General features: G+C 42.3%; 2 protein-coding genes and 1 pseudogene across 2 annotated transcripts; all 3 read left to right on the top strand.

The window, feature by feature from the left end:
* Positions 1-6,853: 6,853 nt before the first annotated feature.
* Positions 6,854-10,892, top strand: LOC101477223 (adhesion G-protein coupled receptor G2). The gene is made up of 8 exons (XM_012921829.3): positions 6,854-6,984; positions 7,071-7,125; positions 7,292-7,389; positions 7,464-7,585; positions 7,661-7,926; positions 8,016-8,106; positions 8,191-8,471; positions 8,553-10,892. Exons 1-8 carry the CDS (start codon positions 6,922-6,924, stop codon positions 8,669-8,671), a joined length of 1,095 nt encoding a protein of 364 aa, XP_012777283.3. The 5' UTR covers positions 6,854-6,921; the 3' UTR covers positions 8,672-10,892.
* A 27,793-nt stretch (positions 10,893-38,685) lies between these two features.
* Positions 38,686-41,595, top strand: cyp1c1 (cytochrome P450, family 1, subfamily C, polypeptide 1). Its single transcript, XM_074560028.2, has one exon. It carries the CDS (start codon positions 38,899-38,901, stop codon positions 40,477-40,479), a length of 1,581 nt encoding a protein of 526 aa, XP_074416129.2. The 5' UTR covers positions 38,686-38,898; the 3' UTR covers positions 40,480-41,595.
* Positions 41,596-42,559: 964 nt separating this feature from the next.
* Positions 42,560-45,166, top strand: LOC101467526 (cytochrome P450 1B1 pseudogene; annotated as a pseudogene).
* Positions 45,167-72,089: the final 26,923 nt, after the last annotated feature.

A 72,089-nucleotide genomic window follows, 5' to 3' on the forward strand; every position in this document is an offset into this window, starting at 1 on the left:
GGTGGATATGCAAGGATTAACAATGGAATTTAAAACACGAAACAGAGTCTGAGGTTTATGGACACTACTGCTAACCAGGTTTGATATGTAGGAGGACTTGGCCTCTTTAACGGCTTTCTGATAGGTTAAAAGAGAGTCTCTGAGGATATTAAAAGAAATGTGCAGCTTGTCCTTTTTCCATTTTCTCTCAGCACACCTAAATAATAAACATCTTCCCATCACTTAACTCTTGTGCCCCACTCACTTATGATGCCAACTAAAGAAGGCAAATACACATAACAAATCACCAACTCAAACTGAACTCAGTTTGGCCTAGGCGAACTTAGCTTAGCTTAGCCCGCTTAGCTTAGCGATAATTTAGCTTATAGAAAATGTACAAACAGAGGACGTCCAGAGCAAGAAAACATACAGGCTATCCTTCTTACACAAGAAATATCCTGTAACTCACCAGTCTTATGGACGCACACTCTCACTGAACCCACATAAACTGCTCCCGAGCATAACTTGTAATTCACACTGCCTTCATGAACACCATTTTCCATCCCAGTCAAACATTACTCACAAAACGGCCGCGCCCTCTAGTGGCGAGGCAGAAAGCTGCATCACAGTCCTGCCTTCAGAACACTGTTAGACTGCGCAAAGTGGATAGAATAATGAAGGAGGACTACCTCTAAAGTCTTCAACTTCACCTCAACTCAGCAGCATAAAACTTAAACACAACTGGGTGTTCAAACCGGACAATGATCTCAAACACATCAAATCTGGTTTTGGAATAAATAAAGCAGGCTAACATTGAGCTTCTGGAACAGCCTTTCTAAAGCCCTGACCTCAACACTATTCGACATATAGTTGGTGGTGGGAAAAAGTTATTTTTAATGTTTGTCACACTTAAATGTTTCAGATCATCAGACAAATTCAAATATTAGACAAAGACAACACAAGTAAACACAAAATGCAGTTTCTAAATGAAGGTGTTTATTATTAAGGGGGAAAAAATCCAAACCTACATGGCCCTGCGTGAAAAAGTGATTGCCCCTAAACCTAATAAATGGTTGGGCCTCTCTTAGCAGCAACAACTGCAATCAAGCAGTTGCTGTAACTCAGTCATAATCAGTGTTGGTCAAGTTACTTGAAAAAAGTAATCAGTAACTAATTACTGATTACTTCCCCCCAAAAGTAATCCCGTTACTTTACTGATTACTTATTTTCAAAAGTAATTAATTACTTAGTTACTTTTTAAAAACACGATTTACAACCTGAATAGGTGATAAAGCGATAGATCTTTCAGCCCAATTCTACTTTTTCTGCATAATACATCATACAAAATGTAATCAGATGGAAAAGTCTCTTTTTAAAACTTGTTTTATTAGTTTTAAGCTTTTAACTTTATGCATCAAGCAAAAAATTTATTATATGCAACATTCTCTGACTGGAAGAATTAATTTACTTTTAAACCTATTTTCTGCACATTCCAGCACATAAAATAAAATAGGTTTTTGTGTTTACGCTCACTCTTTCAAATAGATGCATGTAGGGATGGGTATTGATAAGATTTTCACGATTCCGATTCCATTTTCGATTCTGTTTAACGATTCAATTCTTTATCGATTCTCTTATCGATTCTTTTTAAAAAGGAGAACACTAACTTTGTTTGTTAGAACTTTGTTTTATATCTTCTCTTTGAACAAGATAGAAATTTAGGAGTAACATGGCCTTACAAACCCAACAGTGAGATCTTAAGAGATCCAGCCTACGGCTCTTCAATGGGGTGTCACAGGGACCCCAGGAAAAAAAATTGTAAATGTATAATAATTAAATAAATATTCTTCTGTAGCAATAACAAAGTATAACATAAACTACTATAGGCAGCACGGTGGCACGGTGGTTAGCACTGTTGCCGCACAGCAAGAAGGTCCTGAGTTCAATTCCACCACCAGGCCGGGGCCTTTCTGTGTGGAGTTTGCATGTTCTCCCCGTGTTTGCGTGGGTTCCCTCCGGGTACTCCGGCTTCCTCCCACCGTCCAAAGACATGCAGCTTGTGGGGATAGGTTAATTGAATAATCCAAATTGTCACTAGGTGTGAATGAAAGTGAGTGCGAATGGTTGTCTGTCCCTGTGTGTTAGCCCTGCGACAGACTGGCGACCTGTCCAGGGTGTACCCCGCCCCTCGCCCTATGACAGCTGGGATAGGCTCCAGCGCCCCCCGCGACCCTGAAAAGGATAAGCGGAAGCGAATGGATGGATGGATGGAACATAAACTATTCTGTAGCAATTACACAAGAATATCCAGTAATGTCCCTGCCTACAATTAAACACATTCACTTACCGAAAATTGGGGGCATCTGCTGTGGTAAATGGGTGCAAGCCTTTGACCACAAACTGAGTCACTGCTCGGTGACATTTATGGGCAGAAATCTGTGCCATCTGAAACTGAATTTGAATAAGTTAAATTTGAATTTGAATTGCTAGGCTTGAATCTGAATTGTAACTTGAATAAATGCTTTTAAAAACTGAATTTGAATTAGTCTAATTTGAAATTCAATTTATTGGTTTGAAAATGATCATAACTAAATTGAAATTGAATTTTATATTTTGAAAATGAATTGATTTGCTTTGAAACTGCATTTTATCCTTTAAAAATTTAGCTCTCGAATAATTTCAGTTTCAGTTCTACAATTCAATTTCAGTTCCAAAATTCAGTTTTTTGGAACTTACATCCAGTTCCGGTTCAAGTGCAGATTAATAGAACTACGTTTTACTAGCGGACCGAAAGTGTTACTGACGGGAAGTAACTTTTATGCTTATTGTAGCTGTTAGCTAAAACGCTAATTTAGCATAGTTTGCCCTGAATTCAGCTTTGACAACAAATATGATCGACTGTTTCTAGTAGAATTCCAAAGTTGTCATCTTGGACCCTCTCAGAGTGCCCCTCTGTATGCTTGCAGAGACCCCTACAGTAGGGAAACATGCAAAACTGTCCAAACCTTTGTATTTTAGCTCTATTTATATCTTACACAGCATCCCAACTCTTTAGCTAACTTAATAACTTTAGCTAAAGTGAATAGTTAGTCTAATTCATTAGTGCAGCATTACTGGATCACCTCTGTTTGAAGTGATATAATATGATATACAACTATCACTGAAACAGCAAACTTTGTAAATAAGCAAACAACACTTCTCATTCTCTAAACGTTTGGCCACAGCTGTAGATTACACTATCAGTGCTTGTTCACTCTTGACAATAATAACATTTCTAAATTCTCTTTGTGCATTTACAGGTAAACAATATCTAATATTTTATCTAAATGACTACTTTGTCTTTGAAAAGGGTGAAGAGCCTGAGGCCGGTGACAGTCCAGTTCTACTCTAAGTACATCCTTACTGTAGCTCACAGGACAAGGCCACATTCCTGTCCTGCCAGAAGAGAAGAGAAACTTCAGAGTCTTCATGCAGTTCAACCACACCTGTCATATTCCATATGACAGGGGTCTCAAACTCCAGTCCTCAAGGGCCAGTGTCATGAAACTTTTCCATGTGTCCCTGGTGCAACACACCTGAATACAATTAGTAGGTCATTAGCAAGAGTATAGAACTTGACTGCGTGCTGAAGTGGCGACCCCTGACAAGGATGCCCCCTGGGCGCCTCCTGGGTGAGGTGTTCCAGGCATGTCCCACCGGGAGGAGGCCCCGGGGCAGACCCAGGACACGCTGGAGAGATTATATCTCTCGGCTGGCCTGGGAACGCCTTGGTATTCCCCCGGATAAGCTGGAGGAGGTGGCTGGGGAGAGGGAGGTCTGGGCCTCTTTGCTTAGGCTGCTGCCCCCGCGACCCGGCCTCGGATAAAACGGATGAAGATGGATGGATGGATGGGTTTGTATAACTTTTCTCCCTTAATCAATGAAATCATCATTTTAAAAATGCATTTTGTATTTATTTACCTTTGTCTAATATTAAAATCTGTTTCATTATCTGAAACATGTAAGTGTGACAAATATGTGAAAAACTAAGAAATCAGGAAAGTGCAAACACTTTTTCACACCATTGTACGCTTAAAAGCCAGGCCCATGCCAGGGAACCAACAGATTTAAACTAACTCTGCCAACACTGCCAAGAAGAATGTTGGTTAATGGGTACCAAAAGCATGCCACTGAGGTGCAACTTGCCACGTCACATTAAACCAAATATTACTGGGCGTACGTACATATATTAGAATGTATGTATACTTTTGACATTTTGTGGATTAGAAAAAAATCCAAAATAAAATCATAATTTGTGCACTCAAATCTTATATTTTAAAGTAAGATGTCTGTTGCATAAACATTCAAGCCCATGATGAACGTATGTAAACATCTGACTACAACTGTAAATAATCCTATACACTGCACATCTTTAGAAACCTGCGGATACCTAGAAGGTTTTAGCACAATCAGAGTGATGACTTCCTGTTTTCCATCCAACCTGAAATGAGCACAGATACATTTTAAAAACTGCACATTCTTTAGATTTCATATCAGTACAAGGGATAAAGTATTACTGGAGCATTTATGTTCAGACCTACAGTCCAGCCCATGGGGGGGGGAGTAGCATTCTGGCAGTGTTTTTTCTGAGGAAACATATAATTTAAAAAGGGGGACCAGTTTATTTGCAAGTCAAAGTAAAGAGGAAGATATCAAAGGTATATTTGTCAGCAAAAATAATGACTGTAAGTTCAAGTTGCTGTGAAACTCAACAACGCAGAACATATTCTCATTTGGGAAATAGAAGCTGGAACTTATTAAGTTTTAGGTTGTGATAAGTAAGCTTGCTCCATTTTCATTTGCAGGCTCCCTTTTCTTCTTAGGATAATGTTACCATTGGCTGTAAACCATTGCCTGATGTTTGCCGTGGAGCTAATGCTTCTGTTGTACAGCACAGGTAAGTAACAAAATCTAGCTTAAAAGAAACCAGTATTTCTCAAAATATTTTTCTCATATTTTTACGTTGAAATTTTTTAGGCACAAATGGAGACAGTAAACCCAATAATACCCTCTTTATCAGTCCCAAAACACTAGCTGATTCATATTTTCCATCAAGTAAGTTAAAAACAATACAGGAAAAAATCATCATTAGGTTAAAGGACAAACTTAGTAATCTGGGGTTTTATATTTTAATTTAGAAACTATCTACCAAGAGGACAATGGAACTAAACTCTGTTTCAACATCCAACCAAATAATACACGTGCAGGTACAGTTATCTAATTTTTAGCTTTTCTTTTTTTTTTGCTTTCAAGCTGTTGGGGAAAAACATTTGTCTTGGTTATTTGCTAAATGTGTTTGTGCTTTAAATTTTTCTTAGAGTGTTGTAACGACACGGATTTCAACTGCAATATTGAAGTAAAAATAGATAGTCAAGGTAAATACAGGCTAAATTTAACTGAAGAGATTTTATCCAAGCAAGATATTGTGGTGATGAAGGATCCAGAGCATAATTATTCATGTATGCCATCCCAGCTCTACAACAAAAGCAGCCCTGGTAAGCCTCTAAGAAGTGAGTTAGTGCACAGTGGTCAAATTTTCAGTTTATTTGATCAGTTTGAAAAGGTTTCCAACCAATGATCTGATGCACTTTCCATCTTGTTGCAGGTTTTTTTTGTAACATCAACCGCTGCTTGAGTGAAAGTAAATTCACAAACCTTTTCCTCTTAATTTCTACATGAAACAATGTGACAGCAGTGACAGTGCACAAGTTCTAATTTCATACTTTTATGTGTTCAAGGTATGAAGAATATGAGTATGAATATGAAACTGAGCAAAGGGAGCTTTCGTGAAAACCTCACAGGTATAATTATTTGTTTATCAAATCAGTTAAAAACAAATATTTAATGTTAGCAAGTGTAACAACAGCCCGCTTGTGTTTGTGTGTGTGTGTTTGCATACTTTGTGTACATTTACATAAAACAGAATATGTCGTGAGTGATAATGACACATGGACTGTGTCATGCAACCCATCCACAACAACCACCAGCATCATTTCTTCCAGCAAATCTTCCACAACAACCACCAGCATCATTTCTTCCAGCGAATCTTCCACAACAACCACCAGCAATGACAATGACACTATTGACATTTCCATCAACCATACCATTCCTAACCCAGTGTAGATATCTCAGTTTTCATAGAAATATTTTTGCAATATTGTGCACTTTTGAAATCTACTTTAAGAAACTAACTGTGTCTCCGTGTTACAGAGACGTCATGAAAAATCTATCCTTTGTCCTTGAAATGATGGGTAATTTTGGCACAGCAACAATCAAGATGGGCAACATCACAGGAGTGATTGCCAAACTCTCCCAGAAAAATCAAACCAACATGAACTTTGCCTTCACAGAAAACGCTGGCGTGAAGGTAAGGTGTTTGATAAAAGAGCGTGACACAATTTTAAGACTGTGGATTACTAACTCTCTAATGTCTGAGGCATGGAATAATTGCCAGAAAAATCATATTTCTGAGTTCAGTGAAAATTACTCTGGTTATTGAACATTCTGATGAAATACAAAAGATACTTTAATGCTCATTTGCATATATTAGTTTTAATTTGTATAATACATATGCATGACATCATTATTTTATAATTGTTTTTGCTGATAAACATTTCTCATTTTGAAAGATTGTTAAAGGAGAAAACAGCAATTCTTTGACGGGCCCATTTCGTTTAATGAAAATTCCTAAAGAGGCCAGTAAAATGGCGGTGGAGGGAAATGGATCATTTCTTGGAATTCTGTTGTTTCCACACCAGCATGTGGTAATAGTACAGCTCAACTAAAAACTTACTTTTCATATGTATAAACATATTGACCAAACCTGATCTATTAACAATCTTTTAATCTTAACAGGATGACAGCAGTAAATACTATTTAAACAGTGAGATAGTGGGAATAGAAATGGGGGCAAAAATACAAAACCTTTCACAACCCATCGAGATTCAGTACAGTAATGTGGACAAGGTAAGTGTGATGTCATAACAGAAATAATGATCAATTTAAGTTCAGAGGAAAACTTATTCTGATTTTCATTTTCTATTTTGATAAAGAAAGGAGCGAATGCTTCTTGCATGTCTTGGGATGGAAACAGCACAGATGCAAACGGTAAAAAACCCCAAATAGATCTCTCTATATATATATCTAATTTTAATATGAAAACCACAGGAATTAAAGACCTTTGAAGTGTTCACTCACATTTTGCACACACGCTGATTACTGTGATAAAGTCTGTCTTTAACAGTTACTTCTTTGTATTACTGCTGTCCAACAGGGAAATCACTCTGGATCACAGATGGCTGTCAAACAGTGGAGACCAATAACAGCATCACCTGCCAGTGCACACATCTAACCTTTTTTGCTATACTCATGGTAAGACAGCTGTATAGGAAATAAGAAATTATTTTTTTTACAGCACATACTGACACATAACTATTTGAACCTAGTCACCTACACCTGCAAACATTAGCACTTCTGATGTTAATACTCTGACCTACATCACTTCAATCGGTTGTGGACTGTCGCTGTTTTTCTTGATCGTCGGTCTCTTCATGCACGTTCTCGTCAGGTAAGAGATCCGAGGCAGTTTGGATTTTTACCTCAGTAAAGTCCTTTTTCTTACGCACACTAATTTGCTCCACAGAAAGAGGAAAGCAAGCGAAGCAACAAAGATTCTGATGAACCTCTTTGTCGCCATGTTGATCCTGAACTTGTCCTTCTTGACCAATGAGAGCATTTCAAATCTGGGTATCAAAGGTGCATGTGTGGCAATAGCAGCAGTTCTGCACTACGGGATGTTGGCCACTTTTACCTGGTTCTTCATGCAGGCTTTACACTTGTACCTCAGTCTACGTCGAATCTGCACTGAAGTGAAACATTACATGCTGAAGATTTGCATCACAGGATGGGGTAAGAGACCTGAGCCAAAAATGATACTTATGCTCTCATATTATGAATAATAATCACAGGAGAATTTATATTCCTAATCTTCTCTTTAGTCATACCGGCTGTGGTGGTGATCGCTCTTCTTGCCTCCCAGAAATATAATTCTATTAATATTAATACAAATGAGGGGAAAGCAGCAACAATGTAAGTCTGTAAATCTGATAATAGATTTCTTGGATAAAACACAAACATCTTCATCAGAGGATCACGTTGTACTCCCTTTTTCAGGTGCTGGATCTCTGATGCTGGTATCCACCAGGGGGTCAACATTGGTTATTATGCTGTAGTGTTCGTCTTCACTCTGAGTGTATTCATTCTAACTGTAAGGCAAATCGTTCTAATGCCAAAAGCAGGAAAGGCCCAAGACAATAGTTCCATTAAGAGCAACACTTCCACCATTCTGAGCCTGTTCCTCCTTCTTGGCATCACCTGGGCTTTTGCTTTCTTCAGCTACGGACCTTTGCTCATCGCTTCCTACTACATCTTTACCATCCTCAACTCCTTTCAAGGTAAATCTAAAACTGTCACAGTGAGCTGACTTCATTCTTTATTGGATTAAAAGTCCTTAACCTTCTTCTTTATTTGTATAGGTTTCTTCCTGTTCATCTACTATTATAAATCCAGCAAGATTATTGGAGACGGCAAAATCCACACACAAAGTAGCAGCACAGCTACATCAAACACAGCTGTAACGTCTCCTTATGCATAAGGCTTGCTGTTTTACCATATTTTGACACAAGAGGGCAGCATTTTATTTCATATAGTTCCAGCAGGTTGCTCTGTGTAGAAACAACTTGGTCATTCTTCCCATGTGCTCTCCGCTGAATGGCTTTTCTGACATGAAAGCACTAACCCAGATTACCTTCTTTGACGCAAATACTCATGTGGACTAGAGCTCGAGTCAGTACTCTGGAAGTCATTTCAGAGCACGACTCTATGTTTGTTCCCATGCTTTTATATTTTAACAGACAAACTTGTCTTACTCACGCCAAATAATTCATAGAAGGCTGTGATTCAGTCAGAATACGCAACCACAATTGTAAACATGTCAGGATGTTAAGGTGTAAAATGTTAAAGTGGGAAAGTGAAACATGTCAAAGACATAAGGACATTTTCAATTTGATGGCAGTAACACCTCTCAAAAAGTTGGGACAGGGACATGTTGACAACTGTGTAGCACCTGTCTTCCTTTAAACAGAAAACCATAAACATCTGCTGGGATGAGCTGCTGGACGTTTGGTAGAAGAACATTCCATCTTGTTGGATATAGGATCCTAGCTGGGTTGTCTTCCGAGTTATTATCATGATGCATCAAACGTTTTTATTTGGTGATATGGTTGGCCATTTCAGCACCTGACTCTTCCACTATTAAGCCAAGCTGCTGTAATGAATGCACTGTGCAGTTCAGCATTCTCTTGTTGAAAAATCCAAGCAACTCCTTGAACAAGACTTTATCTGCATGGGAAAATATGTTGATCCAAAACCTGCATATACCTCTGAGCAATGATGGTGCCTTTCCAGATGCCCAGGCTTCCAATTCCACAGCCCAATACCATCAGAGATGTATAGTCATTGAATTTTGGTAAGCTGGATTTTCCTTCTCTTCCATCCTCATCCATTTTTTCCAGGCAGAATCTTAAAATTTTGAATTGTCTGACCAAATAACAGTTTCCCCTTTGGCTGTGTTCATTTTAAATGGGCTTTGGTCCATAGAAGACAGCAACTTTTCTAGATAATTCTCACATATGGCTTCTTCTTTGCATGATAAAGCATTAACCTCCATTTTTGGATGGCACTGTGAACTGTGTGAACACAATGACAGATTGGTGAACCTCTGCCTATCTTTAATATCCAGTCCCGTTATTGAACTGTTGCTAGTTAACCTAACTATTTAAAAAATGTTCCCCCAGCTGTTTCTTTTCAGTACTACTTACTTCTCTAGCCTTTTCTCGCCTCCAACTTCTTTTGAGCAATGTTGCTGCCATCAAATTCAAAACGAGTGTTATTTTTCATGAAACAGTAGAAAGTCTGAATTTAAACATTTAAAAATATGTATATATTATCCATTGAAATTTGCTTCATGCTTCTCCCATAGCAAAAACAATCCTGACACTGTAACTGTCACATTAAATGGTTCTATGACAAATCTGTCATTTGTTTAGTTTGTTGCTAAAAAGCAGATTTTTCACGTTTACCAGTAAACTTAAAAATGTTTTCTGTGGTCTATTGTAAATAAAATATGGGTTTTGTAAATCATTGACTAAGGTTGTATTACAGACCTCTTGAATCAGTCATAGAGTGGAATGCAGAGTTTAAACGTTTAAGAAATTAAACATTTATTTTTTTTGACTGATGTGCTTCTCAATGTGATTAAAAATAGCAGAATCAAGGTGAAAGGAAGGCTTGTCTCACATATCCTACACAGTGTCGGGGCTGAACTCGCCAGTTAGTGTGTTGCGTGCCTTCAGATAATTACTCTGAGTCCAGAGAGACCAGTATCCACTGTGCGGGAAGCTTAACTGGCAAACAAGAAATGAGCTCATGACTACCTATAGTGATAAGCTCCCTGAGGGTATTTGAATGTTGAAACTATTCTCTAAAGTTTACTGTATTTCACTAGCATATATATAAGTGCAGTGTATCTTGGCAAACTGTTTTGTTTGTTTAGTGGTTTTTGGGAATTGTGGATTTCGTTAGTACTTATTTTTATTATACTACCTTAAAAAATATCATATTATTTTTTCATTTAGAGGGAACCTGATTTGCTTTTCTCAGTTTTATTAAAGTAGCCTTAAAGTCAAATCTTTGCATGTACTCTATATCATATGAAGTTTGTCAAGCTTTTATTTGACAAAATAAATGATTTGACTAAAATGTCGTAATAACTTTTTTTGTATTTTATCAGGACAAAATATGATTTTCATACATAGAAGCAAATTGTCTTGTGAAAGAAACTGTTGTATGTACACAACATAGTCTTGAAATAAAAGTCTGAGCTGTTTAAATGAATAATAAAGTTTTTCCTTATTCAGAACTTGAGCCTCGATGAGTGACATTGAGAAAGGAAGGACTGTTTATTTATCTACGACTGATTAATCTCCTAAATGACCACAGCGTGCCAGACAAAAACTGGGGTAATTACTGCCATGCATGTCTGATTTGTGTTGCTCCAAAAGAAGGGCTTTTACGCAAAGCACAGCAGGCTTCTGTGGTATACCTGTGTGTGTCCTTATGTTAGAACATGCAAAATTAAAAAGCAGAGGCTAAGATGCAGGATCACAACTCATAGCTCTGTGGTAAGCAGTTGTGAACATTAATCTCAATAGCAAAAGATTTGATAGGCCAGAATGTGAGGGTGAAAAAAACAACTGCTTTTGATTCATTAACTTACTAAATCAAAAGTATGTAAAAGTCCCCGCACAGATTTGGAGCAGAGTTTTACTGCTTTCCTAAAAACATAAATCAAGGCATCTCTGAGAAATGTTCTGGGAAGATTGTTGTTTTGTGCGTCAGTCTAGATGATTTCATAATGAAAATGACAGGGAATGTTACATTTTCACGCTATTCAACAAAACCCTTACCAGAGTGAAAAACCAAATAAAATTTTAACACGTGTTAATGTGTTTCACTTAGTAGATGGGAACTAAGAAAGTGCTTTTTAATTGCTCTCAGTGTCATACCACATGTACAGTAGTGGCTCAGAGAAAGACATTAGCATCAACATGCACGTTAAAGTTGGAAAACATTTTGGTTCTATATCGAAATATAGGCAGAAAAAAGTGCATAAAATACAAAATCTGCTCCAGAAAGGTCGTCCTAACCTCAGTTTCTGTGGAATAAGAATAGTTAAAGTTTCCAATCACCAGACTGACTGGATGCATTATTACCACAATCTGTGTGCAGGAGCTTTTATGCATTTTATTATAGGGAGTCTAGACTGAATCCTGGCCTGTAAAAGCAAAATTTTCAATCTCAAATGACCTATAAAACCCGAGGTCTTGTTCCCGGAGACTTGCGTGTAAAGAGGGAAAAATTATTATCTTTTATTTGCCCGGTTACTGGTTAACACTGGCTTTTATCAAATTTGAGATGACACAACATCAATTCTATTTGCTAGCAAATGTGTGACAAAGCAAAGTTGACTCTTAGAAACGTACGGTCGACTTCATTTTCTGCTCCCCTGCTATGGGGCGCCGTTTGTAAAGTGAAACGTGCTGAAATTAACGGCAACATTTTTCCACATTTAGCTCAAAACAAGTCATTTTTTACAACATTTAGTAAAATATTTGTAACTTTTGATATTTAAAACAGAATTTTAAATGTTAAATCTAAATATTATATTTAAATCTAAATGTTAAATCTAAATGTTAAATCTAAATGTTTAGGCTAACATGCAAATTTATTGCACGGATCAGCGGAAATACCAAAATAAAAGCTTTCCGAAAACCTCCGGTGCAAAAGTGTGCCGGTAGTGGTCAGACACGTTCTCACTCCCTAAGCGTAATAATTTTCACTAGGTGACAAATTGTCAACATTTTATGCTTTTGGGTACCCAACACGTTCCTAAATGACGGCACCACCACTTCCCCTGCCAGTGGCGGACTCCCTCAGACATGCGGTGCGTTGGTGGTTCTTTGTGTCCGGGGATGGGCGTCCAGGTACACACCGGCTCACTCCTTGGCGGCCGCTTATCGGGGCCTGGAGCCTGGGGCTCGCTCGGGCCACTTCGGAGGTGGGGTGCCCCCGGCCTCTCGGCCTGGGGCTCGGTCACTCAGGCACGGCTGGCTGCCGGCGGAGCTCACGGGCGCGTCACTGCAACTCCCCCTGGCTTCTGCTCCGCGGCTGCTGAGTGAGCCCTCATCTGGGACTCTCCTCAGCTCTTTCTGGGACAGTGGCGCGGCTGCCCCTCTGTTGGTCTTCCTTGGTCTCTTGTGTTCTGGGGGCCTCTGGATGTCTGGAGTTTTGATGTCCTCCATACCTGCTTCATGCCCTGGAGGACGGGGCTGCGGCCCCCCCACACCCTCTACCAGATCATTACATGAAGGAACCTTTTAAAAACAAGCACGTCCATGCTCACAGGTGTACACACGGGTGATCATACCCACAAACTACACCCTTTTTGGCTCCTACCTCAAAGCACACTGTGTTCTGTTGATCTTATGTGCTGCACAATAATGTTTAATATTTAGTATTTACTGTTATATTCCCATATATCATTGTGATGTTGTTTATTCTATTACTCTTGTTCTCTTCTGCTTGTTTTCTTTTTTCTTTCTCAACAGGTAGATGTTTTTTTTTCTCTGCCCGTTCTGTTGGTTTTTGTTTTTTGCCCTTCTCCCCCGTCCCTCTTCTCAGCTGTTTCTCTTTCCCTCTTTCTTTCTCCCCTTCTTTCCTCCAGTCAAGTCTGTCCCGTATTCAGTAAGTGAAAATAAAATAAACAATAAAAGGTGAATCAAATGGACCATTACGGCAAGGCTGGGATGGTCAATTTGGTAAAGTAAATCCGTTGGGCATCTTTCTTCGCCTTTAGACAACAATTCTGATGCAAAAGAGCCAAACGGGACAGGCACAAAATAAATAAATAAATGACGGCATCGGGAAAAGGAGAGCACATGAGAACCGTTTGGACTCAATCTACACATGTTCTTTCATTTTCTACTTTGGAAAACACTGTTTTACGTCATTTAACTGCTAGTAAAGGTTAAGAATAAGGTTATAGTTAGGGATAAGGTTAGGTTTAGGGCTGGAACGTCTATCCGATTGTTCAGTCTGACGTCACTAGCCGTGTCTGGGCCTAAACGCCGCTGCAGGTCCATATATCAAACGATCGCTATGGCATTACTGAGAGTTAAAAACTGTCTAAAGTCTTTCATCTTTAATAAAATGATCAGCGTTCTGCTCTACCAGGTGTAACAATTGAGTTTAACATCCAGGCATCCATGAAAACGGAATTTATGACATTTAACGGAGTTAGAAGTTAGCAGGGAGTTAGCTCGCTAGCTTCTATCTAAATACAATATAGCATGTCCTGACTGCGGGGTTTTGGAAACAAATTAAAACGTACAGCTCTGTTATCACTTCCAGCATAAATGAAGACAGAAAACTAAACAGCAGTGACGTTTGTAGGGTTACTGAAGTTGGGCTAGCTGGTATATAATGATGTGCTACGTGACCGCTAGCGACACAGCTATGTTAGCATAATATAAACAAGCTAACTTTTTTCCACTCGATAAAAGTTAACGTGAGTGTTCTCGGTGGTCAGGAACAAATGTAATCGCATGGCAGGATGCTGTAAAAGGACCAAACTTCAGCCAGAGAACAACTGAGATAATCCATCCACAATACGAGGTTAGTCATTCATATACTGCTGCATGGGCTGGGCTGCAGTTACATCCTAAGGTTTTAAAAACTGAGCTTAAATAAATGATTAGCGGTAATAAAAGCCGAGGCAGGTCAACAGGGATCACTGACTGTTTTAGGAGATTTAGCTGAAAACATCGGAAGATCCGTTTTGTCGGCCATCCAAAGGTTCAGCAGTAGTGCACTCTTAGCAGCTGCAGTCTCCACTTCACAATCGCTGCAGCACGCTCGTAGGCAAGAAGTGAAGCAGCACATGGCGGGGAGAAGTGAGGAGAACAGACACAATTTTGCACCGGAGGTTTTCGGGAAGCTTTTATTTTGGTTTAATATTTAACATTTAACATTTAGATTTAATATTTAACATTTGATGAAAAGTTACAAATATTTTACTAAATGTTGTAAAAAATTACTCGAAAAAACATGTTTTTGTAAGGTTTTGAGCTAAATGTGGAAAAATGTTGCCGTTAATTTCAGCATGTTTCACTTTACAAACGGCGCCCCATACCCTGCTATGTTGTTTTCAATGGGTCTGGGTAGCGCGCTAGCTAGGACCCTTTCTCCTTTCCTTGCTTTTTAAAAGAATCCTGAAAATGATTTATTTCCTGGTAACTTTGCTCATGAAATTGATGTGGACCCAGGGCCTTTGTAGTGTCTGGTTTCTCCGCAGGCTGCAGTAAAATCAGGCTGAGGTCCAGGAGCAGGGCAGCGCTTGCGTGACTGCAGAGTGGGGGAGGACTAGCCATAAGTCTTAGTGGAGGGGCACCTGTGAGCACCCCCACTTCTGTGTGACTCTAAGCACTTATGCCCATAGTTAAGTGTACAGATTTATTATGGGTGTGTCAGAGAATTTGTGTTACTTTTTGCAGGGAGCACAAAATGAGGCCTCTTCCTACAGGAAAACAGGGAGAGAGCAGGGGGAATATTAAAGGTGCTTTCAGGTTACTGACCATGACTTGGAAAACTTTCCAAATAGAACACTGCCTTCCATAATTCAGGTGGGGTGGCCAGATGGCTTCAGACGCACGCACACACAGAGGATTTGACTGAGATGAACTGCCTTTCCCGAGTCCTGGAAATCAGTTTAAGTGCTGTCTTTGCTGTTCATCAGCGTCTTTCATCAGCTGCGGGGAGAATGGAGAAAGTGGAGGGGTCATGAAAGAGGAGAAGAAAAAAGGGAGGGGGTGTCTAAGGGGCGCAACCTTTTGAAACATTCAGATTGAATGCTTGACCTCTAAATTTGAAGGTTCTCCTCCCTATATTTTCCTGTCCACTCTTCTCACGTTATGTGCAACACCAGGAAGGTTCATTGCCTTTAATGTCACGTAACGTGGTTCCCCCTATCCCCCCACGACCTTAGCAACTCCTCATCAGTCTCTTCAATCACTCACAGCTTAGTGATGCACAAGGCCTGAAAAGTTGGAGAACTGAAAAACCCTCGAATGTTCTGATCTGTCTATCAAATGTCACTCTTCATCAAAATTACTCAATCATTCAGTTGACACTTGAAGTCTGAGGTTTTTTTGTGCACATTTTGCATGAAAAAGTGCAAAAGGAATTTTGTGATATGTTTTTGTGAGCTATGAAAGCAGACAAATAATAACTGAAAACAGGTGGAAATGTATTGTTTCTTACTACCGTACATAGAATGTTTGAGTGAAACTCCAAGCAAAGGAAGTTAAAGTGGCAGCTGTAAAAGTTGTGTTTCAGTTCTTGTAGAAACTTTAAAGCAGGTTAAATAACGGGGGACAGCATAGAAAATGCGATTAATCAATAATAATTCCATAATAATTCTTGCATTAGATTTCCACTTTTTGACCTTACCATCCTTCATTAAAAGCAGCTTCCAGCATCTCACTCTGAAGAATTCCCTCATTAAACCAGGGTTTTAACAGACCTCATAAGCACCAGTTGGGTACCACATTTTACCAACATAAAAAACTATGGTTAAGACTCTAAAGTCTTCTGGGTTCGCTCATGCCTGGTTTGCTTGCTATTGACTTGGCTGCTGCTTGGGCCTTTAAAATTCACACTTGTTGAAGTTGTGGTATTTTGCTTCACACAAATCCTTTACTACAGGGACTAACTTCCTGGTTTAATGCTGCACACTTAAAAACCTTTATAAAAGGCAGACTTTAGTTGCTAAACAGGTTCTACGTTTTTAAGGACACTATTGCAGACTATTGCAGCTGCAGATAAGAAATTACTTTTTAGCTGAGTTCCCCCAGTATGCTTGTATTACAAATAGAAAAGAATTTGCATAGGATTCTCACCAAACAAGTATTTCCCTGCATCACTAAGCTTTATAGCATATTATGTACACACTCACTGTACCCACAAACAAACAAAAAAACCCTGCTGCCAGATGAACACAGAAAAATGACCCCATGATAATGCTGTGAATGCAAATGAGTAATGTTTTGCAAAGTTGGGGGTAAAAATGTTTTGGTTTCAGCTTATTTGCACAAGTTCATGCAAACTTAGTTATAAACGTCTATGCAGATGACACCACTTCTTTTTACAAAAAACAACTTCCTTCAACTTGGGAGGGACAAGATTTTATTTATTTTTTCATAAAGAAGAAGAAAGGCTTGAGCTCAATGGGGCTAGTGGAGTAAAACCTTACCACACAGTGTTAAGTACTGAGCAGCCTTTCTTCTTATTCACCAAAAAGACATACAGGGAGTGCAGAATTATTAGGCAAGTTGTATTTTTGAGGAATAATGTTATTATTGAACAACAACCATGTTCAATAATGTTATTATTGAACAACAACCATGTTCTCAATGAACCCAAAAAACTCATTAATATCAAAGCTGAATGTTTGTGGAAGTAGTTTTTAGTTTGTTTGTAGTTTTAGCTATTTTAGGGGGATATCTGTGTGTGCAGGTGACTATTACTGTGCATAATTATTAGGCAACTTAACAAAAAACAAATATATACCCATTTCAATTATTTATTTTTACCAGTGAAACCAATATAACATCTCCACATTCACAAATATTGTTATATCTTCACTCCGGGTTACTAGTATAACAATGATACTCGGACCACGACGTAACTTGCGGTATTTATTATAACGGAGCAACTTAACATGGAGCTAGCCCGAGCAACAGCCGAAAAGCATCATTTCCCATAATGCATCGGGGCATGCCCACTACGGATCCTGTTATAACCCAAAATACACAACATCTCCTCCCCTCTTACAAAGGATGTACTATGAAATAAACAGGTGATCTACTCACAAACTTCAGTCTTCACTGGCACATGACAGTAATAGCCTCACAAACATTTCACCTCTTATTAACTGTAAGGTTACAACACCAACTCTTTTAATTAATTAATTAATAATTAACTCTTTTAAATAATTTAATTAATTTATATTTTATTCCTTCCTAGTTAAATTTACCCTTTTTAATTTTTCATATTTATTTCCTATCTTATTCATAGCCTTTTCCTTTTTTGTTCTCTTTAGGTCACGAGCAGTTGTCCAAGCATTTCACTACATATCGTACTGTGTATGACTGTGTACGTGACAAATAAAATTTGAATTTGAATTTGAATTTAATTGCTATCTTGGGGAGTGAGGGTGGACTACCTCAACCTCCCCCATGACCCATGGGGATTATTCTGCCCCGTTCATTTGGGTCAGGTGCCATCTAATAACTCAGACGAACAGGAGGCCGCCGCTCTCTATTGGGGTATCGGCGGTCTGTGGTAACGTCAGTCTGTGTGCTCTCTTGTGGAGCCTTTGTTCCTGACACCGAAGATGTCTCAGTCTCTCTTACAGTCTCCTTTACAGGTGGAACCACTGTTCCTGATGTGGTGGAGTTCTCTACTTGTGTGTGTGAAGGGGCTGACGAGTCGATGAGTGCATTTTCAAGATCTCCGCAAGACCCTTCTGCAGACACTGGTGCGGACCGGAGTAGCTGATCCACGTGTCTTCTCCAGACTCCATCGGCCACCTGAACTGTATATGAAACTGGACCAGTTTGAGCAATGACAGTTGCAGGAACCCACTTGTGTACTCCTCGGTAGTTCCTGGCCTGCACTGACTCGCCGGTGCTGAAGACTCTGCCCTTGACCTTTTGACCCCTGTACATGATTTGTTTCTCTTGTTGTTTTTGTACAGTGTCCTTCACAGTTGAGGGTTTCAAAAGATCAAAGGTAGTGCGCAGATCTCTTTTGAACATTGCGTTGGCAGGAGATGTCCTTGTGGTCGCATGTGGACTATTCCGGTAGTTAAGCAGAAACTTGTGCAGTCTCTGATGCAGTGTTCCTTGGCCTTGTGATGTTTTCAGTGCATGTTTCATTGTCTGAACAAACCTTTCTGCAAGACCATTCGTTGCAGGATGGTATGGAGCTGACGTAATGTGCTGCACTCCATTAGCCTGTAGGAAAGCCTCCATTTCCTGTGAAACCAGTTGAGGTCCATTGTCAGAGACTATCTGAGTAGGAGATCCAAACCTACTGCACATTTCTCCTAGAGCTTCTATGGTCTTTTCAGTGGTGGCTGATTTCATGATGGTCACTTCAGGCCATTTACTGTGTGCATCAACAGCTACAAGAAACATTTTGTCCTCGTATGGACTTGCAAAGTCAATGTGTACCCGATGCCATGGCTCCTGTGGGAACTCCCAGGGATGAAGAGGAGCAAGTGGTGGGTTGTTCCGGACCATCTGACACGAAGAGCAGTTCTTAGCAATCTCCTCGATCTGTTTGTCCATATTTGGCCACCAAAAATAGCTTCTCGCTATTTCCTTCATTCTCACTATTCCACTATGTCCTGCATGCAGTTGCTTCAACAGTTTTGGTCGCAGTGACATGGGAATGATGACTCTCCTCCCCCACAGCAAACATCCCGCCTGAACAGAAAGCTCCACCCGCTTTCCCAGGAAAGCCTTCAGGTCTACACCCTTACTTGCAGGCAGACCCTTAATGATCCAGTCCAGCACTGCTGCCAACACAGGGTCATTTCTGGACGCCTTTTTCACCTGCACAGCCGAAACAGGTGCTGTCTCTACCTCCCTGAAGTAGAGGATCTCAACTGTGTCAGAGACGGGGTTTTTTAACAGGAAGGGGTAACCTGGACAACCCATCTGCATTGCAATGAGACTCCGATTTGCGATATTTGATGTCATAAGAATGTCCTGACAATATCAACGCCCACCTCTGGAGACGTGAAGCAGCAAGAGATGGAATCCCTGTATAGGGTCCCAGGATGGTTGTGAGAGGCCTATGGTCAGTAAACAGTGTAAACTTCCTACCGTACAGGCACTGGTGGAATTTCCGAACACCGAATACAATGCTCAGCGCCTCTCGTTCCAGCTGAGCATAGTTGGACTCTGCTGTGTTTAATGTCCTTGATGCGAATGCAATTGGCCTTTCTTCGCCATTTGGGAGAATGTGGGAAATCACTGCCCCCACCCCATAGGGAGAAGCATCACAAGCAAGCTGAATTGGGAACTTGGGATTGAAGTGGGTTAGCACCTCAGATGCAGTCAGTGAATCCTTTGCCTTTTGAAAGGCGTCTTGGCAGCTTGCTGTCCACTCCCATGCTTCTTCCTTGCATAGCAGGTTGTGCAGTGGTTTCAGGAGTGATGCCAAGTTGGGTATGAACCGTCCGTAGTAGTTCAACAGCCCTAAGAAAGACTTTAACTGACTGACATTTCGTGGTGGGGGTGCATCCACGATTGCTGTGATCTTCGAAGGTGCAGTGTGAAGTCCATTTGCATCAATCACGTGCCCTAGATATTCCACAGATGACTGGAAAAAGTCACATTTCTCCTTACGGACTCTCAATCCGTATTCCTTCAGCCTCTGAAGGGTCGTATCCAAGTTGCGCAGATGCTCTTCATCATCTGCTCCTGTACACAGGATATCATCCAGATAGCATTGCACACCAGGTAATCCGCTCAGGATTTGATCAATCGCTCGTTGAAACAATGCTGGAGCTGATGTGATGCCAAAAGGCAACCTGCAAAATCTGAAAAGTCCCTTATGTGTGTTAATAGTCAACATGTCACGTGACTGCTCTTCAACGTGCATTTGCAGGTAAGCTTGGTTGAGATCTATTTTGCTGAACTTTTGTCCTCCACTCAGACCAGCAAATAAGTCATCAATCAGTGGAAGGGGATACTGCTCTGCTGTTAATACAGGATTCACGGATACCTTGAAGTCTCCGCAGATCCGGATTCCGCCGTCCTTTTTGGGAACTGGAACGATGGGCGTGGCCCACTCGCTGGTCGTAACCGGCTCCAGAACACCATTCTTGACCAATGCGTCTAAATTAGACTCCACCTTGGGCCGAATGGCGTACGGCACAGGTCTAGCCTTCATAAAGACTGGCTTGGAGTCAGGCTTGAGATGCAGCTTCACTGTAATTTTTTTCATGCTGCCCAGTTCCTCACGAAAAACCTCCTGGTGTTTTCCCAGTATGGCCTGTAGCTGAGAGGAACCATGCGACAGCTTTCTCACCTCTTGCCAGTTGAGTCTGATTGTTTTGAGCCACACACGTCCCATTATAGCAGGGCAGTTCTTCTGCGTAACATACACAGGCAGCTTAGCAGTTTGGCCATTGTATTGAACAGTCACCTCTGCCATTCCTTTCATAGGCACTCGATGTCCAGTATATCCTTTAAATACTGTGTCGGAGGGTTTGAGTGGAAGGTGCTTCAGACATGTCCTATAGACATTATATGACACTAGTGATGCTTTTGACCCAGTGTCAATCTGCATTTTTACAACATGTCCCTCCAGTTTGGGCGTGACCCAAAAGCCGTCTGAGGTTTCGTCCACCTTCAGTATTCGCACAGTATTTATTGCAGACAACACTTCTTCATCTGAGGAGTCATTTGCTCTATCCTCATGAAGCTTAACTGTGTGAACATGTCTTTCTTTTTTGAATCTTGCAGTGCCTCTTTTATTCCCAGGCTTTGAGCCCTTATCCTTGCACCTTTTGTTCCTGCATGCCCGTGCTACATGACCTTTTTTTCCACAGTTGTTGCAATCCATTTCTTTGCACCAGCAATCACTAGCAAGGTGTCCTAACTTGCCACAGCGGAAGCATGGTCCCTGTGCATTTGCTTTACCATTGTCTAGTTTGTGTACTCTGTCTGTAGCATGTAGCGCATGGGCTTCTTTTGATGCCATTTCCATGGTCACACTGATATTAATTGCCTTCTCAAGAGTCAAATCACTTTCCGTGAGCAATTTCTTCTGTGCAGCTTCATTTCTTAAACCACACACGAGTCTGTCTCTTAATGTGTCATTTAAAACATCTTTAAACTCAGTGTTCAGCTAATTTGCGTAACGATGCAACGAACATTGTGACAGACTCACCCTCTTCTTGGTTTCGCTTGTGAAACTTGAACCGTTCAGCGATCACGAGGGGCTTGGGCGAGAAGTGTTTGGTCAGTGTGTCCACGATCTCTGTGAAACTTTTACTGCCTGGCTTTGCTGGCTGTAGCAGGCTCCTTAGCAGAGTAAAAGTCTTTGGGCCTATCACACTCAAAAAAATGGGCACCAGTTTAGCATCCTGTATGTCGTTAGCCGCAACGAAATATCCAAAACGCTCCGTATATGAGCTCCATTGCTCCGTGCTTTCGTCGAAGGGACCGATAGGGCCAGTAACTCCAGCCATTACTCGGCTCCTGGTTGAATGGCACTCTTCCCCTCACAACTGTTCCTTTTCGTAACGTCTCTTTTATCCGTTTATGTTTTGGTTAACGTCACTTACGGAGTCTGCCTTCGTCGTCCTGTCCGCTGTACATTCCTCCCCGTTTCGCTGAGAAAAAAAAAAACGGCATCCACCTTCGCACACCGGTAGCGTCGTCCTACCTCCGGCGCTGTCTAACACCAGGTTAGCGCGAGGCATCAGCAGGAAAAAAAAAATGTAAAACTCCAAAGCGGACTGCAGCGTCGGTCCAGACGTCCTCGTCGCCACTTTTGTTATATCTTCACTCCGGGTTACTAGTATAACAATGATACTCGGACCACAACGTAACTTGTAGTATTTATTATAACGGAGCAACTTAACATGGAGCTAGCCCGAGCAACAGCCGAAAAGCATCATTTCCCATAATGCATCGGGGCATGCCCACTACGGATCCTGTTATAACCCAAAATACACAACAAATATACATTTCTGACATTCAAAAACAAAACAAAAACAAATCAGCGACCAATATAGCCACCTTTCTTTGCAAGGACACTCAAAAGCCTGCCATCCATGGATTCTGTCAGTGTTTTGATCTGTTCACCATCAACATTGCGTGCAGCAGCAACCACAGCCTCCCAGACACTGTTCAGAGAGGTGTACTGTTTTCCCTCCTTGTAAATCTCACATTTGATGATGGACCACAGGTTCTCAATGGGGTTCAGATCAGGTGAACAAGGAGGCCATGTCATTAGTTTTTCTTCTTTTATACCCTTTCTTGCAGCCACGCTGTGGAGTACTTGGACGCGTGTGATGGAGCATTGTCCTGCATGGAAATCATGTTTTCTTGAAGGATGCAGACTTCTTCCTGTACCACTGCTTGAAGAAGGTGTCTTCCAGAAACTGGCAGTAGGACTGGGAGTTGAGCTTGACTCCATCCTCAACCCGAAAAGGCCCCACAAGCTCATCTTTGATGATACCAGCCCAAACCAGTACTCCACCTCCACCTTGCTGGCGTCTGAGTGGGACTGGAGCTCTCTGCCCTTTACCAATCCAGCCACGGGCCCATCCATCTGGCCCATCAAGACTCACTCTCATTTCATCAGTCCATAAAACCTTAGAAAAACCAGTCTTGAGATATTTCTTGGCCCAGTCTTGACGTTTCAGCTTGTGTGTCTTGTTCAGTGGTGGTCGTCTTTCAGCCTTTCTTACCTTGGCCATGTCTCTGAGTATTGCACACCTTGTGCTTTTGGGCACTCCAGTGATGTTGCAGCTCTGAAATATGGCCAAACTGGTGGCAAGTGGCATCTTGGCAGCTGCACGCTTGACTTTTCTCAGTTCATGGGCAGTTATTTGGCGCCTTGGTTTTTCCACACGCTTCTTGCGACCCTGTTGACTATTTTGAATGAAACGCTCGATTGTTCGACGATCACGCTTCAGAAGCTTTGCAATTTTGAGACTGCTGCATCCCTCTGCAAGATATCTCACTATTTTTGACTTTTCTGAGCCTGTCAAGTCCTTCTTTTGACCCATTTTGCCAAAGGAAAGGACGTTGCCTAATAATTATGCACACCTGATATAGGGTGTTGATGTCATTAGACCACACCCCTTCTCATTACAGAGATGCACATCACCTAATATGCTTAATTGATAGTAGGCTTTCGAGCCTATACAGCTTGGAGTAAGACAACATGCATGAAGAGGATGATGTGGACAAAATACTCATTTGCCTGATAATTCTGCACTCCCTGTACAATGCAATGCACCAAGTGTGGACACATCCTCCAAGTGGACTCAACGCAACTGTTCCAGGCTGTGTTGACCTGACATGTAGTACACATTAGGGTTGGGCGAATAGACAACAGGCTCAGCCTATGAGTAAGTTTGTTAATAATGATGCAGCGAATAGAAGCAGTCTTAGCAGTTTTAACAACACCCTCTTTCATCTGTGAACAAATGCACCTCCTCAGTGTGTGCCCAAATGCAGTGATTCATTTACTCAAACTCATGACAGAAAGAAAGAAAGAAAGCCAGTAGCTTATGTTCAGGAAAAGACATTTGGATGCTCATGCAAGTTAGTCATGTTTGAGTCTTTTGCTCGCACTTCTACATCTGCACAAGCGGCACACTGCTTTGGTTACATCCTTAGGTTTACCTTTTTCATCCGGTTTAAAGCCAAAGAAATCCCAAATTGGCGACTTTATATTTTTTTGGCAACTAGTTCATCCATGTTCGGACTTCTGTGTTGTAAACGCGCAAATCAATCCGTGCATGATTACATTGCTCCGCCCATCAAAAAGTCTGCACATGTGCAAATATATCGCCATCATCGGTTATTGTACTGATGATTGTTGGTTGGAAAATGTTTACAAATTGCCCAACCTTAGTACACATCAGGTTAAGTGGAAAGTTACGGCATAGAGTTAAAGATTACATCATAACTTAAGACAGCTTTCCCAAAGAACTCTAAATCATGCTTAAAGCTGGAAATTCTACCTTCTTTCAAAGTTCACAGATTTGCATGTACTTCCTATGTACTGCCCTCTAGTATTACACAGCATGCAGTAAATACTTTTGCTATCAATATGTACATATGTATCTTGGTAAATGTGGATCTGATTTTAGCTTAGCCACATTCTTGCTTTAGCATTATAAATTCTACTTCCTGTGTCTAATTCCGTAGGGAGCTCCTAATCATCTTACCCACAAGACATCCAAGAGTAAGTATATATTCTTCTGTGTAAATAAATGAGCTAAGATTACATGAGGAGACAAATTCGGAAAGCATCCACTTTTGTGCCAGTCCTAATCAAATGTTGTTTGTATCTGTGTGTTTGCATTTGGGTTAGTGGCAGTTTAATGTGAAGGACCACCAGAAAAGTTTGTTTCCTGGAACAGCAGTGGAAGCTTTTTTTTCTTCATTTTCTCCATGGCGCATTCTTAATGTGTCTTGTTTGTCATTTATGAGTCTCAGAACATAAGGATGTGGGTCTTCAAAGTAATTTGTGTATTGCCCCAGTATGTGGTCCAGCTCTTGCACAAAATGGTATTGGACAAACCACAAAATGTAGGCTTGATGAACGTTCATTTGGAGCAAATAAATTTTCTTCCCACACCACTTTGATTTTGTCTATTAAATATATTTGATGCAGTAATTACTAATAACATGTTTAAAAATCTTCAAATGAAAATTTCACAACTCTCTGCAAGTTATAGGGAGCTGTGATGTCTCCTTCCTATTGTATTGTGTTTACAGCCAAAGCATAACTTCCAGCGTGCAGACCTAGACGGCTTCAAGTGATTCCATCCCAGCAGAGGTATTGAGTGACGGGGCGGCAGAGGTTAATCTGGAACATACTTGTGACTCTGTGGGGTTGTACTATCCTGCTTTTCTGACATTGTATTCTGATTTACGGTCCGTCATCTTGCTGCTGTTCACTCTATCACTTCACTGAATTACAGGATTAGGAGGAAGTGATGTCAGCTGCATAGGGGTACATGTGCTTTAACCTGTAACCTCTGTCAAATTATAATAGACAAATGGTACAATCAACACAACCAGTGGAAATGCATTCAGGCAGCGAGAATCTTATCTTTATCTATAGATAGTGCAAAATTCAAAGGTCACAAAGGTACACACTAGTCATTCTTTGGCTACTGTAGCTTAACTGCTTAAATTCGGAGGTGTGGAAGCTTGCATTTGGAGGCTGGGTGGGTTTTGGTAGCGTAACAAGTGGTTGAAGTCAAATTTTTGATGTACTTTTACTTTGCTTTGTTGGGGTTTCCTCTGTATTCTTATAGGGGTTTTTACCCTACAAGTGTTTTGACACAACTGTTGTTGTAATTTGGCACTATATGACTAAAGATAAAATTAACCTAATTTAATTAATCCACAATAAGATAGATTAGTAGAAGCCAAAAAACTGTTTGGTTCAGTATCATTTTTCTCTCACTTCCAAATAGATCGGACACCAACTATTTCAAATTATTCAGCTTTGTTTGATTAATTTCACTACCCTCGTGTTGAAAGTGGAAGAAGGAAACAACAAAAAGACTGCATGATACAAGACTTTCTAAAACAAAAGTTTTGTATCTGGCTGATGTTCAAAGTAAAGCTGCTGTTCTGCTCATAGCAGCATACCCAAAATGACCCACTTTTGCAGGTGTTTGCAGTGTGATGAAGTGACCTCAAAGTTAAAGTTGTTTTTAGTGTTCACACAAGTTTTACTCCCAGCTGTATGATCACACGGTGCTTTGGAAACCCTTTGAAAGGGTTTCATTGCATCCTTCTGTCTCTCTGGCTCAATATGTAAATCTGTACACCCAGTTAGAAAACTACAGGGGAAGTTTGGCAGGAGAGAGTATATGCAGAAACATGCATGTTAGCGTGAGCATTTCGATACATTACATCAGTGGGAACAAGTGAACTTTGCATACACTGCCCTGATCCTCATGCTCCTTTTTTCTCCAGCACCCTCTGTGGACTGCAACTGGGACGGTAAACTCTGGGTGACCTGTCTTTGCATGTCATTCTTCAAAAGCAGTTACAGTGGGGCAAATTTCTCTTTGACCAGGCACGCAGGTCACACATTAAAATATACCAACTGCACATTGCTATGCACAAACAAAGCGCTGAGTTCTTCCTGCTGCTCATCCTGACACCCCACCTGCATTATCTGCACACACATACACACACCACCTCCACCAAACACCTCTACCATTGCTCCGCTCTAAAGATAGCCCCTCCCGGAGCATAGTCAAAATTTGCCTTTCACACGGGCAGCTGGCCAAAGCAAATAAACCAGCCACATGCCAGCTAACGAGGGCATGAACAGGGTCAGGGGGGGCCTTGCTGGGAGGTTCCAGGAGTGACAGAGGGAGGGACATGGTCACGCAAAGAAAACAAGCTCAGCAAGAGCCAGCCAGCCTTCTCACGCAGGGGCCCAGACATGTGTCTTGTCATGCAACAGCCACCCCATCAACCCAAATTAGGGCTGACGGAAGTAATAAAGCGAAGGAGCAGAGAAGGAGAATGAGAGGAGCGAAGCAATCCCCTCCTTGTCCTCAGAGTGTATAAAAGTGAGAGGGAGGATATGTTGCTCACCTTTTAGAAAAGTCTTACAAAACAACTCTGGTAGCCTCACTACACCCCACAGTGGAAAGGCTGTCTGCAGTCAGCCACACACACATGTCCTCAGTTAACCTTCCATGAAAGACATATTGAGAAATATGGCAGCATCTCTTCCCATTGATTTTACCAAAAGTTACTGCGGAAAGGAAGAATTTTAGCAGCTCTGATTCTAATATTCAGGTTTGCCCAAACACAAAAAAATACTAAAAGCTGTCTTTCTATGTTGTCAGATAAAGGTTCAAGTTTAAAACGCTGTTAAATACAGCCTGCCCTACACAGAATTGCAGGTAGTCAAAGACCGTGATACTCATATTTGGCAGGAACAAGAAATCCACAATTTCCATGTATTTATATTAAATGATCAAGCTAATGGCTTTGGTAATAAAATAATCACATCCGTGTCCCAGATTATAGATAGTGCAGAACAAGATTAGAAACATTAAGGGAAAAAAAGAAAGGAGCAGCCTCTGTCTTAGAGGTTCGATGGTCAGAGGAAGAATATGTCAGCTATTGGTGGTCTGTGCCAGATGTGAGGTATAGGGTGCCTCTTGGCCTCCGAGTAAGCATATGGAATATATCGTCCATAAGGGACTACTTTGACACTGTTCTCTCTTGAGCTCATTAGTTTGTGAGGCAACCTTAGCTTTTTTCCCCCCTGCAGAAACTGCGTGATTGAGAAACGTGCCACTGTTTGTGTCTAAGTCAGCCACCATGGGAAGCCTGGTAGAGCTCGTGTCTCAAATTACACCATTCATAAAGTCATGTGAGGAGTGCTACTTAAAGAAAGAAAACGTATCTTGCGTGTAGCCAAGAGCTAAAGGAACTGCATTGCTCAAGAATAATGTGACATGTGATATCCTCACATCTGACTCAAGCATTGTTTCTCACTGAGCTCTACATAATAATGAATTGACAAAGCATGTCGAATGGGAGGAAAAGACATATCATCCAACATAAAACACGAGGTCAGTGTCGCTGTGCATGGCTGCAAAAGCTTCTCACAACAAGTTTTAAAAGGCTAAAAAACACTCTAAGCTTGACTACTCCAATAAAAAAAGAGTAAAATGATAAATTGGCTTTTATTTTTTTTACCTGTAGACCAAATATGAGAATAAACCAACAGTGCTTCTATTCATCTGGTGCAAAAATCAGCATTACTCTATCAAACCCAACGATGGACACTATTTAAACACTCTCTGAACGATATCACTGCTAATGGTCATTACCCTGCTGACAGCTATGTGTTTACATTCCCCCACAAATGACTGCAGCACTGAAAAGATCATGCCCTATATAGACAAAATCCATTTGATGTTGTCTCAATCCTAAATACCACCAAGATAAAAGCAGTGCATATATATATATATATATATATATATATATATATATATATATATATATATATATATATATATATATATATATATATATATATATATGCGCAGAACGGAATTATAAAATTCAAAATGTGCTTGATCATGACAGCAGATCTTGCTACACAAACACATAGGTGAATCTGGTAAATGTTCCTTATGCAAACAGATTGCAAAAACAGTGAACATGCATGTCTGTGCAGCTTGTTTCAGTCAAACAGCTGAGCAGGTCAGCAGTTCCAGCGTGCTGCAGTCTTGACAGAGAGGACGATTGCAGCTGGGACTGCCGAACGTGCCAGAATGAGCTAAATCCGAGAAGCTGTGAGGTGATTTACATGAAACTATGCTACAGGATCCACCTGTTAGCAGCACTGCATTTAGTAAGTAAATGGAGCTGCTGGCTCACTCTTCGAGTATCTCAAATTTGCATGAATTCCAAAATATTATCAGACTAAGAGGTATAAAAATGTCTGTGCTGGGTCATTGAGACTGAAGCTGCGATGTCAGCTTTAATTCTGGGTTATTTTTCTCAAGTAGAGAAAAGGCAGAGAAGTCAAGAGAGAGAAGTAACAACATTAACGACATCACACAGAAAAGTCAGAACACATTAAATATCTGGGATTAAATTGCTACGTGTAAATTAGAGGATGTTGTCAGAACAGAGGGTTTAAACTGCTGATAAATGTCATTCATTCATCTGGTAACCGCACTATTATTTTCTCTGAAGCATAAAGACATTCTCTGACACAGACTAGAGCTAAGCCCCTAGAAATGAAACGCAGCCATGAGCCATCTGTCACCCAATATGACGACTCTCCTTTCTGAGGGACACCACAGGGTAAGAGCCAGCTGGAGTTTTATCATCTCCAATTATCACAGTTTTGCTTTTGATCAGTTTGCACTAAGAGCTGTAATCACTCTGTCTGTGCTCATCAACACCATTATAAACAATTCAGCCACACAAGTTCCCTATTTTCCCTATTCTTTTCAGTAAGTGGGCAAAAAAAATCCCAAACTATTGTCCCTGACCTCTTATCATTGAGTTGCTAATAATTTAAAGGTACGCATTAAAAGTCAAAACGACTTTCCTTACTAAACCCATCCCAACCAGTATTCAAAAATATGAAAAAATACCCAAAAAAGAAGCTTTTTAAGGCTTCATACAAAACGTTAATACACCATGCACCCCAACAGTGAAGAGAGAGAGGTTTTCACAGGTAAGTGACCAAAGTGGAACATAATTAAAATTAAGTCAAGTAAAGTCATAGTAAAGTTTCTCCATGGTAATTGCGTCACAGTTTACAGCTCCAGAAACACAAAGCAATGGCATGCAAGTGGGCATGTGGTACATAAAGCACAAAAGCCCATCCACACAAACCTATTTTGTTCTACCAGAGCTGCGTTTGTTCCCACTTCATCACAATAAAAAGACTTGATTTGCTTCTAATATATATCTGATTTCATTGCAAAGATTAGTTTCATAGTTACATTCTCAATCTCCTAATGCTAAACAATTGGAGTATAAGCAAAATTTGACAGAGAGTAAGTTGCATGTGCACCAGCGTCACTACAGCCGGGCTCTTCTGGGTCTAAAACAGTTGATGAATAATAACCTCAGAGGAATCTGTCCCACTGCTGCAGTAATACCGACCGGCTCATCAGCAGAACTGGAGCACTGAAGGGGGTAACCTGACCGCTTGCTGACCCGGCTCCATTTTCAGGATACTAAAATGAACCGAGCTACTCAGGCGGAACATATGAGGTGCAAAAAAGAGGGAATCACGGAACATTATCCGCCCAATTACACAATGAGAAGAGCAACTCACTGGTAAGATCCATACTGCACATAATGTTCAGTGAGCCTGTGGATGAGCCATTGGCTGCTTCAGCCGCAATCTGACCAGTTCAACCTCCCCACCTGCAGTGATCCCAGCCTGGGACAGGCTGTCTCAAAGAGAGCCAGAGACAAAGCAGCTCATAAATATGTGAGCCAGTAAAAAGAATAGAGAAAAAACCCAGGAACATTCTGTTTCATATCCTAAGAGAAAAAAGTTACTTTTTTTATTAAACTGCAAAACAGAGCAGAGATTATTTCAAAAGACAAAATGCTGTCATGGTGAAATGTTTTGGCATCTAACGGTGAAAGAAGAGAACATGCCAATAATTTTCATAAGAACCTCTCTAGACAAACAACAATAAGTACTTTGTACAGAGAATATACAGTATAACATAGATACAATATACACTGGGTTTTGTTAGTAAAATGCTGTAATAATCCAGTTGGTAAAAGTTGCATGATCATTACTGAAGTTCAAACAATTCTGAATGAGGAATGTCAGCTAGAACAATGTGAAAGGAGAGTGAAGCTAACCAAAACTCTGGAAAATCAATTGGAGTTCTTTGTCTTTAGGAGACTGTAAAAGATCTGGAAAAATAAACCCAGTAGCTTCCAAATATGTTGGCTTGGATTTTCAACCTGGGAAAACATAATCACACCTACACGAGCTGAAGCTTGAGCTCTCAGTCTGTCTCCTGCTACTTTTAACCCATCAGCCAATTTGTCCAAACCTCTGGTAAGTTCTATATACGTCCGAGGAATGCCAAAATCTGTCCGTCTTTGTTAAGAACATCTTCTTTTGTTTTCTGCCTAATTACGAAATAAAAAAGGAAAACATACTTCTGATTCTTTTTTTTAAAATAAATATTTACTCTGCCAAATTAACTTCAGCAGGATTCTCCTCACATCCCTGAGCCATCTTTAGAAAACAATCAGCAGGTGTTGTCTTGTAGTTTTCAAGCGTTTCAAGGAATTTCTCCATGTGCAAGTAATTTATTTTTCAAGGTGGATTTCTGCTCAGACTGTCTTTGGAAGGACCCCAAAGATGATATTTTAAAGCCTTCCATGTGCTGCAGAGTCAGTAAAAAGAACAAAAATGTGAAAAAAATAAAATTCTGGCAAGTAATGATTGTCATTCAGTGAGCAGTATTTCACTGAAGCTGTGGTAAAGGCAGTTCTGTTATGTGTTATACTAATGCTTTGGGTATTATCCCAGCACTTAAAACATGATAAATAATCTTAAGTGTATATAAAATCTTAGATTTTATATTAAAAATATATAAAATATAAAGGGGAGAAGGGGAGGGGGTGTTTCACTGGTACAGTCCCAGTGAATAAAATGTCAGATTTTTGTATTAATAGTAATGCCGCCCATTTTCTTCATCTTTTATTCATGTTGAGATTAATTTTAATGTTTCCTGGATGACAGATAAAACCCGGTTATCTTATCTTATGATTAAAGTCATTTTTTAAAATACATGGAAATCCTTCATTTTAGATTTAAATTTAAATCCTGTGATAAATACCATAACTATAAAGTCAGCACATAGCCTAAGGCAGCGTCCTAAACACCCTTGCCGTGAGTCGTTTGGTACCGGGCCGAGACAGTTGAGGCTCGGGTGTGAAAATTATTTTTCGGGGTTTTTTATCGTTTTTATCATTAACTCGGTTCCCGTTGGTCTTTTCCTGTGTGTTATCAATAAATCTTCTTTTTTGGTACTGGTTTTGTTTTGTTATATTAATCCGCGACACCGTAAAAGGCCGGTCCGTGAAAATATTGTCGGACACAAAACCGGTCCGTGGCGCAAAAAAGGTTGGGGACCGCTGGCCTAAGGGATGGGATCTTAGTATAAAATTAAATTGTAGTTGAGCAAGATTTTGCAAAAGTTTTCTTGAGCTTAACAATTATGTCTCCCTTAATTTTCACTGTACAAAGCTAAACTGATGACTGAGACAAAGGTGCAAAAGACAGTACCACAGCTTCCGACTGGCAATTATTTTAAGCTGTATAGGCCAAATTGGACTAATATCCCTACCTTGCCACATTCCAATTTTCTTGTTCCATTTAATCTTTCTGTAGTCTATACTATTCGAAAAAAATTATTTCTGGACAGTGGCATGCCCCTTTCTTTAAGACTTGCATAACAAACTGTCTGCTGGCTATCTACGCCGAGTCGGGGTCATCTGGAAGCCATTTCTACCGGTGCTTTCTCCCTCGTCTCATTTTAATCTCCCAGCGCAGCCTCGCATCACCCTCCCCTCCTCTCCCCGCTCCCCGGGGAAGCCGTAGTTCAGTGAACTAGCTCCGCGCATGCCAGGTCGGCATGGCACGCAAGCTCATCCCCGCTCCGCTCTCCTAGCACGCAAAAACTCAACAGGATTAGAAACAAAAATCCTTATACTGTACATAATACATGGCTCCTGTCGGTGGGTGCCACATTAGGAGAAAATCTATCACGCAGCCTGCTCACAGTTAAGAGAGGAGATTTATAGAACAAAAAAATTAGAAGTAAGGTGAATTACAACATGCCCGTTATCCTAATAAGTTATTTTATTAATAATAGATCAACTCTGGGACTTTTGGCAACACGCTAGAAAACTTTCTTGAACTTTCCTTTGACGCATTATTTTCCTTTTTCTTGTATTATATTGGGGGGGGGGGGGGGGGGGTGGAGTCGAAAATGCTTATTGGTGTAGTTTAGAGCTGAATTCTTCATTAGAATTAAATACACTGGCATACTTGGATGTGACTTTCAGGCTCACGTGCACACTTATGCACGTGTATAGATGGTATTACATTAAAAAAAAAAGCATCAGCAAAGGGAACTAATACAGATACTAGAACTACAGATAGTTATGAATTAATAGATTAAGCGTTTGCATAAAATTCAGTTTTTGACCAAAATTCTTTTATTCAGGCAGCTCATCAAAATGTTTTAATGTAAATGCAAATGACTTTAAAGAAAAGTGTGAAGACGTCTGAGGTATACTCACCAAATACGAAGATCCTACGCAGATCAGTCAAAGGAAAGCACTCATCAAACCTTTGACCTTTTAATGGTACTTATATTTACACAGATTTCTCTTAAAATAATGGTTAACTAAATTTTCAATTAAACACATGCATATGTTACATATTTGTATTTGTGAAACTGACTTACAGCATAGTTACTATCACATTTTTGTAAGAAGTGAGTGACTTTCTCTTGTGAGAGAAGTAACGTTTCCAGCACATAGCCACAGCCCCTGTGAACTGCCTGCCATTTGAACAGGTCAAAATTTTAGTATAACAGCTTTCCAAATGTTTTTGTTATGTGTCTTTTACAAGCCCACAAAATAAAAGGAAGGTTAAATCCATGCACCAAACCACGATGACTTTCTTAATCACTGCAGCTCAGTGTGTACATGGCATATTATAGTAGCTACATCAATGTGTTAGTATGCACTTTTACAGTGGCTATGGCTTTGTGCTGGTAATGTAACTGGTCACACACTTCTAACAGAGCAGCCAAACCAACAGTAAAGATTTGCAACAAAAAAACATGTGAACTAAATCTTACTACTCCGCTTACTACAGACAGTGATACAACTTTGTTACCTTGCTAATGTACACAGAAAAATAAAACATTAAATCAAACTTAGCTCACACTATACTTCATTACTGCTGATTTTGTTGTCTTATCATTTGCAGACAGTTAATGTTAGCTAACTGAAGCCTTACATTTGCCTTACATAACCAGCTGGACAACCATCCTATATAAAAATACAAACAAAAAACATCTACACATGTAAAGTGCAGAACTCCAGACCACAGAAATTTTCCAGAGGGAAAAAATAGCATCCCTCCAGCATCCCTTCCCAGGGGGCGGGGCTTCTGGTGACAACACCTTTGTTTCATTCATTGTTTCAGAAATGTGAAAAGTAAAAAAGACAATTATTTTTTACATAAGAAACATAAATTAGTAATGTACAATATACATGAAGTGAAAGTGCAAATCAGTGTGGTGGGTGGGATAGATTAGGGAGCAAGTGAACATTTTGTTCTCAAAGAAGCAGGAAGTGTTAGAAGCAGAAGAAATGGGTAAGTGTGAGGATCTGAGCGAGTTTGGCAAGGACCAAACTGAGATGGCTAGACGAGCATCTATCAAAAGGATCCAAGGAAGGGATTGTTGTGAACCAGAGACACATAGGGAGTGAAGGCTGGTCTAATCAAACTGACCAGCTACTGTAGCTCAGAAAAAGTTAATGGAAAAGTTGATGCTGGTCCCAACAGAACATTTTTAGAATACACATTGCATCGCAATTTATTTTCTTATGGGGCTGCATAGGCAAAGACTAGTCAGGGTGCCCATGCCCTGTCCACTGCCAAAGGTGCCAACAATGTGCATGTGACCATCAGAACTGAACCATGGGGTAATGGAAGCAGGTGACCTGGTCGGATGATTCTCCTTTTCTTTCACATCATGTGGATGTCCGGATGGACGTGCATCGCTTACCTGTGGAACACCTGGCACCAGGATGTACTATAGGAAGAAGGCCAGCCAGTGGTGGCAGTGTGATGCTTTGTTGCTAAGCATTATTGCAGACCATGAACACTCTTTGATGGAAATGATATTTCCTGATGGCTGTGGCCTCTTTCGGCGGGATAATGCACCCCGCCACAAAACAAAACGGGTTCAGGAAAGGTTTGAAGGGCACAACAAGTTTGAGGTGTTGATTTGACCACCAAATCCCCAGATCTCAATACAATTGAGCATCTGTGGGATGTGGTGTAAAAACAAATCCAATCCACAGTGGCTCCACCTTGCACATTACAGGATTTAAAGGATCTTTTGCAAACATCTTGGTGCCAGATACCACAGCACACCTTCAGGGGTCTAGTGGAGTCCATGCCTCAGTGAGTCAGGACTGGCAGCAAAAGAGGGACCAACATAATGTTAGGCAGGTGGTCATAATATTATGCCTGACTGGTATACATGAACAAGAATTGGGTAGCACTGAGAATCAATAAATACACACTACCCAGTGGAGATATGTGACAACACAATAAGCCATTAAACAGTCTTTACCCCGTCAGCTGTCTGGAACAGAGTTCAAATAATGATATTTTTTACCCATGCGAGAATACCACAGGTAATTGTCTCCTGCTCCCTAGACACTCTGAACAAACAGCACCTTCATCTGATCCAAACAGTCTTTCCAGAAGAGAAAATGAGTCTGAAACAGGCTATCTCTGTTTGTCTGGTATGGACAAAAAAGGGGTGCTTGTCATTCGTCAGGTCTTTTCACTAAGACAGCAATTGGGTCAGACAGTGACAATTTTTCCCAGTGTCTCTTTCCTCATATTGTGGTCTGGCAGCAGAAAACACTGTCATTTCAAACTTCACCATCCCAACTAGCAACGTCCGGTGGTTACCTCGCGGCTCCCGGAGATGGAGCTAGCCCAGAAGATGTTTTTGTTGGTTTGTTTGCTGATTTGTCTTGGTTGCTTCTAACCACTTTTTTTTTTTAGTCTTGGCTCACTTTTGTTCTCTCAAGTGCTGTATTCACTCTCCCCTTCCCTTTTCCTAAGTTCCACCAGCTCCCCAACTGCCTGTTGGACTGCTGACTTTCCTCTCCTCCCTGCCTCACCACCTCACCAAGCCCCCTACCCCCTTCCCTCTTCCTTCCTCCCTGTCGGTGCTGTGCGTGACAGTAGCTCACTGAGAAGTGGAAATGAGACTAGTAAACAATGATTAGCTCCAGAGACGAGGCAGCCTGGCCTACCATTGGTCCTGTCTCCACACAGAAAGCACCCACCCGCCAGCACATGACATGCAGCGGCACATAGACCCCATCCCTGCCTCCACCCCAAACCTCCCTCCGACTAATCCACCCCCTCAGCCAGAGTCAACACAGGGTCAGGGCCAACCTTTCACAGCCAGGTTACAAGGAGCAATCACAAGCAAACACGGCAACCACACGCAAAATGCACACATGACCCCCCTCTCCCGCAGACCCAGTCATCTGCACCTCCCGTACACATGCACGCAAACTAGACCCCCCCTCCACCATCCTGCCACCCAAGCACCCCCTCCCCTTCGTCAGCCACAAACCTGGCTCTAATTAGCATTATGGGGATGCGAGTGGCCACATATGAGGACCAGGCTCAGGGAGGTGGAGGAGGAGGAGGAGGTAGGGGTGTCAGTGGTGTTGGTGGAGGTGAGGGGGGATTCCGCCCTTATAGGAACAGAGAAGAAACAGTCATCCCCCAATGCAGGCAGTATTTTGAAGACATTGCAATGTCTCTGGTTAACCAAGAAATCATTCTAGAGGATTTGGTGCTCAGCCACACCACATTTCTCAAGACAAACAGCTCTCAGGCAGAGCTCCAAAAACGCTCGACATCTGCAAAAGGCTCTCAAAGGTCCATTATCATGAAAGAACGACGCATGAAACACTTCACTGACTTTTATTGTTACCTTTGTGTTTGCACTCATAATTTAAATATGCTGTGCACATAAGAACTTCTGTTTTTATGTGTTTATGTAATCAGAGTGTTATGCACTACAGTCTGTGGAGATATGGTTAGTATGGAAATGGGTGACAATAAAAATAATGTGTATGGGTCAGAGCAGTGACTGGTTTACTTTGTAGGTGCTGTCACATAATCTGTGAGATAAACTTTGTGGTGAAATGAACTTTTTAAAAAATGTTTTTAATAATAATAATAAATTTGACCAATAAGAAATGTTTCTTGTATGATCTATCTGTAGAGTAACATATTATCTTTTCCCTCTTAAAAAATATTTTCAGCATCTGCTGTCATTCTCTACCACCCACACTCCTCTGCTCCTGTCCTGTTGATAAAGACAGAGTGCGCCTGTGGGGTAGCAAAGTTTCTGTCCCTCTCACTTAGTGACTTACTTTGGAAATGTTTTAGTACCTTTAATGAGGGTCATTACCTCCTGCAAAAATAAACTTAACAGCTGGTGGGAAAACAAGAAACACTTTTTTTTAATCTTCCACTCAGCTTGAGGAAAATGTTTTGCTTTGGGAAATAACCACATGATGCTATAATAAAATAATTAACGGGAATATGATTGTCCAATAATGCAACTCGATCTAAAGAGAAAACCCACGGGAAAGTGCGGAGCTTCTCTTTCCTACTTAAAAGGGAGAGAAGAGAATAAAGGTGGACTGCGACAATGAAGTAGCCTCGCATTTGCTTTTGCAATCACTGGGGGGGGGGCACCTGAAGTTTCCTGTGCTATGATGTAACCCGCTGTCTCATGCAGAAGCGCAGTTTGTGTGTTGGAGAAAACAAGCTGTTGTAGGAAACCCAAGTATGAATATTTCATGGCTTTGTCCACGCTGAATTATTGTGCAAGATTGTTGTGTAAAGATTCAGTCTAACTAATCTACCTCTTTGCGGTGCTAAGACGAATAATGGAAGAAATAAGAAACCTTGTAATGTTTTATCTAATATCCTGTGTGATATTTCTTTCTTTCTCACTAATTAACACAATGCAAATGACATATATGATGAGTATTTTAATGCAAGTTTTTATAATGTTAAGAGTCACTGTAAAAAAAACAGGCACACATTTCTGCAATAAAGCTGTATAAAGACTTGAAAAAAAAGAAGCTGTGAAAGATGCGCTTCAGAGTGGTGCACAACGTTTCTTTGTTATACAAAAAACTCAAAGGACTTCCCGGAAAAAAGAATAAACTATTAAAGTCACAACATTGGTTCTTACAGTTAGGCTGAGCCTTACATTAAATACAAGTTAGTGCACAGAGATTACATCAGGTTGAACTCAGCAGCTGCAACTTTCCCAAAAAGCTGCGCTTGTTTCTCGCAAATTCTCAAGCATGAAAATAGATACACGTGAAAGTATGAAAATCATTTTCCCCCGAATATATTTTTGCATAATTCGTAAACCGAATGCAAACACCTTTTTAAAAGCCAAATTTTCCCCGCTGAGCCTTAAAAAAAGAAATAATGTAAAAAAAAAAAGAAGAAAAGAAAGAAAGAAAGAAAAAAGCGCACACACACAAAAGACGCACTTCAAAATGTGCAAACTATGCAAGTTCTCCCACTAACTAGGACAGTTAAACAAACTGTCCTAGTTAATCGGTCACCAGTTGCTACGTCTTTTTTTCCCCTCTCCTCCGTAGGCGGTCGTTCACGCTGCTCGCTCACGGTGTCCCTCGACTCTCTCAAGTGCGCGCCTCCAACAGCGACCGGCAAGCGGAGAGAAAATATAGCGGGGTCTGCGGGGCTACCACAATGGGAGGAGTATGAAAGTTATCCCGAGCCCTGCCCACCAACTGCAAAACATATAAGACACTGGAGTGAAGCAAAAAATCAGGCACTTAAGCCTGATCTTGATGAAAAGACTCTGAGGGAGAAAAAAAACTTTGTTCATTATCAAAATGACCTCACTGTCATTTCAGTAACATCTAAAATATTATTTTTTTTAGATGCTATGGATATATAAGTGATTTATATTTTCCCCACATAGTCAGCAGCTCTACTAACTTTGAAACTATTTTTTAAATCATTTTTGAGAAGCAAGTGTGCAGGAAGCTTGTCACAATGGCACTGGACCCTGAGTTTGGTGTGAAGAGCAGCAGCAGCATCATCAGAGAATGGAGCGGACAGGTCCATCCTGCTCTGGTTGCCACCTTTGTTTTCCTCTTCTGTGTGGAAGCCTGCCTCTGGGTCAGGAACCTCAGGCTGAAGAGAAGACTGCCGGGACCTTTCGCCTGGCCCGTGGTCGGCAATGCAATGCAGCTGGGCCAGATGCCTCACATCACCTTCGCCAGGCTGGCCAAAAAATATGGCAACGTGTACCAGATCCGGCTGGGCTGCAGTGATGTTGTGGTTTTGAATGGAGAGAGAGCAATCCGCCAGGCTCTGATACAGCACAGCACCGAGTTTGCAGGCAGACCGAACTTTCTCTCTTTCCAGATGATCTCGGGAGGCAGGAGTTTGACATTTACTAATTACAGCAAACAGTGGAAAGCACACAAGAAAGTTGCACAGTCCAGCCTCAGAGCATTTTCCTCTGCAAACAGTCAGACCAAAAAAGCCTTTGAGCAGCACGTTACAGCCGAGGCCATGGAGCTGGTGCAGGCATTATTGCGTCAGAGCACTGATGGACGGTATTCTGATCTTGTTCATGAATTTACAGTAGCTTCTGCTAACATCATGTGTGCTCTCTGCTTTGGGAGGAGGTATGGACACGATGACCTAGAGTTCAGGACCTTGCTAAAAAGAATGGACAAGTTTGGGGAGACAGTGGGTGCTGGTAGCTTGGTAGATGTCATGCCCTGGCTTCAGTCCTTCCCTAACCCAGTCCGTAGTGTCTATGAAAACTTCAAGAACATCAATGAAGAGTTTTTTGGTTTTGTGAAAGACAAAGTGATGCAACACAGAGAGTCCTTCAATCCTCAGGTGACGAGGGACATGAGCGATGCCATCATCAGTGTGATTGAGCACGGAGAAGACAGCAGGCTGACCAAAGAGTTTGTTGAGGCAACAGTCACAGATCTGATTGGAGCAGGTCAAGACACAGTTTCAACTTTCATGCAGTGGATTGTCCTCCTCCTGGTCAAATACCCAGACATACAAGCCAAACTGCAGGAGCTCATAGACAAAGTAGTCGGCCGAGACAGACTCCCATCGATTGAAGACAGAAGCAGCCTGGCGTACCTGGACGCCTTCATCTATGAGACCATGCGCTTCATCAGCTTCGTCCCCCTCACCATCCCACACTCCACAACCTCAGACGTCACCATCGAAGGGCTCCACATCCCCAAAGACACGGTGGTGTTCGTCAATCAGTGGTCCGTCAACCACGACCCTCTGAAGTGGAAGGACCATCACATGTTCGACCCCTCACGCTTCCTCGACGAAAGCGGGGCCCTCGACAAAGACAAAGCCAACAGCGTGATGATTTTTTCAACAGGAAAAAGACGCTGCATCGGTAACCAGATCGCAAAGGTAGAGGTATTTATATTTACAGCAGTCCTGCTACACCAGTGCAGTTTTGAGAGCAACCCCTCTGAGCCCGTCACTCTCGACTGCTCTTATGGGCTCGCACTGAAGCCCCTTCCATTCCGTGTCAGCACCAAGCTGAGAGGAAAGCTGCTTGGCTTAGTTTCCCCAGCATGAACAGCTTGCCCCCAAATACTGAGACTCCAGCAAATACTTTCCCACCTGTGACATTTAGATGAGAGTAGGCTATCCATATACCTGCACTAAATAGTATGGTTGTATGATTATCATATTTAACAGTGATATTTAATTCATATTGTAACATGTTCTGTATTTGAATTATTGTCAGTGCAGGGCTGAGGACATGATTTTAAAGATGTATCGTTAGCTGCAAAAGGTCAAAAAGCATGCTTGTGGACTCTTGTGATACAGTGTAAAGGTAATAGATGTTTGTTTCACACTATACTTGATCATTTTTGTACATATTTCTGGGCCGTGCGTTTGTCTTATGCCTATTAAGCATGTGAGTGGAAAAATTAGCTAAACCTTTCAAAGTCAGTTTAAACTATTATAACTGTATTGAATGCTTGTGAATGTCATCAAGTCACTAGCTGACTTATTGTTGTAACTTGTAATATGTAAAATAGATGTATTTAACCATTGCCACACAAAGTCACATAAAAATGTTTATATATATATATATGTATATATAATTTTGTTTTTTCAGGAATTTAAATTTAAGCTGTTTGACTATCTACTGTACTCACAGAAAGAACAAAATAAACAGAGTGTGTTGATCAAAGGAGACAAAAATGGCATGTTTATGAAGCTGGGCAGCCGAGCCGGAGTCTTTCATCAAGAAGCGAACATCCCTTTTTCAAAGGATGAAGAAGTGATGCTGCAGTGGAGAATGAACTTCACAAACTTCATGGACCCAGATTTAACTTTTTACTGTACAAGCACTCCAGCACTACCCATGCCAAATGCATGTCTCCCCAGTACAATGAAACACATGTGCAGCAAATTTGCATAGACATGTTTGTTTACAGTAACTTTTACAAAGCTACATGGATGTCACTGCACTCTCTTAAAGCCACTGTATTCAGGAATCGATGTTGCGATGCCCAAGGGATGTGTTTCTCTATCTGCATCGGGGCAAAGATAAAAATGAAATAAACACGAGTAGGCTGTTAAGGTGTTGTTTTTGTGATAATGTTTCATTCAAGACCTGCAGAGGCTCTATGTAATGCAAAAATAAGCTGTATCTGAAATGAATAAAAGTGAATTTTCAAAGCTCAATCTGTATTTTTATTTAGTCTTGAAAGTTATGCTAAATAACTTATCTTAACACTGCTCACTAATGAAGGTGTATATCTCAGTTTCAAAGGATTTTTAGCCCCTGTTAATGATATCAGCAGCATGACGCTTTGTTTTTTTTCCATAAATAGAGCAATATGGAATATTTGAATTGTGGTTGGATATCAATAAAACCCAAACTGATGCTTTTTTTTGGAATCTCCTTGTTGCACAAGCACCCACATAAGCAGATTTACAGCTGTTTGCATTCTGTTTCAGACTATTTTGATGCAACCACAAGCCTAAGAGTGACATTATCTCAGAGAGCTTTGCATAAAGGTCTATTATGCCAACAATAACATTGTCTATATATTTTATAGAGCATAATAAATTGTGCTGGTTCAGTGTTTGGAGTTTGAAACCTCTAGCTTTCATGATGGTATCCCAGAGGCCTTTTCCCTGCATGGTTGTAATTAACAGCTTTGCTGTAAATAGCCAAAACCAAGTCATGTTTAAAATGGTCTCAGAAAGTTGTAGGAAAGTGAAAAGAACAAAGGAAACTGAAAATATCGAACTCCTCGTCTTATATATTACAATACATACCTCCTTGAATAAACTCTCACAACGATAAATTCATTTTCGATATTTTGTGGTCATTCATTTTTGGCCACACATGGTATGTGAAAGTTGTTTATTTTTTAATTATGTGCCATTCTCTTGTACATTTTGGCCGCAAAAACAGTAATTCTGTGCTTTGTGGCAACATTGTCAATTAAGTAGCTGCTCTCCTTTTCCAACATCATCCTACAAGGGACGCTGCTGGAAGCAGTCCTGAGTGGGAATAGGACTAAGGTCAAAATGGGAGGGGAGAGATAATAAAAAACCTGAGCCGCTGAACCCTCCCACCGTAGAGATACATATAAGCGAAGTGTTAAGGCTTGAATCTGCATTCCTCTTAAGTGGTCGTCTGAAGACGCACTGCTACACTGCTAACTACTCAACCTGATCGAGCTACTCTCAATCACCTGAGAGGCAACCCTCTACTTTTTTTCTCCACTCAAATATTTCAATATATTAAAGACCAGAAAAAGAGGAAATTGTTTTCAATTTTGAGTGAAATCTTTATTAGATGCAGTGGATGATAGAACAGCAATGGCTCAAACAGATGCAGAGTTTGGTGTGAAGAGCAGCAGCAGCATCATCAGAGAATGGAGCGGACAGGTACAGCCTGCTCTGGTCGTATCATTTGTTTTCCTCTTCTGTTTGGAAGCCTGTCTCTGGGTCAAGAACCTCAAGCTCAGGAGAAGACTGCCGGGACCGTTCGCATGGCCTGTGGTGGGCAATGCCTTGCAGCTGGGCCAGATGCCTCACATCACCTTCACGAAACTAGCGAAAAAGTATGGTGAAGTGTATCAGATACGACTGGGCTGCAGTGACGTTGTGGTCCTGAATGGAGGCCAGGCTATTCGTCAGGCCCTGATACAGCACAGCACAGAGTTTGCAGGTAGACCCAACTTTGTATCTTTTCAATTCGTTTCCGGGGGGAAAAGCATGACTTTTACAAATTACAGCAAACAGTGGAAGATGCACAGGAAAATTGCTCAATCTACAATCAGAGCTTTCTCATCTGCCAACAGTCAGACCAAGAAAGCCTTTGAGCAGCAGATTGTGGCTGAAGCCACAGAGCTAGTTGAGAGTTTCCTCAAGCTCAGTGCTCAGGGCCAATATTTCAACCCGGCTCAAGAGTTGACAGTTGCTGCTGCTAATGTGATTTGTGCCTTGTGCTTTGGGAAGCGTTACGGACATGATGATATGGAGTTTAGAGCCTTGTTGCACAAGGTGGATAAGTTTGGACAGACAGTAGGGGCTGGCAGCTTGGTTGACGTGATGCCCTGGCTTCAGTCTTTCCCTAATCCAGTCCGCACTGTCTTCAGAAATTTCAAAAGCTTGAATCAGGACTTCTTTGCATTCATCAAGAACAAAGTGGAGAAGCATAGGGAGACCTTTGATCCAGAGGTGACCAGGGACATAAGCGATGCCATCATTGGTGTCCTTAATGAGTCAGAGAAAGGCGAGGAGCTCACTGTAGGCTACACAGAGGCGACTGTGGCAGACTTGATTGGTGCAGGTCTGGATACCGTCTCCACTGCTCTTCACTGGATTGTCCTTCTGTTGGCCAAACACCCTGAAATTCAAACCACACTCCATGAACTCATTGACAACGTGGTGGGGCGAAACCGGCTGCCATCTGTCGAGGACAGACAACACCTCGCTTACCTGGACGCCTTCATATATGAGACCATGCGGTACACCAGCTTTGTTCCTGTCACCATCCCCCACTCCACAACCTCAGACGTCACTGTCAGCGGTCTCACCATCCCCAAGGACACAGTGGTATTCATTAATCAGTGGTCCGTCAATCACGACCCCCTGATGTGGAAAGACCCACATATCTTTGACCCCTCGCGCTTCATTGATGAAAACGGCTCCCTAAACAAAGACTTCACAAACAATGTGATGATCTTCTCAGCAGGGAAGAGAAGATGCATTGGGGACCAGATAGCCAAAGTTGAGATATTTGTGTTCTTTGCGATTCTTCTGCACCAGTGCAGCTTTGAAAAATGCCCAAATGAGGACTTCTCTTTAAACTCTTCCTATGGCTTAACACTGAAGCCTTTAAATTACAAGATCACTGCCAAACTCAGGGGAGAATCACTGAAAGGCCAGTGAAAAGATGTGTGAGAATGGGTTCTGAAAATAAAAGGGAGCATTGCTATGTAAAGTATGCACCCTTAAAGAGGAGTTGTGTCTGCATCAAATAGATTGTGCACCCTTTTAAGATGACAAAGAATATATTTGTGACTAAAGCAAAAGCTATCGGTTCACACAAATGCAAAAATATTTGCAACGGCTGACGTGCTTTTTTAAAGAGAAGTCTGAAATTGGCATTGGGAGCAAAATGCGAACTCAAATGCAGTTTTGCCCTTCAGTTCTGAAAAACTGCGACTTAGACAAGAAGGCCTAAATATGGAACAAGATATAATGACAACTTTGATGTGGGCTCCTCAAAAACCACATACCATAATAAATCTTAAGTACGTATTGGTATTTATATGAGGGTATTTAGTGGGAGTCACGCTGAATTGCAATATAAACTGGTGGTGAAAAAGAAATTTCCCTCTAGACTGTTTTTTTTTCGCTGACATGCCCGTTGTGTGGTCTCATTTGAACAGTTATTCACCCAGAGAACTATTTATCTTTGTATGTACTGAATGATCGAAGTTATTACAAATCCAGAATGCAAGCCATGTGCATTTGTGCGCTCATAAATCACATATAGTGCTGATGTATTCTGATAAGTACTCATGTAATGTATAAAAGCCAATGATTTCATTGTTCCTCATGCTGTTTTCTTCTGTACACACAATATACCACATGTGTGCATACCACGCTACTGTCTGAATAATAAGCCAGACTCTTTTGAATTGCAACATAATGCTGTCATAATCAACATGATCCAGTCTGTGTTCTACAGTGCCTTTAATGTACAATAAACATTTCCTACTGATTTCTGATTCTTTGGGGTGTATCAGAGAGGAGTGCTGGGTATCACAGGGGCCAGAGAGGTCAAAGAGATAATAATAGAAGCTGATGTCTAGGCTCAGTGTTGTGGTGAAAGATTAATATGGGTTACAGGCCCTGCGTGCCTTGTTGTATAAACTTAACATGCAGGCAGTGACTCAGTAAATTTGTACAGGCAACAGTAAGCAGCCACAAGCTGCCCTCATCAATATTTAACCTGGATCGCGCCGTACTTTTGACTAGTGTGCGACTAGTTTTTCTTTCTTCTTCTTCTTCTTCTTCTTTTTTTAAGCAAATAGACTGAGATGCTTTTCATTTATTAGGCTGACATCATAGGTGAAAAAAGACACTTTTGGTTTAGTGGAAGCAAGCCCGATCCCTTCTAAGAAGTCTGTACTTACACTGCATATATAGTGCTCTAACTACACAGGCTCGTTTCTTATTTGCTCGTTTAAAGCCATCTTCAACGATAAAATGCTCCCAACCGAGTTGTGTCATATATAAGTGTCCAATAAAGTATCTGTTTTTGCTGATTATTAGTTATTTCCTATTTTCATCAAATAAACAGCGAGCACTGTTTACTGCCGTTCTTTAGGATCAGACCCACCTGTGTTTATATCAGCACCTGTATGTCACTTGTACTGTCGTGGGATTTAAAGCAGCAACTACGCAAGTTTTGTATCAGTTCCAACACATTCAGCATCCCCTCCTGAATTCCTCCCTCCCTCCAGACTGACTGGCTTATTTTTGGGAAAACCAGAACCGCCCCCATGTTCAACATTTACTCTTGCTGTAAGTATAGTTTGTAAATATTAGTCTAAGTGTGGGTAGCAGCTTATAATTTTCATTCCTTTTTTTTTATCTCCCTTGGGATGTCTCATGGGAGCACTGGCCTCAGTCAATGGTCTCGAGTCTACCTGCAGGAGAAGAAGTGTGGCTGAACTTGTTTCCACTTGGGTTAAAATCAGACGAGGCTGAAGACATTCTGTACTGTTGCAAGCTCTCCTTCTTCTGTTTTTTGCTCTGACACCGCAAGGACCCCAGAGGAAGGAATGGGCTGCCTGACCTCCCCTGTTTCCATCACTGCTTCCCAAAACATCCATGAAATGTGTCCAGCTGAAAGCCTCCCTTTCACCCTGAGTCACCCGCTCCGCGCACACCCCGCAGCCCTCGAACCTGACGAGTTTCACTCCTTGAAGGAAAACAAAAAAAAAAAGAAAACGCGTACAGGCGGATAGTTGTTCAGCTCTGAGGTTATTCACATTCTGCACGTACACAGAGAGCCACAGAGTGACCTCCCACAGCTCAGGGCTCCATCCAAAAACGCCCCTCCACACTGCGAGGGTTTTGACATGCAAAGTGCAGTCACTGTTTGGTAGATGACATGGTGAGGTAGTATTACTTGGAATAGACCATATCCCATTCTCCAGAAGAAGAAAAAATCCGCAGGAACACAGCGGAACATTGTGTTTAAGCATTGACTAGGAAAAGACTCATGTTCTTGTTTAGCCAATCTTTCCTATTCAGCCGCCCTCAACACCAGCGCACTGACCACAGATACACTCTGCATCCAAAAAGTGGCAAACAAGCACTGTGACTGTAATTCTCTGCGTGGTAGTCGGAGCTAACCCAAAGTATTAAAAAATGTGAAGAGAGCATTTATCATTCTGCAGCAAGGGCAAAAAAAAAATCGAATAAAGTAACCAAGCAAATATTTTTCTTTCAATAACAAGAACAAATAAGTCTCTGGGATAAAAAACAAACAAACAACAACTACAAACTATAAATCAAAAGTGACAAAGGTAGCATTTCCAAGGAGTAAAGTAATCAAAGGCATTTCCCACATATTCATATCCTATCACGTGATATAACATCCTGGCTTTTGCATGCACATTTCTTTCCAACTAAACTAAATACTTTGATGTGTCCTACCTCCACCTCCTCTGAAGATGTCCCAGAAACTCACGACCCTGCTCAAACACTGAGCTGTGCTATTTCTATTAACCGTGGTGTATTTGTGACAGATTTACACCAAATTTCCTCCACTCCATGAAAGCGCACAGGCCGCCTGCCACATTAATAATCCTGATTTCTTTCTAAACTGGTGCTCCATCTTTTAAACGACTCTCATTGTGAATCGATTTGTCTCCTGAAAACAAGAAAAGAGCTGCAATTTGCATTTCGAGCCAGTGTCACATCCACCAGAGGATTTTTGTTTGATGTTCAGCGTTTCCTCTCCTTTGAACGCTCTTTGGAATTATGTCATAGGCATAAACACTGAGCAGGACTTATAATTATGGTCTGGTTAACATTATAATCAAGCCGTGCCACCTTAAACTTTGGGATCCTGCTGTAGTCTCTGCATCTTAACACATTGCTGACAGAGTTTAACAGCTAGCGACCCTTCCCTATGTTTTGGGCTACAGCCTCATGCAACCATCATAAAGACATGTCAAGTGACCCCCTTTCTATAAACAATTACCCAACTCATTATTATAGGGTGGAACAGCTAGTTCTTGTTGTTTTCTCTGTGCTGGGATTATGTTTTGGAACAGTGGCGAAGCGAAAGGTCTTTGATATAAAATAACACAATGAGCAGTTCCATTTGGCGCATTTCTTTTCATATAATAAACAATTATTATTTTCAGGAAGTGGAAGAGCGTGAGACACAGCAAAGCATGTGGTTTTTGTTCATGGATGGGAGTTTACATCACGCTCTGACACGGTCACTCACGTTAAGTGGATTTAAGTGGTCAGTTTTGTTACGTGTGGAAACTGAGCGACGCTGCCTTCTAAGGTTTAGGTTTTTATGTTAAATGGCTAAACTGACTGCCAAAAAACCCCTGTGGGTGTGGATGAGAGTGTGGTAGAGAAGTAGTCTGCAGTGTTCCATCATCGAGACATGCTGACCTGGAGGCTGATGTTGCAAAACTTCCTCCAGGTGACGGTGGAAGGTGGTGAGTAATATTAAACAGAACTCTTACATGGCATCGCATCACTGAATCAGAACTATGATGCTGGGTAAACCAGATGAGGAAATTACTCCAAATATGTGGCCTAATGCCTGGGAAATACAGTCCTCATTAGCTCACAAATTTGGAGAGACTTCTGTTGGAAAACCTGATGTGTTTTTTTATCGCTCCCAAACAGAAGCCTGAACAAACTAGCACTCTGCTAGGCTGCTGAAGGAATGCTGAAGAACTTCTGGTTGCTCATGCTCAAGTCTTCAAGTTTTGCTCCTCAATGTAGGCTCCAGAAGTAAGTTTCATACACTCAAGACTAGGATCTGTTTGTTGTCACTGACCTCTTTTTGCTCTTCTGATTGTTGTTTTGTTTAGGTTGATTTTCATAAAAGCTTTCATTTTATATCACATATTTATCACATTACCAGCAAGACCATTCGACTGGGTTTAACCCCACCTTTTGGCCAGGGCCTCTCTGCGTGGACTTTGCATGTTCTTCCGATTTCTGCGAGGATTTTGTTCAGGTCCTCCGGCTTCCTCCCACAGTCCAAAGACATGCAGTTATTGGGGTTAGGTTAAATCGTGATACTAAAATGCCCATAGGTGTAGATGGTTGTCTGTCTGGGTGATACCCCACATCTCGCCCTATGACAGATGGGTTAGGCGACCCTGATAGGAATAAGCGGAAGACAATGGATGGCTTTCCTTGGATGGGCACCACTTTAACTCGAATAAATTAATACTAATAGTAAATATTAAATTTCAAAAATAACAAGAAAACTTACTTGCAGTACCTTCACGGACCACAAAGAGGCTGCAGACCGCACTTTGGAGACCATAGACCATATAGCATCCTAATTATGTGCATCTATATTGATTAATGCATGTTTTGTCTAGATTTGCCTTCATTATATCTCATGTTTGTGCATGTTATTGTTGGTTTCTCATGATGTTTGAAAAATATATGTTGTGAAAATTGTTCATAGTAAGGTTTAAATAAGAGGAGACCCCATTTTCACCATGCACATTCCTCATCGTCTAAACAGCTGCACCTCTTTACTTTCTATGAATGACAACAGGACTTGGCAAGATTTCACTCAAGCAAAAATAAAAACTCCCTTTTCATTTGCCAAACCTAGAAAGCATATTAGATTATTATAGTATGTCTCCTGCAAATAGCTCATGACCTCATTTGTCTCCCGATAAAGCCATTCTCCTCAGACCCACTGAGAAAGTTTCTGGTACTTTCCTGTAGGTCCAGCGCCTTCAAGAGGCCATCAATCTTGTGCAGTGTCAGAGATAGCGGTGTCTCCTTCTACAATAACAAACCACTGGAGAACTGTTTTGCAACCCAGACTGGAACTTCTTCAAGAGGCACAAAAAGCTCCCCCTGAGGAGCACGCATATCTGATTTGTTTTTGAAAACGGAGGAAATAAATCAGATTATTGCTTTGTGTATTTTTTCAAGTAACACAAAAGCTTTGGAAACGCTCGGCAGAGAGATATCCCATACACGAGTGGGTGGAAGAACTGAGAGTAAATAAAAAAGGGGCGCACATGAGAGCTTCTTGAAAGTAGTTTAAAAAGACATGACTTTGATTAATTTAGCAGAATAGATGGGATTAGTAGGAATTAATGTAGGAAAAGGAAACTAAAACTAAACACAATCTGTCTCACTCTCTCGCGTGTGGAGTGTATTTTCTCGCACCATGGCAACAGGGACGGTGGGATCAGGAAGTAACTGTTGTATATCTGAACTGTGCAAAGCTTCAAGCCCCCCCCCCCCATTTCTTTATATTTTGTTAAGAAAATAGGAAATACTTGCAGTTTTTTTAAACATGAGCAAACAAATACAGCACATAAGGCAAAAACAGAGTTTGTGCAGTTTAATGAGCTTGAACGTCAATATTTGGTCAGACCACCTTTATTCTTCAACACAGCCTGAACTCTCTTAGGCAGATTTCTTGTAATTTGCAGCACCTCTGCCCTGACCTTCTGTGTACAAACCGATGATGATTTGAACCAAAAACATGCATCGCTCTCTCACTGATTTTCAGTCCAGTTCTTGTGTAATTTGGCACACCTCAGCCTTTTCTCCCCGTTTCCCCTCCTTAAGAATGGCTTCTTGACAGCCACCCTTCCACTGAGACCCTTTTTTAACAGTAAATGGTCCGCTGAAGAGCCAGATGCGTCTCTCAGGTCCTGTGTCAGGTCTTTGGGGGGTATTTCTTTTCCTGTCTTTTGCACACGATGCTGACATTTGCCAAGTTTTCAGTTTTTTGGGAATCACCTTCTTGTTGCAAAAATACAATTTTTTGCCTGTCAAAATCCTTTTTTTTTAGATTCAACTAAAGAAAGGGAAACAAATTAGGAGTTTTTGTCACCGTCTGCCTGTAAAATGTACCTAAGGATCTAATTTAAAACTGGTTCTTTGCTCAATTGTCTGTCATGTGTAGACACAACACTGGGTTATTCCTTGAGTTAGGCACCAGAACAGAACCCACATTGACTGCTATTGTTACGGCACTTTGGTGTCTTGATCACTGTTATTCACTTGAACTGTCTTTCTTTTGTTGGCTTAAACTCACTCTGAAGGTTTTTTACTATAAAGATTTTTTCTTAAACAGATCTTTATGTTGCTTAATGTTGTCTGTGGGTAAAGAAAAGAGATAAAGCAGCCGGGATGAGGCATATTTTCGCCACATCTTGGCAAAGCACCAGTGCATAGGTGCCAAAAAACTGCAGTTCTTTTAATGGCCACTTAAAGCTCGCATCACAAGTAAGTAAATATTAAAACTCCCAAATTTACAGAAGAAATGAACGTGTTACAGCATGGAACAAAAATGTTTTAGCTCTCTAAACATAATTTCCCCTTTCATTACAACCTTGTAGGGTTTAGATTTTCATAAAGGTTGCCTGTTTAAATTATATTTAACCTTAAAGTTTTAATTAGCAGAGGTATAATAAGCCAGTGGTAGGTTAAATCTCCAGGTCTCCAAATGCTGTCTAATCTACAATCAAAACACTTTCTAGTAACATATATGATACCAATCAGACTCTTGCCTGTGCTCGGAGAGACACAGAGTGTTACTGCAAATGCAGAAGATTTGTAAAAAAGTGACATGTTAGAGTTCAAAGGATTACCCAAATGCAGGGCAAAGTGGCAGGGAGGCAAGGAGTCCAAGAAAACACAGAACTCAGTGAGGTGTACCACAAGACAACCAAAGTAGGGATGAGGAACCTTGGCACTGGAGCTGGCAGCAAACACAGGGCATAAACACAGAAAACCACAAGTGGACGAGCAGAAAAACTGTTCAAACTTGGAAACTACATGGAAATCAAACCAAAGATGGATGGGACAGACAATCAAAATGGAAAGGAAACAAACAAAATCCACCAAACTCTGATGGGGAGAAAAACACTCTCTCTACTTTTAAGATTAGGCTTCAAACTTTCCTTTATGATGTAGCTCAGAGTTATGGCTGGATAAGGTGACCCCATGCCTGGTTCTGCTGAAAACATATGAGAAAACTAAAGTTAGCTGAATTTCTGTTTCCAGAGAGCAAAGGCTGCCCCACTTAAATCTTCACCACAAAGCAAATAAATGAATCACTTAAAATGTCAAAATTTTTCTTTAAGTGAACTTATTATAATATGAAGCATACTTAACCTTTTCTTGAATTCATGACGGACGACGTGATTGTGACAGGCACCCACAATTGCAATAACCGCAGTGAAAAGGGGGAAATTTGATGCGGACACCTACACACCACAGAGAGGCTGTTCACAAGACTTTGGACCCTGGCAAAGAGATCTTTGGCTCAAAGGTTTTGGACAGAGTGTGAGGCACTGTGCACGAACGTCAAGTTCTTCAACATCAAACTCAGAAATGTACTTAGGACTTACTTTGTCATATTGGAAAGGAAAACGGGGGAAAGAAAAGGCTCCAATCCATTGCCACAAATTCTAAAATCCCTCCATGTTATAGCGTTAAGATTTCCATTTATTTCAGCCCCAACGCAGGAATAAATACAAGTAGGCAGAGACTGCTGGCTGTATGTTGTGTAACACAAAATCAACATCATTAGCCTGTGCCAGCATGTCTCAGCAATCATCTGAATAGAATACAATAGAATAGAATAAGAATAGAATAGCCCTTCATTGTCATTGTACATATACAATGAAGTTGTGGGTGCTCCACACTAACTGTGTAGGAAAAAAATAAAAAATTGGAAAAAGTTGTAAAGTGCTTGGAAGTAGTGCAAAGAAAAGACTTGCTGCATGTAGCAGCAGCTTCTGGTCCAGGTTATTCTTCCTCAGGACACAGAGGAAGTCCCCTCCTTTACCAGGGCGTTGTTGTTGTGGGTTCAGGTGAGATTGGTGGAAATGTGGGTGCCAGAAACCTGGAGGTGGAGACACAATCCAGCTGTTCACCATTTATAATGAGTGAGGGTTGGCTCTGTCTACACCTCCTCAAGTTCAGGATGTTCAGCTTCAGGTTAATTTCTGAGCATCAGTAGGACAAGTTCTCTACCTCTGCTCTGTACGCTGTCTTAACAGTGATGTCAGCAGAATACTTCACAGAGACTTTGGTTAGGTGGGTTGGTCTGAAGTCATAGGTGTGCAGGCTGTACAGTAGGGGTCTGAGAGTGCAGCCCTGCAGGGGGGATGTGATGGAGGTCCAGTTTGGTGGTGAGGATTTCTGGAATTATGGTGTTAAATGCTGAACTGTAGTCCACAAACATCATCCTCATATAGCTCTTCCTGTTCTCCAGATGGCTCAGCTCTCTGTGAAGGGTGATGTTGAGGGCATCCACCGTGGACCGATTTGCCCTGTAAGCAAACTGGCGCGGGTCGAGGGAGGGGGGTGGACAGTAAGCTCTCTATAGCCCCTTTTCCATTAGTACCTACTCAGATCAACTCGGTAAGGTTCGCCACAGTTTTCACGGTTTCCATTAGGTCATCGTACCTGGTACCAGTTCCAAGCAATCCAAACAGGTACTAAGATTTGACATCATCAGACTGCATTGGCTGCAGATTGGCTGGTCAGTAGTGTCACTTGATGAATCATGAGAGCGTCTCGTTCACAAAGATCAAAACCACCATTTTTGAAACCTGGAAATGACAGAAATGGCTACAAAACAACGCCCTGTCTGACAAAATGCGAGCAGCGGGCATATTCCTGCCTCGAAGTCGACCTTTGTTGTTCGTATCACATATTAATTACATCACGGGATGCTTGGACGTGTTGCTATGACGACAGCCACTCACAGTACTGTTTTGTGATGGAAAACCATTCTATCCAAGTTGAGTCGATCCAAGTAGGTACTAATGGAAAAGGGCTATATCCTCCTCCTGTAGGCCTACTTGGCCTGTTTGATGGCCCTCCTCAGGGTGGCCATGGCAGTGCTGAGAACTGTCCCTCAGCCTGATGACTCAGTTCTGATCAGCACCTGTACTTTATTTGTCATCCAAGGTTTTCGTTTAGGAAAAACCCAGATGGTTTTAGTCACTGTCACATTCTCTACACAGCACTTAATGTGGAAAAGAATGGACTCCAGGTCCTACTGTTCGAAGATGGACTAATCTGTCAAACATAAAGGTCCTGTAGCTACAGAATCCAGAGTGAGTGTGTAATATTACATAATGATGCTAAACCTGAGAGAATAGATTAGAATATAATGGAAGAATCAGAAAAAATATTTCTGTAATTATGATTTAAGGTGAATGAGGAAGGAGCAATGAGCCTTGTGCTGTCATCATTTTGGGGCAAGGGTCATCAACCGATAAGGAGGTCAAGATACTGAACCCCGAGTGTCCCCGAGTGTCAATGTTAGACAAGCGCCTTGTATAAATGTGTGTGTGTGATTAGGTGAGTGAGGCTTGTAGTAAAAAGGTGCTTTGAGTGCTCAGTTTGTGTTAAGAAGTGTTATGTAAGTACCAGTCCATTTACCATGATCTGGGGTTTTATGGTGTCTACATGAGAAAGTCTAACTCGTTGAAATAATATTTTAACCATCCCACTGAAAAAAAATAAAAATAAAAACATGTCACATCGTCCCGTGTCAAACAAGCTACCCAGAATTCATCTCTTTGCTGCTGCTGCTGTTGTGGAGCCCCCCCCTCCATCCCCGGCTTTCATGCCATCCCACTTCAAGCCTGCTTTTTGGCAATGCTTAATGCCAGACCAAAACAATTTAGCAACACGCTATTTGTGTTCATAGGGATTCATTTTCAGTTGTTTTTACATTCCCTTTTTTGTAGTGGGCTTTGATTGCCTGTCAGAGTCTCCCCACTCACTGAAAGAGCAAACGGTTTCCTGGAGCCGACCACTACACTGGAAATACATAGCTCTAATAAGACTTGGAACGCTCTGCGCTTGGAACGTGCAGGCTTGTTAACAGTGTGAGATGTTATATTTCAGTTCCTGTTATCCTAAATGACAATTTCACACAGCCTATGTGCGGTGCCAATTTCGATGGTAATTATTGGCTGAAAAATGTGCACTGCACAATCAACAGAAAGCTTATTTTAAATCAACATTTTGACATTTTTAGGAATGCTACTTGGTCTTAGACAAGCAGTATTTTTTCACTTTTTGGTTTTGCGCCCTTTCATCAGCACCGTGGTGTGGTGTTTAGCACTGTTGCCTAAGATGCCTAAGGTGCTGGGTTCAAATCTAGCAGAGGGCCTTTCTGTGTGGAGTTTGCATGCTTCCTCCTGCGATCCAAAAACACGGGTTAGGTTAATTAGTGATACTAAAATTGCCCATGAGCTATTTCTGTGTGTTGGCCTGACTGATGATCTGTCCAGGGAGGCATCTTGCCCTACAACAGCTGGGATGGGCCCAAGCTCAGCCCAGAATTGGACAATTGGATGAAAACTTCTGCAAATGACAATAAATGATGTAGCTGGCAAATCCATAGGAGTAACTACCTGAAGTTCATATCGGTGCATAGATGTGCGGCATGCCCGGTGCTTTATTCATCACTCAATAGTTTTCCTAGAGCACACAAGCTACCAAGGTGTTGTGCACAGTTTCTGGACGATTGCAGCGGACAATTTTCATCTCCTGCCTATCTGTGTGTCATACCTACATCTTTTCCTTTCTCCCTGAAGCTGCTCTCTTCCTCACTGTCAGTGTTGGTGGGCATTTATTCCTGCAAAAAACTGGAGCTGGAAATTAAGCATAACACTTTAATCAGAGCCAAACAGATTTTGATAATTTCACTGACCGTCTAAAGCCTAGTTCTTAGGGACGCACAACAAGCGTCACCGATATTCAGCTGGATGAGCGTCCAACATTTCCTAGAAGACAGATGTCCACAGGCTGTCACATGTGTGAGTGCTGATGTTTTAACTACGTGAGGTTTTCATCATGCTAGTGTGCAGGACAATGCATCTGCTGGAGGCTTGAGCGCAATTGTCTCTGCGGCCCATATTCAAAGCGTCATACGGGCAGCATGGGTGCAAGAGAGGTCCCGGAAGACTGGCTTAGCTGCAGTGGAGGTCTGAATTATGAAGAGTAAAAGAGAGAGGATGATGGGCGCTTATTGAAATGCTGCGGCTAACACAAAGTTCCGGAGACACCGTTTACTCAGCCTGCCAGCATTAGACAACTTGGCAAGCCGTTCATCTCCGTCTCCAGGGTGAGCAGCCATGTTTGATCTAACAGAGAGGAAAAACCAGAAGAAACACAGGAGCCAACTGCATCCAGGCTGTTTGTGTAAATGCTGATTTCCAGAGAGATATTAATCTGCCTAGATGGCAGTGTCATGGTTTGGCAGCATTTTAGATTTTTAGCAAAAATGCGATAACATTCTGCATACCAGTGCATCATTACTAAATCACACATGAATAGGTATTTGGGGAAAGCTGTTAAGCTAACTGGCGTGCAAAGTAAAGTAAAGTAAACTGTTGTCAACAAATATGTGTTACACCATTAAACGTTTGGCGAGTGATCTCAGAGCATTATGTAAGACGGCGGCGCCTGTGCCAGACCCCAAAGCAGAGTGCAGAGGAGAGATTCAGGTGCATGCAGCTGAGCACGCAGCTCCCTACTCTGCCTGCCATACTTGGAAATAGTTGGTTGAACTTGCTGAAGTTGATTTCTCCGGGAACAATCCCGAGCCAAGCCTTTTAAAAGTGGCTGGCTGGTAGTAACTGTTTTTGAAATATTTGCAGTTTTTTATGCTGATGGGACAACAAAACGTAAGCAGGTTAAAAGATTAAACTTCTGCATTGTCACAGCAGCTCCTGTTCATTACATAAATCGAGAGCAGAAGGAGTTAATACATATGCAGTGAGGTAACTCTGTTTGAACTTTACTGGCTGTGCGGGCCTGCAGTTCAACTTCAGATACAATAAGAGGTCCATGCAAGTGTGCCCACTGTCTTACTTGGAATTGAAATTTTTATTTCAGTCAACAACAACAGATTCTAATTTTACACAAAAGTACTCAAACAGAAACCGAAAAAGGAATATGCCTTATGGCTTATACTTATCCTATCCCTCACCCCCATAGAAATAATCAAATCCTTAACCAAGAAAATAAATAGCATTGATAAATAAGTTGTATAACAGTTTGAAAAGAAATCAATGATAAATCAATAAATTAAATCAACACAAAAAAAAGTTAACAAACCAAATTTCTATAACCTTGTATAATACTAATTTTTAAAATCTTCCTGAAGAATGACAAAGAAAAACACATCTTCAGTTCATCATTAAGTCCGTTTCATAATTTCACTCCCAAAACTGACACACATACTTAACATTGGTTCACACTTTAGGCATTTCAAACTTATAAGACCCCCTCAAATCATATTTTCCATCTCTTAGATGAAACATCCTTAAAATACAAATTGGAACATTCTTTTTCATCACACGATATATCATTTCTAAAGTTTTAGAATATGTCCATGAATTTTAACATAGATGATCCTACAAAAAACTGGTTGGTGGACTCCCTATATCCAACTTTATTTATTATTCTAAGTAGTATATTATTTATACTTGATAAATATAACTTCAGAAATATCTGATACTGACACTTAAATCTTAAAATGTACAGTACTGTGAAAAAGTATTTGTTCGCTTCTCGTGATTTTTTTTTCAAATGGCAAGGCAATATTAGAAAAAGTTATTGACCCCCTTATAATCATTAATTTACTGCGATTATCCATATTTTTAGAAATCTGACTTCAATTTCTTGAACACAGAATTGTTCGCTTAAACAGAACAAAGTTAAGTAGGCTAAAAGATCTCAAAAAGCAACAAATGATACCACGATCTAAAAAAATATTTATGGACAGCTGAAAAAAAACTCATAGACATTAGTCCGGAAATGGTTGCAAAGCCATTTCTAGGGCTTTGGGATTCCAGCAAACCACAATGAAGAAAACTTGGAACACCTTTCCAGTAGTGGCCAGTTTACTAAAATTACTCCAAGATCGCATCAAAGACTTATCCAGGAGGTCACAAAAGACCCCAGAAGGTCAGAGGGAAAATGAGCAAAAAATATCATCCATGGGAGAATTCCAAGGTGAAAACCAAAAACAGAACGCTAAGCTTCCTCTCGCATTTGCCAAAAAAAAAAACTTCTGGATGACTCTCAAAACTTTGGGGAAAATATTCAGTGGACTAATGAGGCAAAAGGTTTCAGTCCCTTTACATCTGGAATAAAACTAACACAGCATTTAATAAAAAGATGGGAATTGTATGGCAAGGAATCACAAAACACGGGAAACAAAGGTGGCCTAATGTTTGCCAGTCTTAGCGAGAGGACCCAGCCCGCATCTCCACCTGAGACTAACAGTACAAAAGTTAGAGAAACAAAGAAAAATAAGCTTCACCATGACATAAACAGGTTATCTCTGATTAATATTAAAATGTGTTTGATGAGCTGAACTATGTCAGTGTGACAAATATGCAAAAAATAGGAAACACAAGAACTAATAGAGCGCAACTCCCTCCAAAAGGACAAGGGTCATATGAAAACTTTGAGGTTTTATGATGTTTTTCTTACAAAATGCTAAAATTACCCTTTTTTATCACAATGTTTGTGTGTTACTGGGACATCCTAGGTCATTCTTTTGCAAAATGAAACCAATGACAGCTCTCCCCATGCCAAGGTCAAATACTTAGCCAGGTGCTCGTGTTCCCCAAGGCCTAGTTTAATATTGTACATTTTGAAGTTTTACCGACCTGATTCTCACCAAAATTAAATCAGCTTGAGCTGTTACTAGGATACATCATTACACAAAATGTGAATACTTTTGATGCTAGACTGTTAATACTGACAGATGAACAAACAAACATAACTGGCTGCATACGCCTTCCCTTTGAGGAGACAATCAGGCAGGGGATGAATACTTTATCATCCTATGTCTTAATTGGGGATTGGAGAAGAGTTTGATAATAAATATTATTTACTTTAGTGGTAAACGATTGTTAACTAGCAAAGGAGTAGCAAAATATAAGAAAAAGTAGAAAGCTATGGAAATAAAGACCTATAAAATAAAAATCTACAGTAATACATTTTTAGACAGGAATCTGTTTAACCAACTATGAAATGTCTGATCTAAAACTGAATCAAAAGCACTTTCGTCTTGCTGGAAATGCAGTCAGACTTGAGATGAAATCTATAGAGTGCCATTTGATGACTCAGAGGAATGAGGGGTTTGTGGCAGGACTGACAGACGGTGACTCAGATTATTGTGCACGCACACAGGAGGGCACAGTTTTGCCAACCAGTTCCTTTTCTGTGACTAAGAGCGAGATGAGTATCCACCAGCGTTCAGCTCAAACACCCGTCCACCACCATCCGCAGTCAAGCCCCGCTGCAGTAGGCAGAGAAAGGGAGGCAGGAGCCTGGGTGTCTGCTTCAATTCTCCGAACTACAATCACATAATGGAGGAGAATCCATTAAACAAGTCTGGACTTTGGATGACTCCCCAGAAGCACAGGCCCCCTCATCATACTCTACCACCACCCCCCACACATAACCCACATCAACTCTTCCTTTTACTCCTCCCACGCGCACTCCCACCCCCTGCTAGCTGCCAGGAACTAAGATGCATAGCCCTTTGCAGAGAAACGCCTCCAAGGTAGCACTTCTCTAACTGCCAGCAAAAATAAGACATTCTGCTCTCTCCCTCTTGTCTTCTCTTCATCCCACCTCCCCATCCCGTCTCCTCGCCTGGAGCTGCTGCCAACAGCTACACTCTGCTTTGGCCCCTTTTCCCCCAGTGGCTCTAAATGAAACTTGCTCAGAGCAATTTATGGAAGTATGGACGTGCCAGATAGAAAGGTAAAGTCTGCTGCCTCAGATAGGTTTCTATGTACAAACTGGAGCAAACATCTTGTTGCGTTTATTGTTCTTCGGTTGGAAATTGAGGATTATATGGTCTGTAGAGCATCTGGACTTGTCCGTGTTTAAGAGCCAGCCCAGGATTGCACTTTCAAAAGAGAACCAGCCAATATCTGGGGCATAGTTCATTAAAAAAAGAGTAAAGCAAACAAAAATATTTGCATAAAAAGTACTTATTCTCTTGGCAGATGCTCTTGCTGCAACCCCGGGTGCAAACCGTAACCATAAAACTCAGAAACTCTACAGAAATCCTTACCCTAATCTTAACTCAAGTCTATTTTTAACACTATTCCAAATCCCCCAAACCCTAAGCCACCTCTTTTTAAAATAACAACAGGATTTTCTAATTCTTTTCAGTATTGGCTCTAGTCTTTTTAGGAATCATTACAAGGGTTTCAAAAGAACAAAAACAGCACAAAAGGACCCCCTGATGATCCTCTAAACCTTGGCTCAGGCGATTAGAGGATCATCAGGGGGTCCTTTTGTCCCTCTGTGGGGGGTCACTCCCACTAGGTTTATATCTGGGACTCTCCACCATTTGACCTTAGAACTGACGAAGCTTCTCGGATGAAACGTCTTCAAGTAACTTAAAGAAGTCCAGACGCTTTTCTTTGCAAGCTCCTTTGACCACGGTAATGTCATTACTGTCCACGGGATTTGCTGTAAGGAAAAAGCTGGATGGCCTGCAATGCTAACGGTTCATCATTTTAGCTTTTAAAACATTATATCATCTAGCCCTAACCTATAATTAGCACAACATCATGTCTTTAAATGTCTGCAAAACTTTTACATGAGGGCTTCTAATAAAAGATCTAAAAGCTCCTACGTATTTGACAGCTTCTATGAAGTCAGGACATAAAGCAAACTGGTGCTTGCTTACAGACGTACGAGTAAATGACATCTGTCTTTGTACTTGTGGTATAGGTCACTAATACTGGGGCAGATGAACCTAAATGTACTGAAGCACAAATGTTCACTGACTGTAATGGCCACATCTGCATTTTAGGTCCAGTGCAAACGTGACGACACTTGAGTACAAATGGATGGCTGACTGCATCCTCCTGAGGGGACCAGCTGAGAAAACACTTGTCGCTACACACTCCACAGCACTTGAAAAAAAAGCAATCAATCAATCACAGACATGGATTATCAGGCGATTTCACAGGGAAAAGCATACTTAGCACAACTCAGTCCTATTTAATTCCATCATGTAAATGGATAGCATGGGAAATGCTTTTTGGTGTACATAAAGTACAACAAGCATGAGCTTTTGAAAACTCAGGAGAACATGACAGAAGAAACTTGTGTGCTGGATCTTATACCACTCCAAGTTATTATTTTATGCTCTGCTAACTTTGAACAACAGTGAATAAGTAAATATTAAATACACAAAGCTGCACCTATCAATGCAGTTACAATAACTATGATGACATGTGCACAGTATGTTCAATATGAATTTAGTCATTTGGTGAGTAGAGACTTATCACCTGGCTCCACGGGCCCCCTTCAGCTGCGCACAGCATTTCTTTCCCACCCACAAATGTACTTTTTGGTTTAGTCTCACTGCTCTCATCAGCCCTGTTTCCAGGACGGGAAGTGTTGATGCAAAGCAAATGGGGATTAGCTAGACCTGATAGCAGCGAGAATACTAACAAGGGCTAAAACATTTTTCTCCCATATTGGCTTCTCTTCACTGGTGCCCTGTGAAGACCCCATAGTATTGCATCATCCCAATAGAGCACTTCACTCTCAGACTGCTGGTTTACTCGTGGTTTCTATATTCAAACATAGAATGGGAGGCAGAGCCTTCAGCTTTCAGGCCCCTCTTCTGTGGAACCAGCTCCCAGTTTGGATTCGGAAGAGACACCCTCACCCAGTTGGGGATCCACTCATCCCCAACTGGTCATAGCAGATGGCTGCCCCTCCCTGAGCCTGGTTCTGCTGGAGTTTTTTCTTCCCACTGTCACCAAGCAGTTGCTTACAAGGGTTCATCTGATTGTTGGAGTTCTCAATCTGTATTATTGTAGATCTTTGCCTGGCAATAAAAAATGTCTCGAGGCGATTTTTATGGTGATTTGCCTTTATAAATGGTCACTGACATTAAAGCTGAGAGTGCTCTTGTGAAACACTCTATTATGTAGTCAAAGACATGCGTTAAGAACAGGATAAGTATAATAATAAGTATAATAAACTTCAGCATTTTTTCAGACATTGTTAATATGCCCTTAAAGCACTGCATAAATGCTTACACTATAGTCTAATGCAATGCAAATGCACTAAATCAGCAACAAACTGTAATCATGTAACTAAATAAAGGTCTTGATCAATGTTTGTTTTTTTAAATATAAATGCAGTCAAGCCTTTAGAAATAATAAGTGTGTAAATGGGAAAAACATTCACTGTTTTTCAAACCATACTCTGGGGAATTTGTGTTACTCTCTAACTACTAAACAGTAATCAGAGTATAATTTTGTATTTGCTCTCTACTCCCAGCACTCGAGAATACACTGAAAGCCTGAGGCAATGATAGCAAAAGAGAGCAGACATGACACCGATCTGTCAGGAACAGCATAAAAAGGTGGAGCTTGAGTGCAGGAGGGTTGCAAAGTGGCTTTCAGGAGTAGCAGAAACTCCAATAGTGCACTCTCCACAGAAGCTTACCACCCAAGCTATCAGCTGACTTGGGATGGCACTGAGATCAGATGTAATTGGCTGATGACCAGGATCAACTGTCTTTACTAACACTCTGCTGGATTACAAACAGCCTGCTTGCTTCAGGACACTTGGATCTGTAGAGCACATCTGTCAAAGCTGGATGTATTTGGTGGAGATAATGCAGTCTTTTATGACTGTGCATTTTTCCAGAGAAAAGGCTAGAACGAAGAGAGGATACGTGTTGGGAGTGCCAGCACTGTTCTGAGCACAGTGCATTTCGGGGAATTGTGCTCATTCGTGCTGTGATTGGAAATAAAGCAGACATTTGTTTAGCACAAGGAGTGTTAATTTGTCAGAGCACTAATTAGATGTAAGCAGACCACGTTGGTCCGTACGCCAACTATAACATGGAGAAAATGGCACTCTCACACAGAAGAAATGGCCAAGCTGGACTGATGAAATTCCACAAAGGCCAAGGACATTCATCACTGTATGTAGAAACAGCTAAACACAACAGCAGCTCGATGCCAGTGCAAGAATATGTGCAGCCAAAAATGTTGATTGAGTGGGCAGGAGTCACTGGAATAGGACACGGGAGTAACTCACAGGAACGGGTGAAGCGAGAAAAGATAAATGGTGAGGCATATTTCAGTTTGGCATCTCCTCACCTTGGTAAAATTAAAATGACAAACCAGCAGAAAAATGTGCATGGTTTTCAAGAATCTGGCACTGAAGTCGACAAGATTTTCTTTTTCTGGCATTTTCTTTGCATTTGGCCTGAGATTCAGGATCTCTTGGATGGCGCTCTTAGCTATCACATGCCATCTGATGTGGTCAAATAGCTCAAAATGAAAATATTGTGTGCAATTATCCAACATTAGCATTTAAAATAGGAATTTTGGGCCAAAACAAAACAGAACCACTGCTTTATCCTAAATGTCACTGATGTGGGAAAGGAGGGAGCTGCCGCTCTTTCCCAGTTTTCTGGATGAGCTTGTGACATCCCCCTCAGATAAGTGTTGGGAGTATACAGATAAAGCTTTCCATGTGGCATGTTCTTTTTTTGGCTCATTCCTTTTCCAAGCTGCCAGAGACCTCTGTTTAATGGAGTGGTACAAGGAGTAGAAGGGGGAGTAAACGCTGGAACTTTAGAGGGGAACGCTGAACATGCATGAAGGAAAATAGTCCTTCCAAATGACTGTGATGGCTGAGGGACAGAATGTGTACTAATCTGGGCGAGCGGCCAAGCCAAACAACCCAAGGGGGCAAAGGGGAAACCATAGTAGCAGAGGGGAAAGAGGGTCAAATGAAGTATATAGAAGGTAGATGAGACAAGGCGAGACGTGCCATGCAGCACAGAAATGAAAATCTGAAAAGCCAAGAGGGAACATTTGAGTTGTAGGAGTGTTTCCTTTGAGCAGGGGATCAGAGTCTGGTTGCACAGGGATATTAAGCATCCTGTTTAATGGTGCTTACCATCTTCTTGAAAAAAGAAAACATGCTCCCGCATTCACCCTTGTGTGAAAACATACTGTATACACGGCGTCCGGCAGTGCATGCGTTACATCTGTTGCTGCCTTTCTCCTCTTTCTCGCTTATAGACACACACTCAGCCTCCTGGGTGCCATTTTCTGTGCAGCGGTATTTGCTGCCAAGTCGCACAGCTTGAGCAGCAAGGAGGTCCAGAAACCCACAGGGAGATGGTACGTGACAGAGAGCAGGCTATGTACGAATGTGTATCAGACTGGAGCAGCCAAAGTAGATTTTATGCGTAGTGTGTGTGCGTGTGAACACTCTTGAAAAGGTCTGCAAGCTTGCATAAAGGTATACAAATATATGATGAGTGGCAGTGCGGATTGAGAATTAATTATGCGAATGAGTTTGTTCCTGTGGAACAGGGGAAGGATGGGAAAGACGATGCAGTGAGACGCAGAGGGCAGAGCATCTGATATCCATATGTTCATTTGGCTAAAACCATTTTAATCAAGCTTGTGGCTTCGTGGAGCCTAAGTAGCGGCCTGTAAAATAAAGAATAAAGCAAGAGGCGCACAGCGGCCCTGCGTGTGCTGTGTGCTTGTGTGACCCATTGTGCGCACACGTGTGTGCAGACTGTGCCTGGTTCCACCACAGAGTCATGGGGATAAAGAAAGGAGCGGGGCATATGAGATTCATGTTGCATCGATTGCTCTCTCTCCAAACTCTGAAAGTGATTTTCTCACTGTATCTTTCAGGAAATGATTCATTAGGCTGTGGCCCAGTTGGAATCACTCTGACATGGAATAAGAAACAGCTCCTCACCCCAGGCTGGTGCATTTGGAGTGCGCACTGAGACAAAAGGGGGAAGATGGGAAGCAGCCCATGAAAGCAGTGATGTGAGGGAGGGGGATTAAAAATGGCAAGAATGGATGCAGGCAGAGAAATGGAGAGTCGGGTTAGAAGGAGAGGAAGGATTGAATGAAGGCAGGGAGGCAATGGGATGGAGGGACGCAGAGAGGGGAAAGGGGAGCCTCTGTGGCTTTGAGTCAGCGGTACAACTGCTCCCAGACAAGCTCCTCTTTCCTGGAACTCCACAGGAAAACTCAGCACGAAAGAGAATAACACAGTGTACTAATCTTTCTGAGGTCATCTTGAACACATCTTTGTCAACTGTTTTAGTATCCTGTCTTGGCACTGAGGCACTGGGGAAATCAATGCCAAAGCAATATATACAGATGAGTAAATCGTGGTTCGACTAAGCAGAAAGACATCCCCAGACTGTGGTTAGATGACAGAGCAGGTATATGTTGAATTATTTTTCCCAATTTCTCTGATTAAACGGGACAATTTGACTGGTTTTACTTTACAGTGCATGACATGTTCAGCTTGGCAAACTGCAAAAAGTCTATATCTTGGCCAGATGACTAGAGTTGCTAAACAGAAACTCAGATACCACAATGTGCCTCATTTAAAGTCTGATACTGGAAATAATTAGGCGGATTTTCTATCCTCCTACCTCTGTCATCCCCTGTGTCCCAGCGTAGAAGGAACACCCATGTGATGTCCACAGCTGTGAGTGCTAACAAAGTTGCTGTCTAAGTGTAATAAATGACTCTCTGATTATAGGAAAAATGAATAAAGCAATGAACCACCTCAAGTGACTCGCTATGATTCTTTAATCTGTCCTCCCATGGTGTCAAATACCGATTATCCATCAGATGCTGTTTCTGTTGTCATAGAGATACACACAAGCGTCCAACTGTGGCACTTGTTTTTGTTACTTTCACTTTATCCCACTGATTAGTTTTATGCATTTAAAAGTATTTCTTTAAGGTGACGATCTGGTTTGGGATCAAATATGCTAATTTACACATTATGAGCCCCTCCTTATTTTTTGCTGGTCCCCTTTCTGCTGCCAGAACATCCCTAACCCATCGAGGCATGGACCCCCGTACACCCCTGAAGATGTCCTGTGGTATCTGGCACGTTAGCAATAGATCCTTAAAGTCCTGTAAGTTGCAAGGTAGGTCCTCCATGGATTGATCTTGTTTGTCCAGAGCTTTTCTTAGATGCTTAATTGGATTGAGAGCTGGGCCACCTCAAACTCGTTGTGGAGTTCCTCAAACCGTTCCTGAACCATTTCTGGTTTTCGGCAAATCATCCGGCTATCCATGCAGGTTCTTCTTCCATTGCCTACAATGCTCCATGTTCCAGTTCTGATGCTCACGCACCCATTGTTGGTCCTTTCGACAGTGGACAGGAGGCATCAGTGACAATGGCAGCCCATGACTCTGTCAATGGTTCATCACTCCCACATAGCAGACGGGTCTGGCCCTGATCTGCTGTCAAGCCGGCACTGCTGGCTGACTTCTGGCATGCTAAGTGGTATGTCATCCAGATATGGGCCAGGCCTGTTGAAGGATGGTACAGTTTATGTGATGGCATGCCATATCTGGCTCGGTTTTGGTTTGGTTTATGTGGCCCAAGCTCACAGAAAACAGGTCTGGCCCAGATCCGGCATCAAGCTGGCACTTCTGACCGACTGGTGTCATGACAGGGTGTGTGTCAACCCGATGTCAGGTCTGGCAGTGATGGCACTATTTATGTTCCTATTTTTCTACTTTAGTTTAGTTATACTGCTATGGTAGCCAACGTTTCAAATGCAGGCTTGACAGGTTTGTGAGTGTACACTTTATCCAAAACCTTTTGAGGGTTTACTCATATTTACCACCAGGTGGCTGTAGCACAGGAGGTAGAGCAGGTCGCCTACTGATCGGACGGTTAGTGGTTCGATCCCTGGCTCCTCCAGTCTGCAAGAGTGTATGAATGTAGTTAGGAAGCGCTGAGTTTAGAGAAACTGTGTGATTGGGCGAATGTTGTATAGAGTGATTTGGGAGAGCAGAAAAGTGCTGCATAAGAATCAGTCCCTTCACTGGCTCAACAGAGTTTCGTCCTGTTCCGGCACATGTTCAAGGTTCTTTATTTGTCACATGCATAGTTATACAAGTATAACATACAGTGAAATGTAGCCTGACACGCTCCTCGACATGTGCAAAAATTGGGGGGGGGTAGAGGAAGAACATTATATATATATATATATATATATATATATATATAGTATATACACTGGGTGAATGTGCAGTAGTAGCAGCAAGCAGGTGAATTCTGTACATTAATATGAATAGACATCTGACTATTTTACAGGATAGACAATATAAACATATTTAAAATTAAAGGAATTTGAAATGTACATTTTTTTTTTTTTTAAATGACATCAGAAACAGCAGTATGCGACATTACGTGATGGCAGAGCTTCAGTTCATCCTTTGTCATTTTTTTTTTTTTTTTTTTTTTTTTTTTTTTTTTTTAATAAATAGGACAGGGGGAATGAATGAGAGAAAGAGGGGGAGAGAAAGAAAGAAAACCAAAGGGGAGAAGAGACGGTGAGAAGGGGGGGGAAGAGAGAGAAAAAAAAAAAAGAACTCCTGGGTCACCTGTATGGAGAAAAAAAAAAAACAAACAAAAAAAACAAACAGAGGAGACAGCAAACAACAAAGAGCAACATAATAATAGAGAAAACAAAGCACCATCACAATAAACTAGCTAGCCATAGATATCAATATTTACTAAATAATAAACGATATTGTGCAGCACGCAAGATAGACAGCGCACAGTGTGCTTTGAGGTAGCAGCCAAGAAAGCTTTAGTCCGCGTCTGTGAATACCCATGTGTGCATACCTGTGTGGATCAGCATGCTTGCATTCCAAAGGTTTCTCCATGTAATGATCTGCTAGGGAGTGTGGGGGGGCCACAGCCCCGTCCTCCAGGGTGTGAAGCGGGTATGGAGGAGATCAAAACTCCAGACATCCAGAGGCCCCCAGAACACAAGAGACCATGGAAGACCAACAGAGGGGCAGCCGCGCCACTGTTCCAGTAAGAGCTGAGGAGAGTCCCAGATGAGGGCTCGCCCAGCAGCCGCGGAGCAGAAGCCAGGGGGAGTTGCAGTGACGCGCCCGTGAGCTCCGCCGGCCCCCAGCTGCACCTGAGTGACCGAGCCCCAGGCCGAGAGGCCGGGGGCACCCCACCTCCAAAGGGGCCCGAGCGAGCCCCGAGCCCCAGGCCCCAGGCCCCGACAAGCGGCCGCCAAGGAGTGAGCCGGTGTGTACCCGGACACCCACCCCCAGACACAAAGAACCACCAACACACCGACACCTGAGGGAGTCCGCCACCGGCAGGGGAAGTGGTGGTGGGTGGAGATAGGCCTCCAAACCTTGGAGGGCCTGAGGTGTCCCCAGAGAGGTGGCGTCTGATACCCAACCTGACATATAGACACAGACATACAGGCACACACAGACACAAACATCCATTCCCACCCTCATGCTCTCATATGCACTTACTCCACACTCAACCAACGTGGAGACAGACATAAAGAGACGCTGTACACACAATCACACTCCCCAAGCGTACTCTACAAACCGGGTCTAGGTACCCTTGTCCCTGGAGGGGGGAATTGCACCCAGACCCAGGTGGTGTTACCCTTTTCCCTGCGGTGGGGAGAGGCAGACCACCCCGACTCCGCAGCAGCAGGGAGGCCCCACACCCCAGACCGCAGTCGGACGGCCAACTCCTCCTACTAGCCCTCCCGCTCCAGCAGGCCGCAGAGAATGGGGGTGGGAGAAGACTCCAAACCTCCCTCCACCCGCTCATTGTAGTGTTGATGCATATGTGTTCTAAGGTGCAATTAAAACCCAGGAGGGCATGGAGCTACCTGCCATGGAGCAGCAGGTAAGCGCATAGTCCCTCCTGCTAACCCTCAATGACTAAGTGTATTTAAAATTGAGAGGTGGGCAACGACGTCAGGGGTGAGGTATACACCCTGATGGTAAATTGGACTCCGTGATTGTGCCCACCCCCAAGATCCTATATGTATGTGTAATGAGAGTGTGAATAATGTGAATGTCTAAGTTGTGGGATAAAATTGAGGCAGAGGCAGCCAGAAGGGGACAGGGGGGGGGGGGTAGCCTCCTCTGCACCCTGGTGACATACCCCCACTCCAAGGCCCTGCATGTGTGGGTGGTTGTGGAGGAGCGGGAAGAGGGAGGCAGCTGGAGATGGGGAGGGAAGGAAGGGAGGGGCAGGTAACCCCTCCCTGGGGCCAGCTCCCCCGCTTACCCCAGTAGGCACTCCCACCCTCTGCGACCCGCCAGGGAAGGGGGGCCCAGGCCCATCAGACCGGGGCCCAGTGCAGTAGCGCCCTCCGGCTCCACAGAGCCCTGGACAGTCCACCCAACCCCACCACAGAGAAAACTGCACCCACCCCACCATCCACACATCTTCCAGACTACATAAGACGGTAAACGCCCAGGCTGAGATCTTCCTCCACCTCTCCTGTATCTCCCCCTCCCGCAGAGAGTTCCTGAAGAGAAGAAAGCTCCTGCAAGATGTGACCATCCCCCCCACCAGATGAAGAGCCCCCCAGGCGGCTCGACGCACCGGCGGCACCCTGCTCCAGGGCTGGGCCCCCATGCACCCACCCGCCCACAACCCCGGCAACACACCAACCAGGACCCAAGCCCCCGAGGCCCGGCCCGGGCCCCAGCCCAGAGACGGAGCGCCCCCAGAACCTCACGCCCATCCCGGACCCACCCAGGGGCAGCCAGGTTGCCAGGTCAGTAACCCACGTCCGTCAGCACAGACCCTCCCACAGACACCAAGATACTTGAAGGACTGCACCCTCTCCACTGGAGCTCCATTGATGATGATGGGCTTGTAGTCTCTGTGCTGACTCCTTCTGAAGTCCCCCACCAGCTCCTTGGTCTTGCTGACGTTCAGCTGGAGGTGGTTGTCCTGGCACCACGATGCCAGATTCTTCACTTCATCCATGTAGGCCGCCTCATCGTTGTTGGAGATGGCACCCAACACCACTGTGTCGTCAGCAAACTTCACAATGGTGTTGGAGCCATGGGTGGCCACACAGTCTGAAGCGTAGAGGGAGTAGAGCAGTGGCGAGAGGACACATCCCTGAGGTGCTCCTGTGTTGATGGTGATGCTGTTGGAGAAGCACCTGCCCACCCTCACCACCTGAGTTCTGCCAGTGAGGAAGTCCAACACCCATGCACACAGACGGCTGTTAAGTCCCAGATCCCTCAGCTTTGTGAACAGTCTGCAGGGCACTATTGTGTTAAACGCTGAACTGTAATCAACAAACAGCATTCGCACATAGTTACCCTGTTTCTTGTCCACGTGGCTGAGAGTGGTGTGTAGGACGTGGGCGATGGCATCCTCTGTGGATCTGTTGGATCTGTAGGCGAACTGCAGCGGATCTGTGGTGTCTGGGATGGAGGAGGAGATGATGTTCTTCAGCAGCCTCTCAAACACCTTCATTACTACCGAGGTCAGTGCAACTGGCCGGTAATCGTTCAGGGATGAGGGTTTGCTGTTCTTGGGCACAGGGATGATGGTGGATCTTTTGAAGCATGTGGGGACCACAGACTTCGCCAGGGACTCGTTGAAGATGTAAGTGAACACACCTGCTAGCTGGTCAGCACAGCAGCGCAGCAGACGGCCGGTGATGCCGTCTGGCCCCGCCGCTTTCCTTGTGTTCACTCTCCTCAGTGCCGCTCGGACGTCATGCTCCGCGATGCTGGTCACCGGTCTCTCGCTGATGACGTCACTGTCCTCGGTAGTCAGGCGGTAGATAGCATTAGCCGCCTGGCTAACCTCGAAACGGGCGTAGAACCGATTCAGCTCGTTGGTGAATGCAGAGTCGGCGTTGATCGGCGCAGTGTCCCTGGCTTTGTAGTCCGTAATGGTGCGTAGTCCGTGCCACATACTCCGTGTGTCGCCCTGGTGGAAGCGGGACTCCACACGTTCCCGGTACCGGCGTTTGGCATCTCTCACCGCGCGCCGCACGCCGTATGAGGCCACTTTGTAGGCGCTCATATCGCCAGTGGCGAGACCCGCGTTGTAGGAGGCGGTCCTGGCGTTTACTGCAGTGCGGATCGATCTGTCCATCCACGGTTTCTGGTTTGGGAATGTGGTGACTCTCGCAGTGGGGATAATCTCCTCCGCTAGCATGTTGACGAAGCATACTGCTACTTCCGTAAACTCGTTGATGTCGACTGCGCATGCTCTGAACATGTCCCAGTCTACGTCGTTGAGTGCGTCCTGTAGCGTAGCTTCTGATTGGGCAGTCCACCGTTTTACCTCCCTCTTGGTCACGTCTTCCCTCCGTATGCTTTGTTTATACTGGGGGATGAGGAAGATGGCATTGTGGTCAGACTTCCCAAAAGACGGGTGTGAGACCGCTTTGTAGCCCTGCTTGTATGGCGTGTAGCAGTGATCCAAAATCCGATCCCCTCTCGTTGGACACGAGACATGCTGGTAAAAGTTTGGCATGACTTGTCTGAGGTTCGCTTTGTTAAAGTCTCCTGCTACAATGAGGGCTGCGCCCGGGTCCTTGTTTTGAAGCAAGCTCAGCACATCATGTAATTCGGACAAAGCCATACCTGTGTCCGCTTGGGGTGGGATGTAGACCGCCGTGGCGATGACTGAGGTGAACTCACGGGGCAGATAGAAAGGGCGGCACTTAATGCTCAGGAACTCCAGATGTGGCGAGCAGCCGCTGGAGAGAGTAGAAATGCTCCTGGCATCACACCACTTTCTGTTTATCATGAAACACACTCCCCCACCTTTGGTTTTGTTCGACTCTGCCGTTCTGTCCGCGCGGAGCACAAAGAATGTTGTTACATGGCTTGATTAAGGTACACATTAGGCTGGCATCTGAGGCCAGACCTGAAACTGTTCTGGGCCAGCAGTGTGTCTGCAACTGGCCTTGTGCTGGCCCATGTGTGGGCCACCTCTGGCAAACCAGATCTGGGCCACCAAAGGGCCGTCATTCTTTGCGGTATGTGGACCATGTGTAAGCACATTGTGTGGGCCAGATCTGGGCCATATCTGGATGATATCCCACTTACCATGCCAGAAGTCAGTTGCTATATGGGCTGTTCCTTCTTTGGACCACTTTTGAAAGATCTCGACCACTGCAGATCAGGAACACTCCACAAGAGCTGCAGTTTTGGAGGTGCACTGACTCAGTCATCTAGCCATCACAGTTTGGCCCTTGTCAAACTTGCTCAAATCCTCATGCGTGCCCATTTTTTCTGCTTCTAACACATCAACTTCAAGTACAAAATGTTCACTTGCTCCTCAGCATAGAAGCTATCAGACGTTTACGACATCAGTGGTTTTGCCAAATCCCCTCTTGTTCACTCACTGCTCCCATTTTAATAGGTATTTAAAAACTGCCTTTGCCATGTGCACTATATTTCCCGTTCCACTGTGGAATTTCATTGTGTAGCAGACGCTTTCTCTCAATCTCAATCTCAGCACTAAGATAAAATGACAGACACTGCTGGTCAGACTTGAGGAAGAGCTGACTGTTG

This window comes from Maylandia zebra, linkage group LG19 (assembly GCF_041146795.1).
Source record: "Maylandia zebra isolate NMK-2024a linkage group LG19, Mzebra_GT3a, whole genome shotgun sequence".
In the NCBI taxonomy this organism is placed as follows: Eukaryota; Metazoa; Chordata; class Actinopteri; order Cichliformes; family Cichlidae; genus Maylandia; species Maylandia zebra.

What these genes read in the sequence shown, in the direction of transcription:
- cyp1c1 (XM_074560028.2), top strand. Translation starts at nt 38,899, where the DNA reads ATGGCACTGGACCCTGAGTTTGGTGTGAAGAGCAGCAGCAGCATCATC.
- LOC101477223 (XM_012921829.3), top strand. Translation starts at nt 6,922, where the DNA reads ATGGGGGCAAAAATACAAAACCTTTCACAACCCATCGAGATTCAGTAC. An exon ending in AAACAGCACAGATGCAAACG is followed by an intron (nt 7,126 to 7,291) that starts GTAAAAAACCCC and finishes GCTGTCCAACAG; the next exon opens with GGAAATCACTCTGGATCACA. An exon ending in CCTTTTTTGCTATACTCATG is followed by an intron (nt 7,390 to 7,463) that starts GTAAGACAGCTG and finishes ATTTGAACCTAG; the next exon opens with TCACCTACACCTGCAAACAT.